General features: G+C 39.5%; 2 protein-coding genes and 1 pseudogene across 2 annotated transcripts; 1 reads left to right on the top strand and 2 right to left on the bottom strand.

The window, feature by feature from the left end:
- The first annotated feature begins 5,217 nt into the window (after positions 1-5,217).
- Positions 5,218-9,511, top strand: LOC148081992 (APC membrane recruitment protein 2-like). Its single transcript, XM_087789063.1, has one exon. It carries the CDS (start codon positions 5,306-5,308, stop codon positions 7,337-7,339), a length of 2,034 nt encoding a protein of 677 aa, XP_087645189.1. The 5' UTR covers positions 5,218-5,305; the 3' UTR covers positions 7,340-9,511.
- A 3,052-nt stretch (positions 9,512-12,563) lies between these two features.
- Positions 12,564-13,569, bottom strand: LOC148081991 (beta-1,4-galactosyltransferase 1 pseudogene; annotated as a pseudogene).
- Positions 13,570-15,336: 1,767 nt separating this feature from the next.
- On the bottom strand, positions 15,337-19,515 carry LOC148081990 (beta-1,4-galactosyltransferase 1-like). Its single transcript, XM_087789062.1, has 2 exons — positions 18,806-19,515; positions 15,337-17,125 (listed from the first exon to the last, which is right to left on the bottom strand). The coding sequence occupies exons 1-2, from the start codon at positions 19,433-19,435 to the stop codon at positions 16,457-16,459; spliced, it is 1,299 nt and encodes a 432-aa protein (XP_087645188.1). The 5' UTR covers positions 19,436-19,515; the 3' UTR covers positions 15,337-16,456.
- Positions 19,516-60,948: the final 41,433 nt, after the last annotated feature.

Below are 60,948 nucleotides of genomic sequence, written 5' to 3'. Positions count from 1 at the left end.
GATCTGATCCAGCCTTACACCCCAGCTCGGGCTCTGAGGTCTGTGGATCAGAATCTACTGATGGTTCCTGAACACGCTTCTGGACCAGAGGAGAGAAATCCTTCCAGACTGTTGATCCTAAGCTTTGGAACGATCTTCTTCTCCCTCTGTGTTTGATGATCTACTGACTCCTTCAAGAAACATCTTAAGACATTCTTATTGTTCAGGCTTTTCCCTGATTTTCTGGGACTCCTGTCTCCTTTGTCTTATGTGTCTTGGCCTTTTAAAGCATATATTTCAACTGTGTATTGGTTTTGATTGTTAAAGCGCTTTTATTTCATGTAAAATTTTTTACACAATACCAAAATAAATTCTTATTTGCTGGTTTTCACACTGATAATGGCAATAAAAATGATTGTGATTCTAAAATTACACTGGGGAAACCACCTGTGTCAAATATATAAATAAATTTATAATTGTACGCATAATGCAGTGAAATTATTTTCGTAAGAACACATGAATGACCTACTTGAGATACAGTTAAGTAACAAACTGCATGTATTAATTGGTTTTAAGTCACTCGTTATCATTCCACGTGTGGTTGGTATGAAGCCTACAGCTACACGGTCTCGACAGGTCATACATCAAATGATCCACAACTGTGCGTCACCGGTTCACATCTGCGTTTATCTCGATGGAAACCCATGCGATGAAGCTGAACGTTGAGGACCCTGAATCTTTGCTTATTAGCTACTGGCAGCTTTAGCACCACACGTGGTGAGGATAAGCAGTCAAATCAAAATGACGGAATAAACTAACTAGTTGCTCGCCAAACAGCGATCTGACATTAATCTGTGGTTCTTAGCGCCAGGCATTAGATAAGCCGCAACACCCCCCCCCCCCACCCCCTATGCTAGCAACCCCAGTAATCCCCAACGTCTGTTTACAACTATGATACTATTCTAGTTTTACTGACCATTTAAAAACATAAAGAAGTGGATATCACCTTTAAGAAATAATGACTACCAGGATGTTCCTGATGAATAACAACACAGTTTAGATTCGTGTTTAACTCAGAACAGATTGAAGGGGATGACGTTGACAGTTTTGAAAAGAAGTGACCAAATCCCTCTGAGATGACTTAATAACTGTTAGCAGCACATCCTGTTGATTAGCCACTAAACAGAAGACTGAGCATCTAATCCTGAGGTAAGGGGGGGTTTAATACTATCAAATACCCCCTCTCACACATCCAGGTCCGGAACAAAGACCTGATACTGTTTGTGACTCATAGCGCAGAAACAGTTACCCGGAGGCCTGAAAATAAATGTGTTTGCTGTATCCCTTGTGTTGTCTCTCGGTCAAGGTGACCGGGAGGCCTGGTTCGTTTTTCATAAGGTACTATCTTTGGGAGAAATTTTTCAAGAAATGTTGAAGTCTTCCTCTCCAAGATGTAGTAAGTCTCTCATCATGACCATGTTTTTAAACTTATTACTTCACAAAGTTCTCCTCCATCTGAAATCTGGGCGAACAAGAGGTTACGAGAGCGGAGTCCATTATGACGTAATAATGGTTTCACTCCTCCTCCAGCCAGCTGTTATCACGCCCCGCTTTGTTCATACAACAAGTCTCTTGGTGGTGGAGACCTCCGCAATCGATGACACGCAGTGACAAACCTCGATGTTTGACCAGTAACCACAGCCCACTCTGTGGTAATGCTTAACAAGATTTCATCTAATCAAAATCAAGTGTTTTCAGTGGGCGGGGCTTAAGATCATTTTCTAATGTCAATATTTCAATGAAAAGAGAGTTTCGTACAAACAGATACATACTGATGATACAATAGAGTCCAACATCTATTTAAGATACACTTTAATCAACACATGAGTTGTCCCTTTGAATGAATAAATATTAAAATGTATATTATTGAGTCTCTATTTTAAACAAAAAAAATAGCTCACAACATTCAATCTGGAGGAGTTTAATCCATTAAATATAAGTAAAAAATATAAGTTATATTGACTAATCAATCCGGCCCTTTGTTGTATTCAAATCCTCAAAAAAATGTGTTGCCAGGTAATCCTGAGATAAGGTGGAGCTCTTTTTGTTGTATTTTCATTCAGTATTATTCCCATACGTTCACAACAGCACTTACAACGGTAAACTCCACGTCAAAAACTGGGTCTGCAAAAGAAAATCAAATGTCCTCTAACTGTCCCACTTAGTGATGTGCGTTACTCAGGGGGATGAAACTGGACTCTGCTGAAACAGATGGGCGTACTTGAGACAGGAACGGGGGAATGTTACAATAACAATGCTGTGTATATGTGGAGGTGTGAGCAGTTGCCGATCATATTTGAAAGTCTTCTTAGATTTTAGAGATGTAGCATCATCATATGAAACAAGATAATCCTTGTACAATGTTCTATTGTATTTGATAATACCTAGCTTACCTGTCTAAACCCAGAGACGGATATACTTCGGAGCTTTTTGAATTTGCATAAGGCAAGGCTGTTTCTAAAAGGCATCATTTGAGCGTATCATGTAGTCGGACCCGCCCTTTATCATCTTTGTTGGTTCTGGACTGGAAGGCACTCTCGGATAAGTTGGAGCTGGGTTCTCTGGGGAAGCCCTCCGTGGGTGGAAGCTGAAAAGACGTGTCGGGCAAATGAACGCAGACATCGTTGGATGCCAGTGGGGCTGGAAGAGGAGTTTGTCACGGGGTGACTAAGACGAAGGGGAAGGGCTTTCGTATGTGGGTCGGGGGTTTCTGGGTAAATTATTGAAGGGTTGCGTGAATAGGATGAGCCTTAAGGAGTAGCATGGGAATTACAGCATTTTGTTGAATAAACCAAGACCCGAGTATGTCAGAGCACTTATTGAATAAGGAATAAAAGTAGAATATAAACAGTTTTTCATTGATAAACAAGTCATTGTTGGATGCCTGCTGGTTGTAGAAGCTTTTTAAAAAGAGTCCCCAAAGAAAGACAAGAGATGTTTGTCTGAGTTTGGACAGAATCACTATGGCATCGGTTGTGTGACACGTCCAAGTCTACAATGTGCCTTTATCGCGATTCCCAGTACGAGCCACGTGACGAAGGCCAACCCTGAACAGAACGAGTCTGAGCTTGCATTCTTTCATTTCTTATTCTCACGTATGTTAGCCTTAAGATTAAAAACTCATCAATCAATCCAAAACTTTGGTTTAGTAATAGTTCCACCCTTAGCGAAAAAAAATGTTTTCCCAAGATTTAGAAAGTCCTCACCTTCTTTACAAATTAATTCTAGCCTATTAAGAACAAACAGAGCCACATATTACTCATGAGGGAGGGAACGTTCACTGACAGTTTGAGCTTTTCTTTCTCCGGGTTTCAGTTGAGACACCTTTTCACACACTAGCATCTGGTTTGGTCACCAGATAAGACTTTGGTTAAACGGTCTGATGTTAGATAGTTCACTGAAATATGCTTGAGATAAGGAACAATGTGGGCATCCAAGGCTGATAATTGTAAAATGAATGTTGTATGACACAGCAGTGATCCCCAAACCTTTTGTACAACACAGACCGGTTTAATGTCTGTATTATTTTCGCGGGATGATCCTCGAATAAAAACTGCCAAAATAAAATAGCAGTGACCTGCAAAAGAAACTAGTGTTAAGTGCATGAAAAATAAATCTCTTGACTGGTTTATCACTAACAAGATGGTTCAACACAGACTCACTTTTGCGAGGTTCTGGTAGTTTACTTGCTTGTTTGGGTAAACAGAAAAAAAACCCATTTCAGACACTATTAATCAATACCATGATAAATGATAAATTGTACTAGTTGAGCAGCAAAAAAATGGATGTGGAGCTTGATTCGTGTGATTTGTATTAGCACGAGTTATTTTGTTAAAAGCTGTATCCGATCATAGTGCACACACACGCGCAGGATTATGTGATAGGATTCTCTTAGTGAATTAAAATATAATCCAACATAAAATAGATTAATAGATGTAAAAAAAAAAAAAAAAGGTCCTGATCGTGTCAGAAATTTCATATTGAGTGGTAAATGAACAAACAATATTGTAAAAGATAGTTCTGCTGAAAGTAGTTCTGGAATACACCACTAGGTGTATCTTTTGTTTTTGTTTCTTGTTGAGAATTTATTTCCACCAGGCTTCGTACCTTCTGCCTTCGACGTTTTCTAAAAGGTTGAGACCAAAATGATGCCTCAAAGAAATTATAACAGCCTAAATTAATCTTGATAAAAGTAGTAAAAAATACAATCGAGGAGAAAAAAGAAAATTGTTTAATTAACTCATCCAACATTTTACTTTGCTTTTATCAATAAAGGGCCACATTATATACTGTGGGGCCGACGGGTCAAAGGGCAAAAGGGACTAAGAAAAAGAGCCCTAATAAAGAAGATAATGGATTTATAAGAACAATATACATTGTCTTGCCATGATATATTACATCCAAATCGCATTTAATTTTTTTTTTTATTCTATTTGAATCATCCTAATATGAATTATGTTTTTGTTTTTTTCTTCTACCAAGTCTTCTAAGTTTTCTACCAAATAGGTTTTTAACAAGCCTTCATAAAGTTAACATATACACAGTCTGCACTTCTTCTTTGTTTGAATTAGGAATTGTATTAGTTTTGTCAGAAAAGCCCACTCTGTATATGCCTTGGAAATAATAGTCCAAAAGTCATTTAAGTGTAGCAAAACTTCTTGTTAGTTATTTGACTAAAAACAAGTATTATGACATAAAATAATGTCCCATCTTTCTAGCACCTGATGTTAAATGCAAACAAGTTCCTACTATAGTAACTTTAATGAGTCTCATGACCCACTGAAAAAAAGGCATTTTAATCCATCTTAATACTCCAGTTTCTTTGCAATGTGATCCTTAATGGTATAACATTAGATTTTCAAAAATAGCAAACATTGAATTAATTAAAATGGAAGTCAGCTCAATGTTTGCTGGTGACCATGTAAAAGAGGAGAATGGGGGAGGGCGTTAAGGATAGACACTGGCGCCCCGCCAATGTTGATGAAAGCTGCTTAGCCCACCCAGTTTCCATGGATACCATGAGGAGCAGCACTCAGCATGTGTGTTTCAGCAAGCAAGGGGGAGAGAGAGAGGGAGAATAGAGAGAGGGGAGGGCGATCGAGAAGGAAAACAAGCGACAGACGTTCAAGCAACACAGAGTGGGCGTGAAAGAGGACCAGGAAGCAGGGAGGCGAGAGCGGGAGGGGGATTGTGTGTGTGGTCAGTGAGGGAAAAGAGTCAAGAGAGGCTGTGTGGATACCAGAGGGAGACACGTTCCTGCAGCGTAATGGACGTGCAGTCCGAGTGCGTGGAGCCCTCGGCGGCTCCACATGGTGACCTCCAGCCAACGGGGAAGATCAACAAAGCTGCCTTCAAACTCTTTGGGAAGCGGCGCACCGGCTCGGGCATGGCCAGCTTCTTTTCCTTCAGGAACAAAGGGGCCTCAAACAGCGGGATTTGTGACAATGGGAACTCCGTGAATGGCCACGGATCAGCATCGTCGGTGGAGCTCGTCAGAAGCAAAACCCACGACGGACTCACGAGCCCGAGCAACGATGCTGACGGACGGAGGGGAGAGGGCACCACCGGCTTGGAGGTGGGACGGGTGAGATCGCTGAGCAAATCATTCAGTTTCTTCTCGTTACTCCGCCGTGGGAGTTTCAGGTCAAGTGAAAACGGGGCTTCACTACAACGCAGAGGGAGGAGCCTAAAGGGCTTTTTCAGCAGCATGCGATGGAGGCGCAAGGAGAAAGCTAACGGGGCAGATGGAGAAGATGCTGAGAGCAGAAAAGAGATGGAGGAAGAGGTTGTCGTCTCTGAAAAGGTAAAGGACGCTACTCTCACACTTGAACCTCCTCCACATCGTCACCAGGAAAACTCAGAGCAAGACCAATTCCAAGCTGCAGAGACTCCTTCTACTAGTGTTACCATGACACCCACACACTGTGTTGCCATGCCAGGGCCATCTGGCGAGCCAGATTCCCCCTTTACTTACACACCCACAGACTCACCGCTGCACCCCTCCGTCACAAAAGTCAAAGCCTCGATTTCCAGCCTCACCCCGTCACTCGCCACACCCCCATTGGAGCGCTGTAGCACAGGTGACCCACCCTCTGAGCCTACGATGGACCGCCTCTGCTCGCTTCTCTTCAATGATGCCACATCCCTAAAGAGCTTTGATTCCCTGACGGGATGTGGAGACATAATAGCTGATGCAGATGAGGAGACGACCGCGGGGAACGGGGGCAGCGGCACCAGCAGCAGTAGCAGCGGAGGAGGCGGCAATGCAGGAGTAAACGTGGGAAGACCTGTTGGCCTCACCTCCACTACATCTCAAAGTTCCCCTTCCAAACTCCCTCAAGTTTCCCACTTTACGCAGCCAATGTTCTCCACCAATTCTAACTCGATACCCTTCTCCACACGAGCCAGGATACCTCCATTACCACAACAACCCCCAGCTGGCAGTGGTGTGGTCGCCTACATGGGCGGTGGCGAGGAAATGGCCAGCCCAGAAGGGGTGGATGATGCCGACATGCAGGGACTGTGGCATATGCTGCCATCATCAGGCAATGATTCCCCCGCTTTACCAAGAATGAACCAACCTTCTACAACCACCGCCATGTCCACCTTCCCCCCTCGCACATGCTCCAACATACCCAGTAGCCATATACCGTCCTCTTCGAGGAGTGTTGATCGCAAAATTCCCCAAGTTAAATCTTTGGGCCTCAGTAAAATCCCAGTGGTTGGTGCGGCAGCGGGGCGAGGAGCGAAGCCCCCTCTTCCCCATGCACACGCCAGTCGCCATCCTACTTCCCCTGACAAAGAGCTCCTCAGTGACGAGGGTTACTGGGACACGCCCACTGCAACACCCACGGCAACACCTGACGAAAGCGGGGTACAGGATAACCAGAACGTTGGACTATCGCGCGACAGTTGCTCCGGAGACCACCTGTACGATTTTTACAACGATCCTGAAGAGTTCGGCGACGATCTGAACAGCACTCCGTCCCCCTCCACAGAATACAAACTCAGCCCGGGGGATCTTACCACACCTCCTTCCTCTTCTTCCTCCTCCTCTTACCGTTCAATAAAAGGCAGTGCCAGCCTTCCCAGAGAGTCCAAGATCCCTGTCAGCAGCAGACATACAACTCCCCCTCACTCATCCAGCCAGACAGCCCTTTCATCGGTCGTTGAGGCTGAGTGCCCCCAGCCAAAGACCCAAGCTCCTCCCCGTAGCAAAATCCCAATGTCAAAGGTGCCTGTGCGTCGATCTGGAAACAAACCAAACACCACAACCAGAGGAAATACTTCCAAGAAGTGAATAATATTAGCCAAACTCTGGATAGAATTGCTGCCGTGTTAATGCAACAGAAGGGAAAAGGCCGAAGCAATGGAGTCGACGGCCTGTGCATTCCTGTCAAACCTAAGAGGACTGTTTGTGTATGTCCTTGAACTATCGGCCTGTTAGTTCCCCAGAAAAAGTCAGACGGACACTCCAAAAAGCCAGGTCAACATTTCACAGCCATTAATATACCGTAGAGGTTAACTCTTGACAATCTGTGAACTTTGCAATGACACATCTGCCTTTTGACTTCCTGGAAAACAGTGCTCGGCTGCATTTTCACAGCTGCTTTCAAAAATGTTTGTTTAAATGAACGCCCACTCTAAGACGAAGCGGAGCACCTTAAGAGCATTATTTGAAATTCCTGCTTGGCTTATATTAATATCCCTCAAATGGACCTCCTGGTCCGTTTTTAAAAATAAGCAGCAACATTATGTCACAGTTACAACTTGATTTATTTTGTACCACAATCATCTGAAAAGCTGCTCAGCTACAATAACGTCATGGTTTGCTTTCCTTTGGGACCTTGTGGATTACTTTACCCTTTGTGACATGTTCGGCTCCTCGCCTGCTGCTTTTAGCTCGGCTCGTTTTCTTCATCTCTGGGAATACCTACCAATGAATTTCCAATGGAAACACTATTGCAATAACCAAACCCTGTGCACTGCATCTTTAAAAAAACAATAGTGCACCACGTCCCTCCGTGCATGTGGTGACGTCAAAAGGGACATCTTATGCTGGAGGGTACAACCCATGTCGTACAACATACTTTGTAGCTCCGCTCAACACATGCAAATATTTCTGTCTTTTTTTTGCTGGAATGTTTTTAATTAGCTCCTTCCTTAAACTGTGATCACACCAGCTGTTTAAATGTCACACAATAGTTGTAATTATCACGTCAACGTTTCCCCTCTTTTCATTCCTTTACGCTGGCATTCAGATGCACAATAACTCTGCAATTTGAAAAATGTAGTACAAAGGTTCATCGCTTAACATGAATGTAGGTCCAAGGTTATTTTTTTTTCAATCTCTTCTGTTGTGTGTACTTCAAACTCAGGGGTATTAGGCAAACTAGTGGGTAGGAAAGAAACACAACAGCTGTTGACATGAAATCTGAATGTAGCCTAAAACATTTTGATTAACAAAAAAACATTTTCAATTTTTTAATGGATTTAAAAAAACTTTTTTTTAATTTTTCCCCCAAACATGCTTGATGTTGATTTTTTTAATTGACTTTTGGGATTAGATTCCTAATCCTCTCCACGTGTCAGTGACAGTTGGGGGTTGTTCTCATTCACGGTGCTGCTCATCTCACTTGAAGAAAGATGATTGATCCACAACACTTCATGTCTGCTTGTGGGGAAGGGCAGGACACAACAGGGCGTAACCTGATCCATCGGCCTGAGTTGGAAGCCTTTTTTCCAATCGACAAGTCAAACACTGGTATTATGTGCGTCAGTCATGGGTTTATACCTCCAAATTTCTCCAAATAAATCCATTTTTACAAATTAAACAGAACATTTAACATAACGATTCTCCATTTACAATATGGGTCGGTCTGTTGAGGAACTGGCCTAAAAACTCAGTCTGCAAAATAAATGAGACTTGCAAAGACTTGGTTAAATATGAATGTCTACCTTGATATCAAAACCTGAGTGAGGGATCATATCCTGGAGTTTCTGATTATTAATATGCAGTTTTAAAGGAAGGTTGGGAAGTCAATCAAAGAAGACATTTTGGGATGTTTTTTTAAATTTTTATCTAGAAAATAAGCTTTAAAAATACAACTGCTGTTTCATATTCATCACATGTTGACAACTTCAAACGCATTTACTTGAATCTGGAACTAATTTGACCATTTCTGGACCTTTATAGAATTAAGTTTGTGCAAACTGTGGGAAAGAATTTAATTTCAAATGATTGTATTAATTTATTTCCATTCCTATTGTTTGTGTCATTTTATACTCGGCGTCTGGAAAGGTCTTCACACTCGGAGGTATTGTTTCGTTTTATTTATCATTTGTTTTACAAAAAAGAGAGAATCTCGGTTGTTTTCTGATCATCGTCGGGGTCTTTTCCTCTGTTTTTCTCTTGTTCACAATGTGAATCAATTCCACTTTTGATTTAAGGAATAAAAATGTCTCTGAGCCAGCATGTCTCAGCACTTTTTCTTTTGAATCAACAATTTCACTGGACCTTTAAGGAGAACGAGAAACAGATCGTTGTCCCCTTGGCTCCCCCTGTGTGACCACAGATGCTGGATTAAATCCCGGAGGAGTTCTTCGGGGATGGTGAGAGGATAAAAAAGGCGGTGATGCTTTTGTTGTGTAATGGCGGGTGGCTCTTTTGTTTGCACCGTCACACGCTGAGTGAAGCCTGCTCGGCTTGTGTGTCGGCCACAGTCGTTGCAGTTTATTGATCCTGCTACGAGAGCCCGACAGATGTGAGAGTCACCAGATGAAGATGAGGCAACCCAGGAACACACGCCAGCCCAGACACATCTGCTCATGTCCTCAATGATGATGCTGATAGGAGTAGCAGCTTGTTTTCATGTCACCGAGTGCACGTGGGCAAGTTGGTGCAGTGCGAATTCCTGTTGTGACTGTGCAGACGCCGCCCCCCCCCCCCCCGCTCCACCCCTATCTATCCAACTGCCAGTGGCTGAGGTTTATGTAAAAGCCTTACGTAAGACTGTGACACTGACTGGTTGAAGTTGGCGATGCTGACGATGCGACGATGCTGCGCATGCGTGAAGGCGAGCTGACCTCATCATTAATCTGCTGCTGCCTCCGTCGTCCGTTTGTTCTGGCAAAGCTTTTAAATTTGTCCGAAGATATAAATAAACAAAATTATGTTTGAATGATATGAGCCACTGATTTTTATTTGACCCTAAAGGGATTTTCCCCCCAATAGATCAATAAAGTTATTTCTGATCTAATTATGGGTCATCACAAAAAAAATCATCTTATTAAAAAATGGAAAAATATTATTAGTAAGTGAATCCTTGTCTTCCATTGTAATATGAATAAATAATAATTAATTATAACACACAAGGACACCATACAAACAGATTATAAAACAACTGTTAAACAGATGTTTCAAATATAAAAAAGTTTCTTACAGGGAACTATGAAAAAAAAGGAAATATAAAACATCCCCTGGAAAACAAATTCCACACACACTGCTTACTTCATTTGACGTTTAATTAAAAAGTAAATTATGATATTACAGTCTAAGTTGACGGTTGCAAAACCCTAGAAATAAACAATTAAAAAAGAAAGAAAGCAAAAAAGCACAACAACCCTAATATCCACTTAACTAACACAATAAATATAATGTATAATATAATATAAAACACAAACTTTCCATCTTTAAATAATGTAAAAAGCTTTGAAGTAAAACAATTAAAAGAACTTGTACAAACCGTTTAGGCTCCTATAATGTTAAAGTACATTGAATTAATTTACTTTATGCACATTTCTGTTTCATTGTATAATCCATATACTTTTAATTCATTTTAACAAGAACATAGAGAAAGTCTGTAGCGGGATTAACAGATTCATTACTGCTCAGTATTGACATTATCTTTTAATACATTTCATTATTAAAACTATTCCTTAAATACTTAACACTATGTTTAAAATAAATAAATAAATAAACATTATGTTTCACACCACACTGTTACTATAGAATCTTTGTTGAAAAAAAATAAATAGTGAAATAATTTGAATTAAAATAAGTACAATTCACCAACCGCAAAATAAAACAAGCATTAAACTAGTCTTCATCTTTAAAGGCACATCCTCTAAATTAATAAAAAAAAGTTGAGTAATAGTAAGTGTGTGAGTCAGTGTAGAATGGGGTCATGAGTACCTCCACAAGCTCCACTACCCCACATTTCCCATGGCAGCCCCTCTACAAGTTGTTTCCATGGTAACCCTACTAGGTCAACCAATGAAAACAGGGGGCCGGGCGGAGAGGAAGTTTGGGGGTGGATGCGAGGTCCACGACACATAGATGTGACTCCTGTCATGACGACTTCTCGGTTCTCACATCCATCAATCATCCTTCAACACGCCTGCAGTCCGTCGACGTCTCAGACGACCAGGTAGTAATTGCTAGTCCTGAAAACACTGATGAACAGAAGTAAGTAAATAAATACTATGGTTTGTTTGGATCCTTTAATTACAAACTGATTCCACGCCTGGTAACCTGAGGCCAGTGCTGCGTGTTCAAATATTTATCATGACGCCAGACAGGTGGAGGCTGCACATGTATGTTACAATGGAGTGTGTATTCTCGCCCACAGGTGATAGAATTACCGTTCCCATGTTACTTGGGTTTTAAAAAACATATCAACTTACAAACCTGAAAAACACCAATGTCATGCTGACACGTGTGTGATCATGTGTATACATATGTGTGCGTGCATTTTAATGTAAGACATTCACATAATGTTAGACCAAAATGACCTGGAGAAATAGGATTTTTGACCTTTTTGACATTTTCATTCTCATTTTAACTGAAACCAGGCTGCTGCTAGCATGATTAGCGGCTAGCTAAGCTTGCCAAACAATTATTTAAAAATAAGCAAGAACTTTAACAGCATAAATCATGTTTTTATACAGGATATAAAACAATTGATACACATTAATGTCTAAATCTTTCATTTTTATTGCGACTCAAGTGGTATGTTTCACCTCAGAATGACTGCAGATAGCACCGTTAGTGACTAGCTAAGCTATCCAAAAAATTCTTTAAAAATAAGCCAGAACTTTAACGGGTATAAATCCTGTTTTTATACAGGAAATAATGCAATTGATAAACATTAATGTCCAAATCTTTTATTTCTCATTGTGACTCAAGTTATATGTTTCACTTCAGAATGACTGCAGCTAGCATTGTTGGCGACTAGCTAAGCTAGGCGAACAATTCTTTAAATATAAGCCAGAACTTTAACAGGCGTAAATCATGTTTTTATGCAGGCAATAATTAAATTGACACACATTAATGTCCAAAATCTTTAATTTCTAATTGTGCCTCAAGTGCTATGTTTCACTTCAGAATGACTGCAGCTAGCACTGTTAGCGACTAGCTAAGATAGCCAAACAATTTTTTTTTAAATAAGCCAGAACTTTAACGGGCAGCTTCAAACCATCATGAATCATCAGTCCAGTTCGTCAGCTCACAGGGGCACCAATGTCTACCGTGATGAAAGTATAAAGTCGATCTCTGGCAACACGTCCGAGAACACGAAGCATTCGTAGTCGTAGTCTTTCAGCGCCTCCGAGAAGCCCACGCTCAGAAGTTTGGCCCGGTTGAAAAGGCCTTCGCCGTCCTGGTCGATGACGTACACGCCGGAGTCCAGCTGCTGTCGGACCAGGATGGGGTGAAGGTAGTGCAGCCGGTGGGTCAGGTTGTCATGCCGGTTCCGGAACGGGATGATGACCGCCACCTATTTGAAGAGAGTTAGAAACGGATTCACGACATTCCAATTTGTTTTACGGCATGTTCTTTTAGCACCGCAAACATCGCAATTTTTTCACGGACTAGCGTTTAAGACAGACCTGGGCAAAGTGCTGCCTGGCCTGAGGGCCACAGGCGGCCCTTTGACTGTATTTGTGCGGCCCTCATAAGGCTTGTTCAATTCCTTTGATAGCTGACTAACATTTTTAGTTTGGATTCCCATTATGATTCAATTCACCATATTAAAACACTTTTTTTATAATTGGTTTCAAGTAAATTGAAGTAAAGAAAAATGTTAAGGAAACAACTTGCATCCTATCAAATGTAATCTTTAATTTAGTTTTTCTTTTCCCCTCTGATATTAAAAGGCCGTCTTTTCTATCAGCTTGACGGTCCCTTAAGACAGTGGTAGTACATAATGTGGCCCCGGAAGAAACAATGAAACGTACCTTATGTTTTGAAACACAGTCCAGAGGCTTGTAACGACCGCCCTGTCGCAGATGTTCGCCGACCTCCAACCTCACCCCGTCCAAATTCCGCCTCCCTGTGAAATCCACATTGAGTGGTCCCGTCAGTTTGGGGGACGAGTCTGGACACGGTGGCATCCGAACTTGGGAGTCTTTCTTGCACTCGGCCGACACGGTCGGAGATGAAAACAGGTCGGAGAGATGGAGAAAACACACCAAACACACGACACTGAGCGTGAAGACAAGTCCAAACAACTGAGAGTTGTTCACCGACATCTTTGACCGAGTCATGCCTGGGAAAGGACTGGTACCTTCAAGTCAAAGCCATGTAATACTCTTGTAGACCGTTTTTTCTTTTGAAGTTGTCAAATGCCAGATGCTCAACATGTTTACCATATTCTTTTCTTACACAAACATGGATGCTATCCTTCTCATTTAACTCATGAGGTTAGTCAAATGCTACGTCCACATTAGCTTCACATCCTCTAACGCTGATGCAGGTATTTTGTTCGGCTTCACATGAAGCTGTGAGAACATCAAAGTGAAATCAACCGAGGAGGGTTGAAGTGAATAAATATAAAAGCACCATCCATCCATCCATCCATCCATCCATCCATCCATCCATCCATCCATCCATCCATCCATCCATCCATCCATCCATCCATCCATCCATCCATCCATCCATCCATCCATCCAGCCATCCATCCATCCATTCCTCCCTCCCTCCCTCCCTCCCTCCCTCCCTCCCTCCCTCCCTCCCTCCCTCCCTCCCTCCATCCATCCATCCCTCCCTCCCTCCCTCCCTCCCTCCATCCATCCATCCATCCATCCATCCATCCATCCATCCATCCATCCATCCATCCATCCATCCATCCATCCCTCCCTCCCTCCCTCCCTCCCTCCCTCCCTCCATCCATCTTATAATCTGCTTTAATCAAAATCCCACCCACCCACCTATTGATCCACCCATCCATCCATCCATCCATCCATCCATCCATCCATCCATCCATCCATCCATCCATCCATCCATCCATCCATCCATCCATCCATCCATCCATCCATCCATCCATCCATCCATCCATCCATCCATCCATCCATCCATCCATCCCTCCCTCCCTCCCTCCCTCCCTCCATCTATCTTATAATCTGCTTTAATCAAAATCCCACCCACCCACCTATTGATCCATCCATCCATCCATCCATCCATCCATCCATCCATCCATCCATCCATCCATCCATCCATCCATCCATCCATCCATCCATCCATCCATCCATCCATCCATCCATCCATCCCTCCTTCCCTCCATCCATCCATCCATCCATCCATCCATCCATCCATCCATCCATCCATCCATCCATCCATCCATCCATCCATCCATCCATCCATCCATCCATCCATCCATCCATCCATCCATCCCTCCCTCCCTCCCTCCCTCCCTCCATCCATCCATCCATCCATCCATCCATCCATCCATCCCTCCCTCCCTCCCTCCCTCCTTCCTTCCATCCCTCCATCCATCCATCAATCCACCCACCTATTGATCCACCCATCCATCCATCCATCCATCCATCCATCCATCCATCCATCCATCCATCCATCCATCCATCCATCCATCCATCCATCCATCCATCCATCCATCCATCCATCCATCCATCCATCCATCCATCCATCCATCCCTCCTTCCCTCCATCCATCCATCCATCCATCCATCCATCCATCCATCCATCCATCCATCCATCCATCCATCCATCCATCCATCCATCCCTCCCTCCCTCCCTCCATCCATCTTATAATCTGCTTTAATCAAAATCTAAATCAGATCAAAACAATGACTCTAAGGCTAGAAGAAGAGAGTCCTCTAGTGGAAGAGAATGATCATTGAATGTCAGTATTGTTTGTCAGCATGAAGAACATATACAGTGGTGTCAAAAGGGTTTTGACTGATTGCTTATTTTCTTTTGCATGTTTGTCACACTTAATTGTTTCAGATCATCAATCGATTATAGATATTGGTCAAATACACAATCAGTGAACACAAAATGCAGTTTTTAAATAGAGGTTTTTATTATTAAGGGAGAGAAAAGATTCTGAACGTACTTTACATGACTACGCGTGAAATTCCCAACCTGTTAAAACCACACCCAGGACGGCCTCATTACTCCCACACATGTTCTCCATCAAGAAATCACTCGAACAGAACCTGCCCGACCAAGTGAAGTCGACCAAAAACTCCTCTAAAGCTAGACTTCATGCTGAGTTTCAAAGAATTCCAGGTACAAGTTAGAAAGGAAGTCATTGAGATCTATCAGTCTGGGAAATATTATAAAGTCATTTTTAAAGTTTGGGGACTCCATTATACACTAATGACTTCAACAGGGAGTGTGGCCGGCCAACCGAAATGAACCCCAAGTATAAATCGACAACTCATTGAAGAGGTCACAAAAGACTCGTCAACAACATCCAAAGAACTGCATGCCTCAACAGATGAGGTAAAATATGATAAAAAAAAGTGTCTTTTTTTATATAGTGGTCATACTTTGATGGTACTGGGCCTGTTTTGCTGCTTCAGAACCTGGAAGACTTGCAGGTGATAAGTGGAACCGTTGGGTTCTGCAGCAGGTAAATGATCCAAAACAGGCCGAAAAATCCCAGCACTGTAAGGGAATTATTGCAATTTATTACATACATAAGTATATATATTTATGATGGTGGGCCTCATGTAGTTTATACTATTTATGACACATAAATAGAAAATATTTATAATAAAATAATCATTTCCATATTACCAGCAATTGTAAGAACCATAATCCGTCTGAATTTACTTGGAATTACCCATATTACATGATGACTCGCTCACCGTGTTCCACCAGCATTGGGATGTTCAGCACTTGCTATTAAATAAACCTGAATAGTATATTTTATTGAAATAAATTATGATCCAGACATGTCTTGAGAGTGTGTTTCTTTTAGTGTATGAACATTGTATTAATGAAACCTGTGTAAAACATCGAAAACGTGACACAATGTAATCAATGGAAAATAGTAATTTCGGTATAAAATCTTATTCCACTTTAGTGGAAGTATTAAGTTTACAGGCAAGTGACTTTTCTTAGAGACCGAATATCCGAAACCTTGAGATTTACCCGAGAGCACCGCATCCATTCATCTCGCTGGTGCTCTAATATTCACGTCGAGAAACGTGTAAAGTTGTTTTCTTTCAATTGTTCTAAGCAAATATTCAACGTCATTGATGCCATCCAGCTCCATGGTCCAAAGGGTTTTCCTCAGTTTATCCGGATTCTTGGGATTGCTTTCGTTGTGCACATCTCTCTTGTGTCTCACCATTTTGTATTTTCCTATCAGCATGCTGGGACGAGAGATGGACATCTTTTTGAAGACGATCCTCTTATAGATATCGTCGTCCTCGCCGCCCCACCCCCAGTAGGTGTTGGGGAAGCCGTTAATCTGCTCGAACTGTTCTTTGGACAGCGACGACACTCCTCCGAAGAAGGTGTTGTACGGCAACTTGAAGTTGAATTTGTCCATGGCCACGGCGAGGTGTCTGGGTTCGTCGAAGCATCGGTAGAGGTTCCGGTCGTCCATCGGCACCAGGTCGACGTCAGAGAACACGAAGCAGTTATAGTCGTAATCCTTGATCGCCTCGAGGTAGCCGACATTCATCAGCTTGGCCCGGTTGAAAATCCCTTCTCCGGCCTGGTTGACGACGTAGACGCCGTAATCTATCTGCTGTCGCTTCAGGATGGGATGGAGGTAGTGGAGCCAGTGCGCCAGGTGCTGTTCCCGGTGTCGGAAAGGGATGATGATCGCCACCTGTTGGTTCAGAAACTGGTTAATGATTCATGTCGGCACTTACAGCGGTAGAGATGGGTTGACGTGTCTTCTTTGAGAGGCCAATAGATGTCACTCTCTGCTTTAATTGTTTTTACAAAGTGTCTTTTCAACTGTATCATGATAGAGCATCAGCTGCCTCGTGAGGCCTCATCAACCCATCACTACCTTTAAGCTATTTTCCACACTGGCTACACATATCAAGAGCCTTATCAAAGGCACTTTAAATACGTGGCCCGTATTTAAAATGCCTTTACAAAGCTGCGGCTTGTTACAATGTTGAGAAATGGTTGAGAGTTTAACAAAATTTTGGTGGTTTGTTACTCGTCACTTTAAATCCGACTTGTTGAAGGGTTTGGTTAAGGGACACACAGTCTCTACATTTTAAAATTGTTTCATTCTTTTTTTTTCTTTTTTTAATTAAACAATCTTTTGTTTAATTGGCGCAGTCAATGCTAAGATGCTGACCTTTGCCCACACTACACAACATTGTATTCTTAATTTTTAACATTAATTATTATTATATAAATATAATAATAACATAAAAACATCCTTTTTATTAGGCTTAAGATCAAATTTGATTTAATTTGCTTGACATTTATCAAAACCTTCCTTAACATGAAACGTCAGAATACCACCTTCATGTAATCATTTGGTTTCTGTTTCATTTTACTTCTCCTGTTCCTCAAAACACATTTCACAAAACACATTTCAGGATGCAAATACTTTGCATGAGGTTCAGCCCATACCCCTTATCTGATCTCTATAATTAAGTCAAAGGAATTTGTCACTGTTGCTATGAGGATAACTTGTGTCTTGGAGTCTATGACATATTCTATGACCCCCAGAGTACGTGCATGAGTTCACAATGTCCTATGACACATTTTGTGTACATAAATGAGGACTTTTAGTATGTTTAATAACCAAAATATGTATGCAATCATTTAATCTCATGCACAGGGAACACATTCGCAATGTTTACATACAGTATTTTTCGCAAACAGGGATTCAACAGCCTTTTAATATGAAGCACAAAATAGAAAAAACTTTTTATTTATATACTTTTTGTAGAGCTATTGTGATGAAGGACGATTCATGTGTGTTGTAATCACACAGTGCCAGATACAAAGGGCAACGCACCATGTTGTAAACATCAGTACAAAGAAACATGTCCCACAATCTTATTGCAACCTGACGACACAAGTGTGTACTTTGAGGATTTAAAAAAGATTTGACGTTTATTTAACGTTGTAAAACAACGATTCGTGTACGCTTCCTGTTCAGAATTCATTGAATTAACAACAATAAAGTGGATAAAGAAGAATAACGAATCTATTTGAGAGTGTACCAGCGATGGTGAGGCTTCTTGACACACGTAGCTACCCATAATTCAATGAAATCCCACATCATTTTTAGATGAACATCCCTGTATCATGAGACCTCGCTGAGCCATCACAGCTTCAGTTTGAAAACAGCCCGCTGAAGCTTTCAATCATTCTCACTGCACGCGCACCAACCTCACCGACCCGAGAGGTCAAACCTTCAAATACAGAGCAGGTTGTGAGTCGTAGGTACACATGTTTGAGGAGATCAGTGAGATTACACCAGAGACAATACATTTCTTCAACGTTGACCCCATCACACGATGATCCCTCAACCTACCTTGTGTCTGGAGTAACAGTCTTTGGGTTTGTATCGTCCGCCTTCTTGCACATCCTTGCTCCCTTTGTTATCGATGACGTCCAACACTCTTTTGGGCGAGAAGTCCACTTTGATGGGTCCCACGAGCTTTGGAGATACCTCTGGACAAGCTGGCAGCGTTGGCTTGACCTTATCTTTCTTCTTCTCCTCTGTAGACTTCCCTTGCTTCTCCTTTTTTCCATCAACCTCCTGTTGCTTCTCATCTTGTTCCTTCACCTCTTCTTGCTTCTCATCTTGTTCCTTCACCTCTTCTTGCTTCTCATCTTGTTCCTTCACCTCTTCTTGCTTCTCATCTTGTTCCTTCACCTCTTCCTGCTTCTCATCTTGCTCCTTCACCTCCTCTTGTGCCTCGTCTTTTGTGTCCCCCTCGTCCTTCTTGTCATGGTGTTCCATCTCCTTCTGGTGGTCCACTTTGTTCTTCACCCACATCCGATTGAGACGATCGCCGATGATCACGGAGAGCTTCTTGTATCCGTCCCTGGCCACAGGTTTCTCCGGAGCGTGGCTGTCATTGCTGAAGCTGGAGACCAGGATGTAACAGCCTAAACACGTTAAGGTGAGTAGTAAGCATAGTTTGAAACTCCTCTTCATTTTTTCTCCAAAAAAAAAAATGAACAGTCCGCTGTAACTCAGCCGCCCCGCTGGAACTCTGCCGTCTGCATTACTCTTTGCAAGTCAAACGCGTTTGGTGAAGGAAGAGCCAGCAAACTGGTTTTTCTCTTTTTGCGACAGCTGCTGCCTCATTCATGTCAGCCTATCAGGACCGCTCACCTGCGCTTAATGATCAACCGCAGGTACAAGGGAAGGTCGGTACATTTAAAGTGAACAGAAGTGTCCCATAAGCAAACGATTCTCTTTAGCTTCAAATTAACTTTTTATTGTCCTTAAGTATGGAAACACATGGATAAAAGTTAAAGACAGTATTAGTAGCACCATTCACAATAAAAACAACTTGAATTAAGTCAGAAGTAAAGTCCAAGCTGTAAATAAAGATAACTATAAAACAATTGAATTGTTCTGTTTGTATCAACTATGTATGTGATGACGTGAATGTGTAAAAATCAAAGCTAAGCGTTATTTGAGAGTCAAACGCACAATGAAATAAAAAAAAATTCAATAGTGTTTGGATGGTTTAGCTGGTTCCTCCACTATCCCTTCAGAATGTATGGAGCAACAGGTTTGCCTGCCACTGAATGTTGCCTAGAGCGTTTAGAAATACATGCAAACACACACAGTCACACCCGCTATTGTTAGTTTGTGACGACCCAGTGGATTTCATTACCACCCTCGAGGAATTACGACTTCATAATTCCATATGTTGTAACAGGGGTAGTAATGTTGTTGGTTTGGTTCTTCAGTTCATTTGATAAAAGGTTTATCACAAATGACAATGGTAAAAGTTAAACAACCTTCAACACACTTTCGTCAGAGTGAAAGCCGTGTTTTTTATTTTATTTTAGCAAGTAACTAAATATAAATGATAAAAATTAATATATGAATATTGGGGGAAAAAAACCCTGGGTAAACTATTTTTGGAAATAGAGAAAATACTAAGAATTTTGTCATATTTTTGGTATAAGAATGAGGAAGAAGTGCAATAACAAGGATTTCCTGTTTGGGGTTATTTTATCTTTGCATTACATGTGAATGAATAACTTTGTTGCGTCTGATGAATCTGGTTTTTAACGTTTTTAACATCTGCCCTGTTTTTATCAGCCTCAGTAACCATCGTTACATGCTTGAAATACTATTACAAATTGAAGAAGGATAATTGAACCAATGTCATATTAATTGAATTATTTAAAGTTATAAAAATCGGAATATTTCACCAGTTGACAAGTCAGTGTCCGCCATCTAGTGGAGATATAGAGATATTGCCACTGATAGTGTTAACGTGGACTTCTCTTTGATGGTAAACGTCACTTGGAAAAGTGCTTTTTCTGGCAAAACAAGAAAAGTTTAATGGAGTTTAATGAACTTTCTGCATCGCCAAACGTGTGTACATCTATTTCTAGCAGTTGGCCACATTTTATATCCAGTGAAAACGTAAGTGGCAAAGAAAAAGCAACACAAAAGTGGACAGATGAAGTGTTCAGTGGTCAGACGAGTTGATCAGCAGCAGACGAACTCATTTTATTTTATTCGTTTTATTAGTTATTAGTTGTATTAGTTATTTTGCAACTCATTTTAAACTAAAATGACACGATGCAAGGAATTTCAAACGAGCTGTTGAGAATGACAAACACACAAACATGAAGTACCACTCCAAAGTTAATTACAAAAGGCCAGCTTTGATAATGTAATACATAATAAATCCACATTGCAATTAATAATACCAAAATACCAATATAATGAAATATTTTTTTTAGTGGTGAACAAAGGTTTATTCACCCGGAAAATGTCCAACACTGTGGCAGCCTGTCAAACATCCTATGAATTATAAAAATACAGATATTTTTCCATCATAAAATAATATTTTTGTTAGTTGAATACGGTTAGACTTCCATCTCCATTTTGTTGATGTAACTGCATGTAAACTTCTTTTTTTTTCCAACTGTGTGACAGGCATAAGAAACAGACAAACTATATTCAATCTAGATGATACAAAACACACAACATTTTAAGATAAAACTTTTTTTTAATGTTGTGTCGGTACAATTTCTTTTATATCTGTTAAACTGAGCCTGAGAAACCTGGGTTTTGTATTTCATAAAGACATGTCTCTAGTTCAACACAGCAGAAAACTGACCAGAAACTGTTTCCTTCAACTGAGATTAATCTCTAAATTTAGGGAAAATGATGTCACAACAGGATCTTGAGCTTGTAATCCATGCGTTTGTGTCTTCTCGTTTAGACTATTGTAACAGTTTATTTTCGTGTCTAAACAAGAAGAAGGTGTCTCTCCTGCAGTTAATACAAAACTCTGCAGCGAGAATTCTGACCTGCTCTAGTAGAAGAACTCACATTTCCCCCGATCCATAAAACTCTTCACTGGCTGCCAGTTTCTTTCAGGATCAATTTTAAAATTCTGGTTCTTACTTTCAGAGCTATTCATGGTCAGACTCCTCCTTACATCACTGATCTGATCCAGCCTTACACCCCAGCTCGGGCTCTGAGGTCTGTGGATCAGAATCTACTGATGGTTCCTGAACACGCTTCAGGACCAGAGGAGAGAAATCCTTCCAGGCTGTTGCTCCTATGCTTTGGAACGATCTTCCTCTCCCTCTGTGTTTGATGGAGTCTACTGACTCCTTTAACAAACATCTTTAAGACATTTTTATTTGTGCAGCTTTTCCCTGATTTCTGGGACTCCTGTGTTTGTCTTATGTGTCTTGGCCTTTTAAAGTATACATTTTAACTGTGTTGCTTTTGATTGTTGATGTTGAAGTGCTTTGTGACCCTGGTCTGATGGCATTTTACAAATAACGATTACTTACTTACGAGTATACAATTGTGAAGCTGCTTGATGCTAATTCTAAATACTGAAAACTTTTTTACTTCTGTTTCAATGTTGTGTTAAACTGTGATAAAGGTTTTGAACTCCTGAATGAGACGTCACTATTGACATTTGGCCCCTGTTCATGTTCATGTAATCCAACTTTTTGAAAAAAGTTTGGACACCCCTGCCCTACAGCCTTCTGGCAAGAAAACCGGGCTTTAGCTCAATGAATAAATGATGTTTAAATCTGGGGATTGTGATGCTATTTTGTTTATTTTAAAAATCCTTTGTTTGATTTGCAAACAATGTTTAGGATCTTGGATGCAGCTTCTCTGTGAAGTCTTGGACATTTGCCTCTAGAATCTATTGGGGACTGGGCTGATCTGGGCTGATTTGGGAATCTGTCAGACGAGTGTGTTCATGATGTCCACAAAGAAAGGGCTTCTTTACATTCTCAGTCTGATAGTAGGGCTGGAGTTGGTTCCGTCACATCTTCTCCTCACATCTACAGTGCCAGTAGATCTTAATTCTGAAGATACAACCACTGAATTATATGTCTGTATTATGTGACATTTTAGGTAGTGGTGTGCTGATGAAGCTTCACGAAACAGTGGCATATTGTTTAGAGGTCAGTAGGTGGCGCCATCAGTTTAAAAATTATCTTATGTTTCATTAGAACAGTTGTTCAAAGACAAATAGATTTGTGCAGAGACCGCCATCTAGTGGACACTTTTTCATGAAGCTTCATCAGACCATTACTAGTTTGCAGTGTATAAACAAGAGGATCATTTGTCTTGTGTTTTCATTTCATCTACTTTAATAATTAAAAATAATAAATAATTAATATGTATTCAAAGTATAAATTAAAAAACACATACTTCACTCAAACCTTTGCAGGAGTAATGACTCAACACACAATATTATTTATTTCTCTTTTTATTAGTTAGATGAGGATAGTTTTTCGTAACCTTACCTCTCTAAAACAAATAATAGATTATATTCGTATATTTTTGGACAATTACATAAATAATAAAGGCACGTTTTATAGAATGCTTATAGTAGGTAAACTAATGTTTAAAAATGAATGTATGTTTTACGTCTCAATTGAAGTATGTTTTCTGTAGGGGTGGATCACGTGTCTCTTACGTAATGTCATTATTAAACGAACACATGTATCCACATCAACAGAAAAACAAGATGAACCCCCTTCGTTTAGGGAAACGAGCGCAGCAGAGAGGTACACCATGTAGCCACTAGAGGGCAATAGTTCACCACCAATGCAGACAGAGCCTCCCACGTTTTCCATTGGTTTGAACTTTCACAGAGAATTTGGCAGGAGTACAGTGGGATTTTGTTCACAACACACATGCACACATGTACATGCTTGATCAATAGCACTGTGCTGTATACTGGCTATAGCTGCTGCACACCAAAGTTCAGCTTAACCACACACTTTCAGTAAATGGGCTGCTTTCTAGAAATATGATATGAAGGCCCCCGAAGATTAAATCCAGCGTCGGTCTGACAATTTTAATATAATGTCTTTACACCTCCCCCACCGTCTATTTCTGCTCTTGAAACAAGATTGATGCCGACTGAGAGACATTTGTAACCATAGAAGTTGGCCTGTTAGATGGACTTTTAACCCAAACGGAGCCTGCAGGAATAGTAAACCCCCACGGAGTCAGCCACATAAGTCTCTCTTGGCTACATGCGCCATGGGTGGGTCTGCTTTTTTAGATCCATATTTGTCTCGGTTTGCATAGTTGTGGCACCAGTGTAGCATTTAAGCAAAATCTGTATAATTTCATAATTAAACAGATGAGAAAAAGAATGCTGAGACAGCAGAATGCTTTTGAACAACTTGTGGGTTTCATCGAGCTTCTGTAGGCCCGGGATATGATTGTGTGGGAAAGTCATTACACTCCGAGAGGTTCCATTCCCACGTTGAGGTCCCATTCTTAGCCTTCCCGCCTGATCCCGGGTCATTGAAGTGATACTTTCATCAGGTACTTCGAGGTACTTCCTGTTCCCGTCCAATCAGTTTACAGTCATAGACCAGAACCACAGGTCTAACCAAAGGACCAACCTAATGAGCCGGAACCTGTTTTTTCATTTTTAGATATAACCTAAGATCAAGTTTTTATACCAGGTTGTGACTTATTATTCCCTCCTTTCTATAGATGGTGTCAGAAGTGGGATCACTACGACCTAACATAAGACTATACCATATGTGTTATTGAGAATAACCACACTGACCAAAACATGTTTTTAAACAATATGTTTTGACTTTGTGACCCTGGTCTGGAAAAGCGATATACAAATATTACTAACTTACTTGCATAACCCTGCTGCTACAGGATAAAGCTACTGCTCTACTCCAGGTCTATGATGGATGACAGAGGTTCAGATGTAGAAATACAACTTATACCAGCTGCGATCTTGAGATCAAGAACTGGAGTGAATAGCCATTTGAAAATGTATCGTTAAGTAGTATATCTCAAAACTCATGAAGCCAGTGTTATGATGATAAAAATGTAGCTACACATTCACACACAAAGCAGTGGCAGCTGGTGAGAAATATTCTAGGTGGCGCTGTTTTCCAGTACATTTCCCTGCCTATACCCCGGAAAGAATCAGTCGAAAATAGTCTCACTTTAAACTTAAACAATATTATTAACATGTAGAAATCACTACTTTGACAGTTAATGATGAGTAATCATGTTTATTATGCTCCTTTTTTTGGAACCAAATTTTAATTATACAATGACATACATGATACAGAATTATATTTTCTATCCATTCATCACAAACTGACTTAAAAAAACTGCAAATAAGAAACAAAAAACAAAAAAACTCCATCTGGTTCTCATAGAAGAGGTTTAAGTATTCAGGTATTTACTGACTTCTTTTTAGTCAACAAATAACAAAAGGTACTACTATACCAGAGAAAAATAGAAGTAGATGTGTTGCTAACATCCTGCCATCAAAATAGCCAAAATACAATAATAAAATAAGGAAGAATTTGGATGAAAAAAAATTGTAGAAGACCACTCTGTTAGAAAATAATAACAAATGTCTCAAGAGATATATATGCATAAAAATGATAAAACATGCAATGTCAAATACTTTTGAGAGGAGTCGTAGCCTTCTGCCAGAAATAATTCTAGTAGAAGTGTTGCTCAAAAGTCACGAAGTGGAGCAGCGACCGCAGCAGCCAGGATTGTTTTGTTTGGCGTCACCAGACGGATTATTGCCAATAAAACAGACTTGGACCCGTTCACTGTCAAGAAAAACCTTTACCACGCGTCAAAGGTAAGACTTTGTTTTGTTTCTGGCTCAGTGTCTACTTGAGACGACATTGCAAAATGCAGTCAGTGCGTTTTCAAAAGTGTCACTTTCATGACGTTTTTATCACGAATTAAAAGAACATAACAGGAGTTTATTTTTTATTTATTGCAAACTACTTCAAGTGCACTAACATTTAAATGGCCATTCGTCCTTTGTGTTATCTCAAGGTGACATGAAGGCCCCAAAACAAATGTGTTTGAGGTATCCCTTGTGTTGTCTCTAAAACTCCACCACTGCATATGTATTTCTAGAAGCTTCACCTTGACCCAGAGACAACACAAGGGATAAAGATTTTGGGCATTTTAACCTCTGAGTTTGAATTCTTGATTCAGTAAATAATCCAAAAAAGATCCAACAAATGTAGACTTTTTGTATTTTTAAAATGAAAATAAATTGTTAACACTCCAGTTAATAAAAGTTATAAATTCCTACTAAAAAACTAATTTCTACCCATATGATGACATTTGAAATACCATTGAACTAGTCTTTTTGAACTCGCTCGCAAAAACCTGGTAAAAGTTGAGCAAGAAAGTCAGACAAATAGATGCAAATACAGACCATCACAAAAAAAACGTTGAATCTCTCCTTTGACCTACATTCAACAATTTAAATCTTCTCGTTGCATGAATAAAACATTTGGTTACCTAAGCCTTGTTTATGTATATGAGTTTTAGTGACATGTGTTGCTGACATCTTCGACTGAAATTTGTTCCCCACAAACAAAAGCACTCCACGGCCGTATTATAGTTTGTTCTTCTTAAAGGCAGCTGGGAGGAGACCATGGGCGGGACCAAGGAATAGGTTGAAAGATTACAAATATATTGTGGCTGAGGATGAGAAATTGCGCTTCTATGAAGTTGCTTCTGACTTGAAACACACTTTTTAAAAGTGGACGCTGACTTAAATATGGAAGAACTTTCCTTGTTGTTTCTGTCTGCGCTTGGAAATGCCCTCTTGCACTCATTGGAATCCTTACTATGAATTATTTCAGGTTGGAAGTTATTCTCCGGAGGTCTCTTACCTCAATGTCTCCTCCTCTTTCTCCCCCGCTTGTTCATCTTCTTCGCTTCCCCACCTCCTTTCCCTCTTGACATGTGTCACATTTTGGCTCCTGCTCTCGAGGGATAAATGCCAGATTACATGGTGTAGTATTTTTATCCGTAGTACATTAACCGACACAGCTTACACCATCAAAGCTCGGAGATCAACATGCACGTACACACTGAGTCTCGTATCGCGACTGAAACTGAGTGTGCTAAGTGCCTGCTTTGATGTGTCCCACCCTCCTTTTTCCTAATTACCCCGGTGGTGCACGTGCACGCAAACACACTCACACACACACACACATGCACACACTGTACACAATGCACAGGCGTCACAGCGTGCGCTCAAACACGCACAAGAAGAATGCATCCTGGGAATTCACGCCATCTAAATCCATGAAGAAACGTTGAATGGGATGTCAAACGTTCAAATCTGCGTGAGCTCGAACAAAAGCAGTCGCCCCCAGTGTGAGATGCATCTTATTTTTTAAGAATTACTGAGACTGCTTTTAATAAATATGCAGAAAATCTTAAGCTGATGAAGCTTTACGGTGATTTATTTGTGCAGTTTCCCTCGTCAAACGTTTTTCTTCTAAGCCTTATCGGAGTCTTATTGGAGAGAATTTGTCAGTATGAGGAAAGGATGTGACGAAATAAAAAGAAGGAAATATGTATTGGATACTAAAATGTGATTTGAAAATAAAACTCTCTTGTAACCTCTCGTTCGCTGAGATTTCAGACGGGGGAGAACTTTATAAAAATAATAAGTTCAGAACATGGTCATGATGAGGGACTTACTGCATCTTGGAGAGGAAGACTACAACATTTGAAACATGTTAGTGAGTCAGGAGAGGTTTTCGCATTAGTTGACCTTTAAAACAATACATTTCTGGCAATGTCAAGGTTGGACATTGGTGTTTTCTTTCTGTCCAAACTTTCAAGTCAGGACCACACATTTTTGCCAGAATCCGACATTTAATCTTTATTCATGTGTAGATTTAGATTCTTCTAACCTTTGCATGTTATCTTAATGGATATATCTATTATTTTTTAGGGTGAGGAAATAGATTTGCATTTATTTTAAGACACGCAAACCAGGTTTCAACTCTTTCTACCCTTTCACTAGTTCCGTCAGAATAATTAGTTTTTCTTGTACACACGCTTCAAATACAAAAGATAAATCGCACAACTTAGTTTACTGTTTACTTGAAACAATTTCTGTCGTTCATAGTGACTGGTGATGGTCTGATGTTATTATTTTCAGAGTCCACTAGATGGCAGTCTATGCACTATTTTCCTTTGTTTTGAACGACTGTTCTAATGAAAAATCACATCATTTTTAAACTGCTGGCGCCACCTAGTGACCTGTAAACAACATGACACTGTTTCATGAAGCTTCACCAGCACATCAGTCAATAGTCATACGCCTACTGAGTAATACTACGAAGCCGCATTGTACTTGTTTTGTAACTTACAATTTATACCCTGTATAAGTACAGTTAACGCTTATGAATGGAGACAATCCTTCTTGTCGTATCTTTAAACAACCGTTCATAAAAGCTTGTCATCGCTGTCAATAATGTCTCAAAACTTTATTAAAACCACAGCAAAACAAACAACCCCCCCCGGCAGTACAGTTATTTTATTTGTTATCTGTGTAACTATTTACTTTAATAAACCCCAAACCATCATTTACAAGACAGTCATTACTCTATGGGGTGTGTCAGGCTGATGGTTAAATGCCTACCTGTCACAAGAGATGAGTGTTATGCACCGGCTGTTCTAGCAAACTCGATGAACCCAAGTATAACCATGTATAAGTAACTACCAACACATTTTGTTCAACATATTTCTCATTCATTCAGCCATAATTAAAATATCTTCTCTACAACATAACCAGTTAAAGCAACGTACACACACTTATTTTTTGTTTAGATTATACTTTTATTCCGATGTAAGCGGTGCAGCTTGTGTTAAAGGAAAGTCCAGGAATGTTGAAACTCAAACTTCCGACTTGTTCAAAAACAATGAAAAACTGCAATATCAGGATCCGCTAAATATCCAAACTCATCATCATTACCGTGACATCGTAGAAAGTTTCCAGCGTCACTCAAACCACAGCCCTGCAGCTCGGCAGCAGACACGGAGCTGTTGCTCACATCTGTGGTTTGACTTGATACCGAGGAAGTAAACTTCACTAACTACATCTGGGCAGATTATTCAGTTTTTCCTAGAGGAAACTCACTTGTTTACACTGTGTACACATGAAACATTTGCATGTGTACCGACATGAAAACAGCCACACGTGTTGATGCTTCTAGGTGGTTTACCGCTGTTTAGATTCTTACTTAAGATGATTCTGTCTATCATTATCAATAATCCGTCTCCTGCTTCTCATCATGAACTCCACTCCCAGTTGTGTTGTCTCTCCATACACGTAATATTCAACTGAAAACGTATGTTTTACTTTTAAGACAAGATAAAATATTCGGCCCGTGTGGTGTGTCCTGGGTAGCTGAGTTTTCTTTGCTGTACTAACGTATGGAAAGGAACTCTGTTGACTTTATGTCTCGCCTGCAGTTGATTCAGAACTCTGCGGCGAGAATTCTAACTCGCTCAAGTAGAAGAACTCACCTTTCTCCGATCCTTAAAAGTCTTCACTGGCTTCCAGTTTCTTTCAGGATCAACTTTAAAATTCTGGTTCTTACTTTCAGAGCTAGTCATGGTCAGGCTCCTCCTTACATCACTGATCTGATCCAGCCTTACACCCCAGCTCGGGCTCTGAGGTCTGTGGATCAGAATCTACTTATGGTTCCTCGCACACGTCTCAGGACCAGAGGAGAGAAATCTTTTCAGGCTGTTGCTCCTAAGCTTTGGAACGATCTTCCTCTCTCTTTGCGCTTGATGGATCTACTGACTCCTTTAAGAAACATCTTAAGACGTTTCTATTTGTTCAGGCTTTTCCTTGATTTTCTGGGACTCCTGTTGTGTTATCAGTTTTATCTTGACCTTTAAAGTATATATTTTATCTAATATTGTTTTGATTGTTTAAGCGTTTTGTGACCCTGGTCTGGAAAAGCGCTATATAAATAAAAATTACTTACTTACTTACTTATACGATGTGGTTAAGAGTAGCTGGCAGATTCTGTGGGGAATAACACAATGTTGGAGCATTTATTTAATCGGCCTAAAAACAAGGTACATTTAGGTAGTATTTTCTTAACATATTTATTTTTAGAAAATTATATGAAATACACGTTTTCAGTCTTTATGGTTAACATGTTATGAGAGTTGGTTGTCTGTCTTTGTGTGCCCTGCGACAGACTGGCGTCCTGTCCAGGGTGTCCCCTGCCTCTCGCCCTATGATACTGGGATAGGCTCCAGTCTAGGGGGATGAAAATGAATGAATGTTCAGCACTGCAAATACTTGATATCCACAGTTAGACAAGTGACTCAACTGGACTGTGTAGAGTTCTAGACGTTTGAACTCTAGTCCAGGAAGTTTCTTCAGTTCCAAATGAGCTTGGATGAATACGAACGTTTGGACAGATTGCATCACTATCTTGCAACTATTCTTACCACTAGAGTTGGTTAAATTGATGCATTAGTTACACTAATTTGATGAATGTTAGTTGTGGATATTAAATAAGAGTACACCATATTAAGATAAACAGGCATGTCCTGGAAGTTGTAGCATGTGAGGAGCTGAAGAACATCAAGACTTGTCCAGCAGTGGCTCTGAACTACATCATGGTGATGATCAGATCCATTAACTTAGGTCTGTATGGATTAGATTATCTCTGACTCTGGAGCTGTGTGTGTGGACAACTCAAGTTCCCAATGCTGCCGTCAGTGTGGGACGATCAAAGGAGACGTGTCGCTGACAAGATATTCAGACACAGACAGTGATGAAGTGTCACAGCGGCGAAGCAGCCCTACAATAACTATAAGCAGATTTAAAGCAAGCGACAGTACATCTGTGTTTTGTGTTTAGTTTTTTTTGACTCTGCCTCACTATTTCAATCTTACCCCGTCTGCAGGAAAACTAAACCTGTCCTTGCTAGAACTGAGTGTTCTGTGAGGAAGACAAAGTGCTGAGTAGGTAGGCCTTCAATTTTCAAGAAAGTCCCCAAATTTCTCAAAATGACAACCTTAACTTGAATTTCAACAATTGCCATTGTCCTTCAGGCTGAGATTAACTGAACAGGTTAAAGTGATCGTTCAAACTCAAGTTCAAAATTCACTAATTTTCTACTCACCATCATGTCGACTAAGGGTTTGGATTATTTTACGAATAATATGTTCCTTTTTTAAGAGTTAAAGACAAAAATGAGTGTTCATTTTAATGTAGCGACTGAGGCTCAGTAGTTTTGGTCTTCATCTTTCGCCCAAAATGACGCACTTAAAACATCAAATTACCTCTGTAGTGCCCGTCTGTAATCTTGTATAGAAGCCTTGACGAGAAGAATTGTTCTAGAAAAACATAAACAAGTCTATATTTTAAGATTGTTTGTAGCAAAAGTTCTCACAATATTTACCCGGAGTACTTCCTGTGTGCGTCACTTGTTATTATTAAAACATCTGCAACAAACAAGCTAAAAATATAGACTTATTCAATTTTTTGGTTGTTTTGGATCAAGACCAAGATCACTGAACGTCGTTCGCTTCATTAAAATGAACATCTATAATTCTTAAAAGGAGCAAATTACTCAAACAAATAATCCCAACCCTTAATTGACATGAGGGTGTTTAGAAAATGAGTGAAGTGTCCTGAAAACCTGGTGAACATTAGATAGATTTAACACTTGATTGCAAGTGTTCTTTTGCACAGGACATTATTTTGTGTTTATTATTTAGCTGGAATAATTGAATATAAGATTTGTACTTAGTGTAATGTTGTACAAGAGATTTAAAAAATATTCACGAATAGAAATCTAAAATATACAGAATTTAAAGTCTATATATAAAATAAAAAAAATCAAACTATAAAAATATAAATATAATGTCATATAATGTATAATAATAATGTATCATTTTAATCATTCTCTACTTGACCAACAATGTTTTCAGTTCTGATTAATCAATAAAACAAATAGAAGGTAATGTTTAACACTGTGTTCATACAATAAAGGCTAAACTTATATACAGTTTTATATTTTTATTGTAACTTAAAGTAGTCCCAAAGTTCATATGGGATTATTTCCCCCTGAAGCAGTCATCGACAAATATGCTTCTCTGGTGTCCTAAAACTATCAGGCAGGACTTTGTGTGTTCCATTCAGCGAGAGTAAACGTTGTCTTGTTGACCTCCGGGTGATGTCAACCATTCAATGAGGCTCTGTTTCTGCCCGGTGTCTGCCTCGTATGTGGAGAGGCTAACCTTACCTCGTGAGGTCATCCAGGAGGGCTTGGAGTGGTGGAGAGAGGGTCTCTCCTCTCAGTGTGCACTCAGAAAGTGTGTGTGTGTTTGTATGTGCTCATGCTTGCTGATCTGTAGCATGAGTGAGCTGTTGAGAGGCTGAACTAGACCTGCCATACAAACCGTTTAGGTGAAATCAATGTGGATCCATTCAGGGCTCCATTTTACGCCTGTGCCTCGGCCAAGTGTGGGATGTTCCGCAGTGGCTTATCTTGTACTGCATATTGAGAATCAACATATTGTTTTAGTTGCAACTCGGTCAACCTGGTTCCTTTCATTGTGTATTATGATAGAGCTATTGTGTGCAGTGATCACCGCCTCATGTACCTCATGTACGCATTGTGTACCAGGGATGTGGAGATTCACCGATTTGCATGACGATAAATTAGCAAGATGCGGCTCTGCCGGAAGATTCAAGGTACATCCAATTTAATTTGCGGGTGAATTCACAACGCATCGCCTCTAGTCTTTTAGTCTAATTTCAGTGTATTGCATCGTATCATCAGGGAATTTAAATTTATCGCCCCGTATCAACAGGGAATTTTAGTGTATCGTATCATCAGGGAATTTTAGTGTATTGTATCATATCAACAGGGAATTTTAGTGTATCGTATCGTATCATCAGGGAATTTCAGTGTATCGCATTGTATCGTCAGGGAATTACAGTGTATAGCATCGTATCATCAGTGAATTTCAGTGTATCGCATTGTATTGTCAGGGAATTTCAATGTATTGCATCGTATCATCAGAGAATTTCATTGTAACGTATTGTATCGTCAGGAAAGTTCAGTATCGCATCATATCGAAAGGGAATTTCAGTGTATCGCATCGTATTGTCAGGGAATTTTAGTGTATCGCATTGTATCGTCTGGGAATTTCAGTGTATCGCATTGTATCGTCTTGGAATTTCAGTGTGTCGCATTGTATCGTCAGGGAATTTCAGTTGTCAGGGAATATCAGTGTATCGCATTGTATCGTCAGGGAATTTCAGTGTATCGCATCGTATCATCAGGGAATTTTTGTGTATTACATCATATCAAGAGGGAATTTTAGTGTATCACATTGTATTGGCAGGGAATTTCAGTGTATTGCATTGTATCGTCTGGGAATTTCAGTGTATCGCATTGTATCGTATTGCTGGCAGATGCATATCTAGGAGATATATTGTACATCCTTAGTGTTTACACGCACTGACCCTTGTATAAGTTTTCTTTGAGAGATGTCACTACTACTAGTTTCATTTATGTGACAGATCTAATACAGTAAAAATAGAATTGGAAATGCTAGCTGTGGAAGTACCAGAGTCATCCGAGGTTGAGTGTCGATGTCTGTCTCGGTTACTCTGTGTGAGGTACACACTCCCACCATGGGTGCTTGACAAGAGACGACTGTGGCTTACCTCACACTGAGAATGTTGCTCTTCTTTAATCCCTCATTTTCAATGTCATTATCGCATCGTATCAAGAGGGAATTTTAGTGTATCACATCGTATTGTCAGGGAATTTCAGTGTATCGGATTGTATCATCAGGGAATTTCAGTGTGTCGCATCGTATCAAGAGAGAATTTTAGTGTATCACATCGTATTGTCTGGGAATTTTAGTGTATCGCATTGTATCATCTGGGAATTTCAGTGTATCACATCGTATTGTCAGGGAATTTTAGTGTATCGCCTTGTATCGTCTGGGAATTTCAGTGTATCGCATTCTATCGTCTGGGAATTTCAGTGTATCAATCGTATCATCAGGGAATTTCAGTGTATCGCATCGTATCAAGAAGGAATTTTAGTGTATCACATCGTATTGTCAGGGAATTTCAGTGTATCGCATTGTATCATCTGGGAATTTCAGTGTATCGCATTGTATCGTATTGCTGGCAGATGCATATCTAGGAGATATACTGTACATCCTTAGTGTTTACACGCACTGACCCTTGTATAAGTTTTCTTTGAGAGATGTCACTACTTCTAGTTTCATTTATGTGACAGATCTAATAAAGTAAAAATAGAATTGGAAATGCTAGCTGTGGAAGTACCAGAGTCATCCGAGGTTGAGTGTCGATGTCTGTCTCGGTTACTCTGTGTGAGGTACACACTCCCACCATGGGTGCTTGACAAGAGACGACTGTGGCTTACCTCACACTGAGAATGTTGCTCTTCTTTAATCCCTCATTTTCAATGTTTGGCTCGCTCCCTTCTTAATTTCCCCTTCCACACTGATGTGCTAAAGCTTTTCCGCCCCATCTTAACAACTGAGATAATCCTCCGCTAGGTCTGTTGGGGGCATCATGCTGTTTTGGGGCTCCTCTTCCTGACACAACGGTTTAGTATCACAAAGACTTGCAAACACCTGTCCAATTAGCCTGATTGTGACGCACCTCAAACTAGCAGACAGATCTCGCAGCGAAGCAAAGATTTAGCGAAACATACTAAACACTTCTGCTGTAGTAAGATGTTTCAGAAGGTTCTTTTGGCAAATGTCGTTCTATAAATCCAGGTTTAGTGAAGGATAATTGAGCAGATATTGAGAGACCATCGCCGGCAAGCGACGCCAGTCTTCATGTTTTCTTAAGTCCTGATGTTAGTTAATTTGGCACATGGAAAGTGCTTTAATGTTTTTTGAGTGGTTTTTGACATCCGGCTGAAACTTTCTAGCAAAGAAAAGGAAGTCAACTGACAATTCTGTCTGGTAGTGTTAAGAAGTTATATGACTGACTGTACTATGTATGTATTGTGTTACCAATCCCTGTCTCTATTGTACAGTAACATGATAAAATTTTATAGTTAATACACTATCTTTTATGGACTATATGCGGCACCTCAGTAAAAGCAGAACTAGCTTCATTCAAATAAATATGATAGATAAATAGATGGATAGATAAACTTTATTGATCCCTTTGGAGGTCTCCTTCGGGAAATTGTTTTATAGTATGTTATCAGTGGCTATGCCCCACAGGTGGCAAATGAATTGGAGGAAGAAGGAAAGTAAACATTCTGGAGTTAGTTAGATAAAGTGATGCAGAATACTCTACTACTCGACCTCATGTCGACTAAGGGTGGGGAGTATTTTTAGATGTATAGACAAATATGTTAGTTCATTTTAATGTAGCGACTGGAGCTCAGTTGTCTTCGTCTTCATCATGTTCCAAAAAGACGCCCAAAAAAGAATAATAAAATGTCACTATCACTTTAAGGATGTAAGAATGCTCTTATACATACATTATATACAACTTTATGGACTTTTGGACCGTGTCCCAATGTATTCTTTATTAGAGTTATATCATAGTTTTTTATAGAGCATTTAAAAGATTTTAACAGGATTAAAATCTTTAAGGGAACTATTTTTTGTGAATAGATGGGATAGCTTCTCTTGGACATTGTAAAGTTAGCCTCACTAAGTTACTGGTTAGAAAAGGGGTAACATTATTGTACATACATTATTTGTGTGTATGATAAACACATTAACATGCAAAAAGGGGTTATAATAATACAAAAGTTTTTTAATTTTGATTAATAACAATTAATCCATGTAAGGAATCTGATAAAGACTATAAATATTATGACAGCAACACTAATGTTTAAAGCATGTAAACATCAGCTTGGTGGTTGGATTACCTTGAAATTTTGCGTTCAAAAACTGCTGCTTTAAACATCCTGTACTATCATCATCTTCATTATAGCACAGGCTTGTGAAAATTGTTATTCCGTGTTTCAGTTTTTCTACACCATTAGTCTCTAATGTTTTATGTTGTCGCTTATAATTAAAGAGCTCTCGAAGCTATTTCTTTTCTGGACCAATAGCCAAGGTTCAATTAGCCGAGTGACACTGAGTGCCAGTCAATGATAGTGAGTCATCGTCCCTCTCATTATGATGTACATTGAGCAGCTCTCAAGGTATTTATCCCCTGCTGAACTTCTTAAACGCCGTACAAGGATTGACTTGCCCTTTGAATGAGGCAAACACCAGCCTCCATCTCCGTAATCTCTTTCTTTGGCGCTGGCTTCATAAAATGTCTCGCAGCCTTTCTCTCGGTGACCTGGGTCTTGTTCTCAATTAAACCCCTTCACCCTTGAAGCAATTAATCGTGTTTTGCCAATTTAGTTATTTCATTAGTGGCGACCACTCATCTATTTGATGGTCGCTCTACTATACATAATATGCATTTGCTTCCTCCCTTGAGTTTTCACCAGCCTGGTGACATGGAGACGGATACCTTCACGGTCACACCGACGTTGGTTATTGCATATTAACTGCTAGGTTTTCAATACTATGGTATGTATGGTACATTTTGGTTATTATGGTTTTTGGTCATTAGTACATCAACTTAATTATAAACGTCTTGAACTGTGTTGGAGGTTTCACTCGTTAATTGAACGGTTTTCAAGTCAATGTTTAGGTGCGTTGGATGAGAGACGGGTGTAGATACTTCATTTTTGAGGCGTCACGACATGTTGATTGGCGGCCATCTGACTCTGTACATTAGAAAATGTGAAAATTAAAAAATCTGAACATCAGCGGAAAATCTGTGGAGAGTAAGCCGATCACAAACTTCATACTGTTTTATTCACAAAATATTCAAAAGGGAGTATAAATTGGTGGTGCTCAATAAAAATGTTAATTCTATCAGGAAAAATGGAGGAAGAAATTAAATGAATTATTTTATTCTGTTGACACCATTGGAAAAAAAACAAAACCAATTTAAATGAAATTTATATATAAAAATTCAACCAGTAAGGTTGTCACAAGAACATTTCAGTAGTTGATTCCAATACCAGTACATTTTTTCAATATTTAGATACTTAAAATTAAGAAAACTAACAATCAATACATTTTACATTCAAAAAGAGGTGACGGTAACATTGTTTTTTTTACAGATGCAAAAATAAACTACAATTATTATATATTCAAACAGTGTTGAACCGCCTTCAAGTATAACAACAAAGCTTTTTCAAACTTTATAAATGTGCAAAAATATAAGAAAAACAACCAATATTATAAAATCTAATGGTGGTGATGAGCCGAGATTAAAGAAAGGGAACATATAAAACATTTAAGATTTATTCTCACAGTGCTGATTCGAGCAGCCTTACAGCAACACAAAAGCATCTTATAATGTTAAATTACATAAATGTATCGTCACATTAAGTTCATGTAATGTTAAGAATTGATAAAGTAAAGTGTTTCTGTAGCAAAGTGTTTATTTCAGAGTTTATACAAAGTCAGTATTTCCATTAATTTGGAAATTGTTACGTTACACTGTGCGACATCAAACATTAATAATAACATATTAAACATAAATAAAAGTACAATTTACATTTAAGCTATTTACATAGTGGAAGTTATATCGAACTGAAATTCACTCACCTTCAACTCTTTAAAAAGTCAGGATGTCTTTCAAGTGTTTCTTGTGTTTCTTTCGTTAGGTTCCAAACTTCAGAGACACGTTTACAGGTTTTTAACGACGCGTGTATTTGATACTCGCGGTACCAAAACAAGTATTGCATTTTTCAGGACCCTAGAGACCGGTAACGGATGATGACATTTTAATGAATGGCAATAATACAGAGTTAAAAAAAGAAAAACAACAAGGGTTTAAACAAGCTGCTTGGCAGAGGTCTGTACTCTCAAATCTTTTTTTTTAATATTCTTTCAGTATTGCCAGCTTGGTACACAATCCGATTATTTTAAATCAAGCTACAAAAATAATACTAAATTTTACTTTGTTTGTTTTCGTGTGACCAATTTCAAACTTTTTCTTATTTTATCCTAAATATTTATTTCTCTGTTTAAGTTCATTAGTTTACATGACGTGACCTTTTCAATGTTTTGTGCTCATGTTCACTCCCTTGAATATCTCTCAGTCCCTTCTTTCCTTCCAGCCAAACATGAGTGTGATTTGTTAAAAAAAAAAGAAGAAGCTTGTCAGACAGTGGGGGAGGAGGGAGAGGAAGTTTGAGTTGAGATGTGATGGGACATGTCACACCATCCACAGAGCACACATACTGACAGGAACCCTCAGGACATGGCGATCGTTTCAAGTGGGGACCAAATGGAGGTAGCACTAGGCTGTCACTGCTCTCTAGTTAATTAGAAGACGCTGTCGCTTCGGCGAGGAGCTGGAAATCACAGTCAATTACGTCCAGATTGTGGTTCTGCAAGTTATCTAGTCACAGCTCCTCTAATGTTGACCATAATGGCTTCATTTGTTGCTACTAGGCTATTTGTTAAAGTGGGGAAAAAAAGTTGATTGTTGTTGCATGTGGAAAATAAAGTAGAAAACAGTCTCTCATCCAGGCGGCACATATTGCTCATATTATTCCTCTGGTGTTTTCTATTGGCCACATATCTGGACAAATGCTTGTTGTTCTCATTTCCTCTTCCCTTCCTCTAGAGATTTAATGCTTTTACAGTATATGTTTTAAAAAAGGAAGTGACTCAGAAAAGTTTAAACAATTTAGAACGAATAGTATCTACTAGGGTTGTCTCGATACCAGTAGATCTTTTGATACTACAATACTTTTCGATACCATGGTTACCATGGTACTTTGAAATACACAATTTTAATAAATAAATACAACCAAAAAAATGAAAAAACTATGACATAATTTTACATTCAAAGAGAATTGATGTTATCTTAACATTAAGAAGCAAAAATAAACACAACCAACAACTATTATATATTGACATAGTGACTTGATGATGTCAACAGCAACCAAAAGCAACTCATAATATTACAAATCTAATCTGTACAAAAAAAACAGGTATGGTTGTATTTTTTGCATGCTGGTATCGACTTGGTACCGAAGTATGTGTAGTATATATTTTATTGGGTATTGTTTTGCTTGTTTAAGCGCTTTGTGACCCTGGTCTGGAAAAGCGCTCCACAAATATATATGACTTACTTACTTGTGACAATCCTAGTAGTTACACTAAATTTGGAAAGCAACATAATAATGACTTCTACTGTAGATTCTGATGTTTTTTTGATAGTATCAAAGATTATTAGCTTCGTTTACATTTTCAGGAAGTCAGAGAAGACGACTACTTGACCTGTGCTTTTTTCATGATGTTTCGAGTTATTCACGCTGTTGCGAGTTAAAACATCACATATTGGCAGATCCGGGCAAAATGTTATTCAGATCTGGGCACAATAGATCTATAAAATCTACTCATTGAGCAATTTTATGATCTATTTTTGAAATAGTGGTAAACATAACTTTATAATTATTTTCCCATTTTATCAAACCTTTATTTACTTTGGCTTGACGGACCCTCACAGTGTCATAAATGTGGCGCTACAGGAAGTTTTTTTTTTCACCAGGCTCACTAACAAGATGGCTGTTGGTGTGTTTGGTAGTGATGATCAAAGGTTGCATGTCGTGCCATCCCTGATTAAAGAAAAATGGCATCTGGCTTCATGCAAAGAATTTTAAACTGCGTTTATAGTTTGGAAGATACTAGCAGTAGCTTTCCATCTACACTCTGCACACTCTGGTATTATCGTATCTCTTTTCATTGAGGCGGCCATATTTGTACATTTTAACCAACCATTACTTGATGGAACAATATTTGGAGCAATGTTTGTTTGTAAAGCAACTATAAATGAGTTATAAAAAGGAAAGATCCCTTCTCAACATGTTTGAAAGCAGTGAAAGAATCACACGAAATAAATGAAGTTGTGTCGAAGGTTTTCTTAGAGTAGCACATGCTTAGTCAGAGAGTCGAGCACAAACCCGACTGTGAGCTGATCTCTGACCTTTATTCACGACGAGTAGATTATAGCAAACAAACCAGGAAAGTAATACTTGGATACTACAGTAATCTTGCATCTAACAACTAGTTTAGACAGCCATTAGTGCACAACAACATCATTTACAGAAGGGATACAAGGACATTTCGGAGTTTAGTTTTCTTTCTCAGAAAAGCCTTTTTGTATGTATGTAGTTTTCAAACCTAAAAGAAACAAGCACATTCATCACAAATGAAGAAAAGAATGTGAGAGTTTTCTTCTCTTACCGTTGTTTGGCAAAATGTGAAAATGTGCGTCTCACATCCTGGCCTCTCCAAACAAGTTCAGGGAAAGTGTTTTCACTCTGTATGCAGAATCTTTCACCAATACCATCACCAGCAACCACTCAGTGCCTGATCCCCGTCTCTAAACACAAAGGAAACTGCCTGTCAAGTCCTGAAAGAAATTGTGTACCTGCATTTGAAAATCCATTAGGCAAGGCGTGGAAGCAGGAGTAACTGAGAGCGATGGAAGGAGATGAAAAAGGGTAGAGGAGGAGATTCATTTGACGGTTCTGTCGTCTTCAGCAGAGATCGGGTCGGTAACTTGACCACAAGTGTAACACAAGTTTCTATTGTGAACCTTTATGGAGAATATACATAATCACTTTGTGTATTTGCGTTCAAACTTCCTTCCACGTTTGCTTTTGTTACTATTTATACTTTTTGATCAGCTCAGATCTGAATTTAAAACTGTAGTTTTTTGATACCAGAAATGATCACGAGGATGAAATGTGATTTTAGAATCACAGCAGCATGAGTTTCAAACTGTTTAACGACACCCAGGAAGATATTTAATACTCGATAACGTGTTTGATACTGCAGAGATACATTTTTTAACGAATACTTGAATACTTCTATATACAGTATATATATTAACATGAATAACGTCAATACATTTTCACTTATTTTGATGTTTAATTACAGTTCAAAATTCTACATTTAAGTCGTGATGTCCTGATGAAACTTCGTGAAACAGTGTCATGTTGTTGAGAGGTCACTAGATGGCGCCATTACTTTAAAAATGATGTGATGTTTCATTAGAACAGTTTTTCAAAACTAAGGAAAATAGTGCAGAGACCGCCATCTAGTGGACTCTGAAAATAATGACACTGTTTCATGAAGCTTCATCAGACCATCACTACATTTAAGACGTATACAAAGCAAAAATTGTGCATGATCCGAAGTGTATGATTGTATAAAATATAAATATACAGTTTAAAACCATGTGAAGGACAAGGATATATTAAAATCAACAATAAACCAACAACAAAAAAAACTAAAAAATAAATACTCATTTCATAACCAAAAATTAGTAGTAAAACAATTTGACGCTATTCCTTTTTATTTTACTTCATATTTCATTCATGTAATGAATTAAATGATTTATAATTAAGTTGCAACATGAAAAATAAAAGCTGCGACAGCTGTGTATTTTTAAAGCTTGATTGATTCCTTGAGCGTTCATTACTACATATTAAATTATCAAAAGAAAACAATATATATTATTATTGTTATCGTTAATTGTTGTATCAATCTACATCACTAAGATGGAAAGCAAAAGTGCTTTTGATTCTGTCATATGCGTCTCTCCACCTCTGTCTTTCTTTTATATTGGTTTTAAAGAAATACGTTTTTTTTTTTTCTTCAATGTTCCATTTCTACAAATAGCGCTCGCTTGTTTTAGATCGCTGCACTTAAATCTTTGAAGGGCACGCGGCTCTGCGATACCTGGTTTTTAATTTGACCGCATCTGCGGTTACTCCCTTCTCGAATGCACTTGTTGCCAAATGAAATCACTCAGAGAAGGATAAGTGAGGTTTGGAAATGACAGGAGGAAGAAAAGATCATAGCCCCGGCATCCATTTCACTTCAGCTGGCATCCAGACGTCACGAGAATTGGACGAGTCAATTATCAGGCATCTGCAATTTTATAGCAGCCTATCGCATTTAAAGGCTTGTAAACACGTTTTTAAATTTAATTTTTATCGTTTATTCTGGGTGACTTAAGACAGGCTTTGTTTCTATGAACTTCTGTGTTCATCTCATAGTTATTTTTCCCACAACTGGGATGAATAAGACGCCATTTTAACCAGAGAGAACTTTTTGAATTTATTGAGGTTGCGCCTGACGATAAGGTTCCAGGAGTTGGTACATAGGTGACTCAGGTATCATGATCCGGAGTTTAAAATCCATGCGTTTGTGTCTTCTCGTTTAGACTATTGTAACAGTTTATTATCGTGTCTAAACAAGAAGGATCTGTCTCTCCTGCATTTAATACAAATCTCTGCTGCGAGAATTCTGACCCACTCTAGTAGAGGAACTCACATTTCCCCGATCCTTGAAACTCTTCACTGGCTGCCAGTTTCTTTCAGGATCAATTTTAAAATTCAGGTTCTTACTCTCAGATCTATTCATGGTCAGGCTCCTCCTTACATCAGTGATCTGATCCAGCCTTACACCCCAGCTCGGGCTCTGAGGTCTGTGGACCACAATCTACTGATGGTTCCTGAACATGCTTCCATGCTTTTCCCTTATTTTCTGGGACTCCTGTGTTTCATCTTCTAGTTTGGGAGTCAGTATCCTCCCCCAGTCTACAAGTTGTCCATGGAGATCATTCATTTTTTTCTTCTCTGTCTTCTACCTGCTTCCTCCAATGCTAACAGTCTTCAGCCAACATGTCGCTAGCTTTAGCCCCTTTTATCTCGGGACTATTCCACAGTAACAGTCTCTCTGATTTACCCATTTCTTATCTACTCCTTCCATTTGTTTTTTTGCTTTTTGTCTTTGTCACCCTTCGCATCGCCCAATATGTTACCGTAGTACAGAATATAATGTCTTTAGGTGCGAAGTTTTGGTATCCAGATGTCAATCACATGATCAAGAGAGCTAATGCTGCCTGTGATTAGCTGTAACATTCTGATGGTTACCAGAGATGTTGACTTTTTTCACTCGCTTCAACCTATTTAGCATTTCTTCTGCAATTATTCACTTTCAGACACACACTTTTTTTCTGCTTGGGATCTGCTTGAAGTGAAATAAACATGAGATAAATTGCATCCAATAATTTAACTATGTTTAATGTAATTTTATTTTTGTCAGAATACATATCGTATAAACTTGATATTAGGAAAAAGTATCATTCAGGATCCAGTATTTGTACCGTTATCAGAAAAAGATTTTCAATTGATACTATTCACCATGTCTGCACTCTCGTCTTCACCTCCCTTATTCTATGGCCATTACTCTCCATGATTGATCCCAAATATTTGAGCTGTTTTCCCTTCTGTCTTTGTCTGTATTATATTTTGCGTCTGCTGACTTTATTTTTTCTTCCTATCATGAATCTGTTTGTCACTCTTGGCCTCTTCAAAGATGTCCTTAACTACCCTCACAAACATCTCAGATGCTCCTGACTTCCTCTTACAAGTACCACACGTCCTCTCGTAGTCTCAAGAATATAAAAATACTTTGCCCACCCTCAAGATACAAAAAAGATACAAAATACTTTTTTAACCTCAATAGAGGGCGCTAAGTAACTTGTTTTAGGTGCGTTTGACAGATGCTCACACATAACATCGGTTGAATTCTAGACTCGCTCTTGGAGGCAATGATTAGTCTTCTAAAAAGTTTTCTTAGCCAAGTACGCGGAAACAAATCACATTTTCTATTTGTAGAAAAATAACCACTTAGCTATGATTATTTGTGTTTTAAGCCCTGATTGCTAATCTCGTGTGACTCTCTCGTCTTAAGTGCAATCGAGCTCTGAAGAAGTGTTTATGGAAACTGGATATGAAGTATGAAATATGCAGGCTTAATATAACCACCCCAAAAATATATTTATGGACATATTTAGGCCACACGAAGTGCCTACGCAGCACTGCCCAATGAAAATGTACATTAGCATTAATTATGACTTGGTAAGTTATGCAAATAAGCCGCCTTAATTAGGGATAAAAAAGTAATCTTTCCCGCTCGAGGAAGTTGCTCTCCAGGCAAGTGGAGCGCTCCGCTGTCAACTGGGAATTAACTAAACAAAAGCTCAGTGGAAAGGCACAACTTTTCCTCATCTGACTAATTCCTAGTGTTTTTTTTTTTTTATATTATTGAACCGCGCCTCACGCCGCGGCTCAGCTCTGGACTTTGAGCGGCATCAAACCAGCCCGAGTGCTAAATGTGATCGGACAGTTCTGGGTTGGCTTGATGGCATTTTGGATTAGTTGCCGTGTTAATTATGCTCTTAGACAATCAACCGCTAAGAATAAGGCTCCGCTCTGAAGCGCCGGCTCCTGCTCCGACTACAAAAACACTTCATTTTTATTTTAAATATAGTACATCTTTTGCATACCAAAGAGCAACATAAAACCTGTCAAATTAGTCATATTGGCTTATATGACTCCTTTACGTTGTAGCTCTCTCTTCACACACCATTTCTATTATAAGTACACATCAACCTACTGTGACAGGTTGTTTTTAGGTCACCAAGGATGGATGATCAAGTGAACTTAATTTAGGATTCTTTCTGATGCCTGTAAAAAGTAACACGAGTGAAAAGTAGTATCTAGTACCTCATCTTCCTCACATTGATTTGCTATCTGCTACTAACTATTTACTTTAGAATTTTAACAGACCTGTATTCAACGATGGAACTAGATATTGCAAGACTGAAATTGCAAGACTTACAATTATACCATGTATATGTCAAAAACATTTAATTTGTAGGACTACTCAGAAAGGATCCCAGTGCCTATAAAATATAGCTATTTTATTTTAGGAAATCACTTCCAGGGCTGAACGATAAGGACAAAATTCATATCTTAATATTTACCAGATATCTTGATATCGATACAGTATCACTTAATTGAAAAGCAATTATCTTTTAGAAAAATAAAATCATAATAATACATGAGGATAAAGAAAGTGCGGTTTTAGTTAACACTAACTTGTCAGTAATAGTCATCAACATGAACTAATAAATTAAACGTTTTTTAAATTCAAACGTCAATCAACGGTAAAGGATTGCTTGAGCAAAAGTGACTTAAGTTTACAAATAGGTTGATTGGGGATATCGAGCATAGATATAGTTGAATTCGCCATGTTAATATCTTAAATATTAATAACTCCAAAGGTTCGCCGAAGCTTGCTCTTTTTCTGAAAGATGCTACACACAATGGATGACTCTACTCGCCTGGTTCCCACTTATTTCAGTACTTTTCTACAGCGGAACAGAAGCCATCATGTTCCAATGACATTTTGCACAATGTCTGCTCAATGTGTTTGGTCTGAAATGGGGGGGAAAAAAAGCTTTAAAAGCCTTCTTTTTGGAATACTCTCCAAAAACTATTTGTCTAGTGGCACGCCAATTTTTCCTCACCTTTGAAACTGGTAATTGTAATTTAATATCACGTTTGTTGGCTCGGTTAGGTCGTCTTTTCTGTGCAGTGACACGCTATAAGAAAGTGATGGTGGGTTATAACTTTGATGGGACATTTTGGGATTTTGTACCGATGAACCAAACCCCATTCAAATGGAATGGCAGTTGAAATAGGAGGCGAGATTTGAACCACTCAACACAGGAGTAAGAGAATGCAGGTTTGGACTCGAGTTTCAATATTATCTAGTTTAACCTTAAATGTCTTTCGTCTTTGGATTCAAACAAAATCTCCTTCATTCATTTTTCTCTTTATTTCACTTTATTGAAACGATATGTATCGTTGAATAGCGTTTATTCCTATTTTTGGTATACAAGTTTCATTGCTGTCAGCCATTCTTTTGCATGAAATGTTTCATTTGAAATCAAGCAGCGATTGATCTCAAGTCCTTGCTCACAGCGGTTTATCAGAACATGAGCTTCATAACTTCACAAGCCTTACAGCAGGAGATCAAAAATTCAATTGCGTTTTCACCTCAACCTTTTCATGTGTAAACGAACCCCTAGAATCAAATGTTTGGAAGTTTAAAATACTAGAAGATTTAGGGACTTTATAGTTGCAAGTTTAAAGTCACACGCCAAAAGTTTCCTGACGGGAAAACCAATTATAAACTCTTAAACTAGTTTGCTCCAATGTGGCCATTGAGCCCGAGTTGTCAGCTGTACATTATTCAGTGTCACCCTGTCAGGTTGATGAATGATAATTGTCACTCATCTGTCCCGGGATCATGTTCCCCTCATGGCGCAAAATTACTTTTGACCTTAATTGACACAATCCACCTGTGATTGAATCTGGTTTCAGCCAACACGTTGGAGGGAGAATTTCAAACACTCTGCTGCTTGGAAGAAACAGTTTATGTGCAGTTTGCAGGTGATAGGTTTGAGTTTTTTTCTGAAAATGTTCTAGATTACAAAAATGAATGATTCCCATTGAAATTCTGGACTGGGCTGCAGCCTGGATGTCTTTCTGTTGTTTTTCTCAGCATCTTTGGTCCAGATTACATTTCTATTTTGTTGTTATTGTCCAGTATATTTCTATGTGGTTTCTAGGGTTGTCACGATACAAAATGTTGAACTTTATACCGATACTCAGGAACATATTCGATACTTGACGCCATTTTGGACACAAGGATAGCAATTAAACCACTAAATTAAAACTAAATATTTTAGAAATATTCTTTTATTAACAGGAAAAATGCAAATATAATCTATAATGAATATAAAATAAAAGTCTAAGGAATCTTGTGCAAATAATAAGAACATAAAAAACATTTAGAACAATATTTAAGGCTGAACTCAAGTGTAAACAACGGCAGTTAACATGGACATTACACTGTTGAAGTGCTTTATTCTCAGCTGTTTATAGATTGTCCTATATTCCGCTTTCTAGATAAACGCTCATGTATTGGTCAATTTTTAGTTTCAATACTTTTGACAACACAAGTCGTTTGAGTGTGGATTTTGTCCAATTCTATGTGTAATTTATTTAAAGAAAGCTGTTGCATCTTAACTAAATAATCAAAGCTGTTTAAATGACAACATTTGCTGTGATGACCCTTCATTTTTTAATCTTTATTCTGGAGTTGTACGAAGTTGGTGTAACCTGCTAAGCCCTCCTTGAGATTTGCATCAAATGGATGGCCGAAAAATATCCCAGCGTCATCTGGGAGTGCGATCATCTTCTCCCCTTATTTGATGATATGAGTTTGATACATCTGTTACTGAAGTATTTGAGAGTTTCTTGGTGTAGTTTATGTCAGGAAGGGTGAAAAGCTAGTCGTCCAGTCAGAGGGCAAGTTTCTGTCTGCACAAGGTGTGTGTGCGACACGACACATAACATGATACAATATATTGTAATGTGTTGCGATAAAGTAGTAACAACGATATATTGACTCTGAATCTTGGATTATTTACAGACCGCACGACTCTTGACTGAGTCTTAACTGCTTTAAAACCCAAAATATGTCCAAACCGACAGCTTTGACGAGTTGTTGGAGTCGACTGTATCCTCTCGTCCTTAGTCGTTACCGGGATCTCACGGCACTTTATTTGTTTCCTGAGCTGCGGAAGACGTTATGACTGGTAGCGGCTGGAAGTTGAATTGCCAAACAAAAATGAACAATTGCTGTTAATATTTGCATCTTAATTTTAAATAAAACAAACATTTTTTTGAATACACACATTATTGAAATATAAATCAATACAGTTAATATTGATATGGTATTGTGAAAAAATGTTAAATTCAAGTGTAATAATATTTTCTTACACCCTTGCAAAGTAGGGAACCAAACTTTAAAATCCCCTTCCGTGTTCATGAGTTCACTTCACTCTATTGATGAAAAAGGAAAGTGAGCCCCTTCTTAGCCCCTCAGTCCAAAATATGTCCTGATTTTGTCACATGGTCATTACGGATTTCTCTTTTTCTTAATGCCAGTGGCTACTGAGCCTCACCTGGGAATAAGTAGTTTTGTGTTTGATTTCATGGAGCTATTATAGAGACACACACACACACACACGCACACTCCCACAAACACAGACTTGGTTCAGTCCCCGATTGTTTCTGATGATGGATGTCACACTCTCACCCGTCTGCACAGTGCCCCTGCTGTTTTTAATTGCCCAATCAGAAAACTGGAACATTTCTTATTGCAGGGCAGTGAGGGCCAAGCAGCACTCGCATCCCAACAAACACACAAACACACGCGCAACATCATCATCTACCTTTCTTTAATCATCATTACTTTGATTGGGGTGACAAATGCCACAAACACACTGGAACGTCTCGTGTTTTTTTTTTATTTTACGCAAGACGTCGACAACGCAACCTTTTGTGTTGTCACGTCGCATTACAAGCATCTCGGCGCCCGAGCGCTGGAGTTCTCTTTGTAACGGCTCTTTTTAATCTTTGCAATGACACAATTTGACTATGAAATCTAAGAGGATTGTTTGTGGTGACATGAATTAAGTGAGGGGTAAAAAAAAAGAAGCTAATCTTATTTAGATGGATTGCAAAGAGGACGTTTTTTTTTTGTTTTTTTTCTTTGATATTTGATGATGAGTCGCTGCCGAACCGTGTTGTCAGGAGAGATGACGAGGACTGTCTGTCCTCCGATCCTAACATGTTGCTTTGATGCTAAATGTCTTGAAGAAATCAGGGATAAAGAGCTTCCAAAACACAAGTTCAACTAATTGAAGGTGAGTACAATTCTCCACTCAAACAAAAGGGGGCAGTATAACATCAAATAAAATACACGTCTCTCACTTGACCCTTTCTTTTTGTCTGTTCCGATCACTTTTTGTCAGCTTCTTCCTTTTTGCACGCCTGTCTTTTTCTCCCACACACACACACACACAAACACACACAGAGAGATGTGCATTTACAGTGGAATCACACACGCCCACACAGATCCATACACGTACACTAATCTCGACCCTGATACACCCCACTCAATTATGAGCTACAATGCGTGTAATTAGAAAAGAATAAACTGCATTTCAGTTTTCATTAATGAATTTTATTGATTAGCTTCGTCTCTTTGTTTCCCTTTTGTTTTGATGAAGTTAACTTTCGGAACAAACAACATGAAGACGCTTGTGTGTCTGTGTGTGTATAGTCTAAAGTCAGTTTTGTGGTTGTGTGTCCTTTTTTTTTTTTTTAATCTGTCCACAAGCAGAAAATAGAAACGGAACCCAACCACAATGCATACAATCGTAACAAAGCCGGCAAATTAAAATCAGCAGAGAGAAGTAATAAATCATTGGACAACATGGCTGGAAAAAATAGACAGTGTTTCCGAAAAAAAAAGGAAAAAAAAAAAAAGAGAGAGACTCGGCTGAAATAGATGAGGTGAGGGGAAAAGACATAATTGGTGGTGTCTTTTGGGGACATCTCGCTGCAGTGAAGTCAAATAAACCAGTGAAACTTGAGTAGGAATATGAAAACTAAAGCTAAATTAAAAGCAGAAGATGTATTTAACTGACAGGGTGATCGGGACGACTCTATACACGACAGTCTCTCAATGCACACGGCTGTGGTTTTGATGCATTCTGTGAAGGATTAACACACTTTTATACACGCGTGTGTGTGTGGTTGTGTGTGTGTGGTGCAAGAGAGACTCTGTGTCAGCAGTGCTGTGCCCTCGGTAAGCTTGTCTCTAATTACAGTGTAAGGTTTCAAGTCCGTCCATCTCCCTGTTTAAACCTTGCGACGGCAGCCAGGCCCCTCTGAGCCAAGGTAAACCATACAGCTAATTAGACACACCACCTTCCATCGCGGTCCACAAGTGTGTGGGGCGGGGGGCGGTGGAGGAGGGTAGAAGGAAGCGAGGATGAGGGCGATGGATGCTAAATGTTAGCCCTGAAATTGATAACCGATTGACATCCAGCTCTTCAAATGTCATTGTAACTATTACTAGTTGTAATAGTTTAGTACTTCATTCATTTTTTTATGAGGGTCTCAGGGAGGGGGGCTGGTGCCTATCCCAGTTTCTTCAGGCGAGAGGCGAGGGACACCCTGGACAGGATGCCAGTTTGTCGCATGACACACAAAGACACACAACCATTCAAACGCACACTTATACCTACAGACAATTTCCCCAAGTTCCCTATTATCACTTAATACTATAAAACTAAAAAAACTAAAACTAAAATGTTTTTGAACTGTGGGAGGAAACCGGAGTGCCCGGAGTAAACCCACGCAACACAGGAAGAACTTTTGTTCATGCTTAGACTTAAGTGTTATTGTGTAGCTCGGAAAATGTGCGATGACTTGGACATATTATCTTGAAATTTTAAAATGTGAATCTCTTATTTTTAAACGGTTATTAGAAATGAAAAACTTTAAAATCTGACTTTTTAATGGGTTTGAGTTCTATTGTCTCAATTTTTTTTTTAAGAGCACTAACAAGTGGACTTTCTCTTTTAAAAGTAGTCCCCCATTTCGAGGCGAGCAAGTACACTCTTCTATTCCACTATTTTAACATTTCTTCAGTTGCCGATTAATGTTTTTTTTTTTGTTGAAACAACTTTCTGCAGAGCCATCGACCCTTCTCTCTTCAAGGTACTGCCATATTGGTTTGTCTGAGAGGAGATTTCACATTCAGCTCTTCTGGCTGTTTAGACAAGGAACTAAACTGGAGGGTAAAAGAAAAAGATTTAATGTTGAAAATGTTCGGTAAATAACAGACAGAAAACAGCGGAGATTGTTTTAGAATAATATGATCAAATCCCACAGAAAGCAAATCGGTAAGAATTCTATTATAATGTTTTTGTCGTTAAAAAAAGTACTTATTCATAAGTGTATTTTTGTCAGTTCCAAACATTATAATAAAGCATCTTGTTTTACACGACTTATCCTACATTATAACTCTCCAAAACAAACTTTTATTATTCTAAGCAGTATGTGAGGTAAGTAATTCGACATGAATTGTGATGCTAGCTAGCTTAGCATTATGTGGCCCTCAGATGCATCATCATAATAGCAGTAGTTCCATAGTAATAGTGTTCGATTTTTATGAAAAAACAACACACAATCCTTCTAGTTAAAAAAAGTCCCTTTTCTTATCATAGTTATGATGCTTTTTAAAGTCAGTATATTACTTTTAGTATGTGTTTCCTAATCTCATGTTTTGCTAGCAAAAAAAGGAAGTGTTCCTGATACATTATGAACCTGAATAGCAGTTGTTCCCTAAACTGTCGGGGACCCGCACAGAAATAATTCCAGTTCTATTGGATAGATAGATAGATAGATGGATAAACTTTATTGATCCCTCTGGAGATCTCCTTTGGGAATATATTTTTCCAGCACACAGCAACACAGACGATAGATTCATAAAAACAAGAACAAAGTGCAAAGAAAATAAAGTGCAAGATGACAGAAACTAAATTTAAAGATAAAGAACATAGATCATAGAAGAAGAATACAAAGATTAACATGGAATAGAATCATTTTTTCAATCCCTAAACTCGATCTAATAGCACGAGGACTGAAGGAGTCCCTGAGTCTATTAGTTTTGCACATGGGAAGGAGCATTCGTGCTCCATCTGCTTCTCTGCTCACTGATGACAGTGTTCAGAGGATGACTGTCATCATCCATGATGGACAGTAGTTTGTCCAGTGATCTCCTCTCAGCAACTGTCACAAGTGAGTCCAGCTTCAACCACAGAGTCAGCCCTTCTGATCAACCTGTTGACACTCCTCTTGGACACATTTCCACCCCAACACACCACAGCATAAAACACTGGCCACCACAGACTGGTAGAACATGCAGAGGAGCTTCCTACTTATTATTACTGGCTTTAAGGTGCTTTGTTCTGGAAAAAAGATGGTTGTTTCAGTCAAGTTTACTCAAAAATTAATATAAACTAGTGGAAAAGTGTTTTTATATGAAGGTCCGTGATTATAATGCTCACATTTAATCATTCCGAGGTGCAGGAAAAGGTTTGGGATTCATGGTAAAAAGAACTTTAGACTAAATCAATCGTGAAGGATTTTAAGGGAAATGACAACAATGACAAACCGCAGCATAGAACCTGTATATAAGGGTTTTTACTGACTGTTATATTAAGGGGGAAACAAAGAAAAGTCAATAAATCTGAGCTGTAAATAAAATACAGGTCTCAAGCTCACGAGGACGTGACAGAGGTTCATGGTGAGGAACCAGTGAGAGGACGTGAGTACTGACGTCAAACAAAAAAAAAACAAAGACACTTAAAAAATTAAATAGAACAGGTCAAGTGAGAAGTCGAGAGTAAAACAGAACCTCTCAAAAAAAAACCCCACTTCATCCAAAAACATCTCCTGCTACAATTTGAGCAGGAGATGCTGAAATTGTAGGAGTGGAGGGGGGGGGGGGGGTCTCTGTGTTCCTTTCAACGTTAGTCAAAAGGTGTTTTGACATCCTCTAATGCATTTTTGAACCCAGGGGTAATTTGCATACTGTAAACAAATGTAAACGGCGGAGAAGGTCATTGGTCAACCCGGGGGCCGGCTCATCTGCATAATTGGTTCCGGTGGTTCAAATTATAGCTGCAGCTGAGGGGGGGGGGGGGCGACGATGAGGAGAGGGGTGCAATTATGGTCATGTATAGGCGGCGGATGAAAAAAGAACCCAATTTTCTTTCTTTTTCTCAAGGTTTTGCCTCTTTTTTTTTTTTCCCTTTGGCTTCCCCGACCAATGAGAGCGCGCTTTACTGCCGGACGGCAATCAGAAAAATTCATCTCACCCCCCCCCAACCCTCAACCTCACCCAGAGATAGAGAAACGGGGGAAGTGAGAGAGACAGGAAACGAATGAATAAAAGAGAAAAATGGAAAAGAAGAAAAGGCAGACGGGGAAGTGGAAAAAAGGGGAGGTGGTGGGTGGTGGGTGGAGGTGAAGGTTGGGGTGGCACCGGGAGCCCGACTGGGGCGGTCCGGCGTGTGTGTGTGTGAGGGGAAGTCACCGCGAGGGCAGGAATGGAAGAATTGAGGGTGAGACGTCGGCGTCTAGAGAAGGAGCTCGAACTTGCAGAGAAATGGAGGGGAAAATAAGATGCTACTGCGCGGCGAGATAGGAGGACGGATCCGTTCCCCCGTCGACCAAACACCATTTTCTCCATGTCCTGAGTGGGGAGAAAAAATTTGCAGATTCCTTTCCTTATCACTGAAATACAAGTGTGTGCGTTTGTGCGCGCGGGCGTGTGTTGCTGGAGGTTGGATAAGGGCACAGTAAATAAATCATGGGGGGGCTCATTGGAAGAAGGTCAACGGCTGGACCCTGCCTTCGCCGAAGCGCACACACAGACACACACATCCAGGCGTGCTGACAGGCCCCTGCCCCTCATTTCGGGGTGCTCTGGGTGATTCTCCCAGCGTAATGGCTTCTACCCCATTTTCCAGTCTCCTGTCTGAAAGAAATCACACACAGACCCTCCAACAGTGGCTTCACATACACCGACATACACACACCTGGCCGCTCGCGCGTTGGGGGAAGGATGGAGACAGTCGGGTAAATACGCTCTATTGTAGATATATATATTTTTTGGTGTTTGTCTGCATCGGCATGTTGGTCGTACCTTTTTATCTCTTATTTGTTTCCTCACGTTATTGCCCCCACAACGTCCTCGCTGCACGTTTTTCTCTCCCGGTCCGGAGCCGTGGGCTTTTGTTTGGGTTTGCGTCTGTAAACGCCGCTTTCATTTCCTGGGCGTATGTTTAAAGAGGACGCCGCCGGAGTTTCGGGCCCTCTCAAGAGCGCCGTCTGGTTCGATTCTCCGCCGCTTTTGCCAGGATAAGAGCGAGAGAGAGAGAGAGAGAGAGAGAGAGACGAGGACGAGGACGACGACGAGTCAAATTGCTGTGAATGTGGAGGTGAGTGGAGCTGGAAATGTTGCAGAAGCAAAAAAAAAAAAGAAAAAAAAAAAAAGTTGACACCTTGAGGAATTTAAAATGGCTGCAGCGGCTTTTGAAAAATAACCCCCAAATTGATTTATTATTGTTGGACCAGTTGATAGAGTTGAAAATCTTCATTTTTTTTTTTTTTTTTTTTTTTACCAAGGCCTCGACTCTCAGAAACTTTGGGGATAATAACTTATGGACAATTAGGAAGTGGATATCTTGCGAGAGCAAGGGGATGAACCACAGATGCATACGTCTGAATCTCTGTCTTTTCTAGGGAGGATGTGAGTGGGTGGGTCCATCAATCATTCCCAATCATTCATATTCAGTGGCTTCTATCGCTCCGGCACAATTGGGAGTGGGAGCGAGTCGGGCTCGTTTGCATAGCGAAGAGTAACTGTTGAAAAGCTGTCAGAGCAAACAAAATATATGGCTGTATTGATGCGTACGTTTGGTGCTCACTTTGAGAAGCTTAGTGTGTGTGTGTGTGTGTGTGTGTGGCGACAGATGTAATCTGACTGGTGTGAATGTATTTTAGGCCTTTTTGACAACACGTGCGTCACTTTTGAGACACTCCAGGTGACGTGTCGCGAACAAACTCTTGTCCTTTTAATTCATCAAGTTTCATAAAATGCTGTTTGTTGATTTAAAATGGACATTTGCAAAAATAGTTACTAGTTATGTGGTTATAAATGATATGTTAATGGAATTAAATATATGAATATTCCTTAATTTACAGATGAATATCCTCAATGTGCAACATAAAAATTTATTTAAAATACAATCATTATATTTGTTACCTAACTGCAACATGCTCTGTATGCTGGCACTTTATTATTACTATAATTATGATTGTTTTTTAATTAATTCATTTTTTGTCTCATGTTATTCTTGTTTAATCTATTTGTATGATTGCTTTGGTTGTTTTATGTCCTGTGTATTTCTAAAATGTGTGAAAGAAAAAAAATATAATCATAAATATTTTAATTTCAGCTTTACCATTTGGTCAAGTTTTATTGATTCATGTTACCATTTTACAACAGCAGTATCTTGAAATATTATAAAAAATCTTCAATAAAATGTAATTATTTATTTAAAAAAAATGTTTTCTGGGTCAGAAAATACATTTTTTTTGTATCTCTTCCCCACCAACCCTCCATGGTGTTACCAGTTATCCAGTTTATAAAATGGCTTCCGCCCAATCTATCAAAGTGTTATGGGAAAAGGGCTCGGGCACACAGTCCATGTGTCATAATTTTCTTCATCCCTCACTCTCGCCCTAATTTCTGTCCGATTCCTTCCCGACTTGCTCAGTGTGTGACCTTGTGTTCGCTCGGTGTTGGTGTTTGGAAATTGGGCACACCTAACTGCAGGGGCTTAAGTGTAATCATGTATTTAGCTGCAGAAATGTACTGACGCACTGTTCGTCCTCTCGCTCGAAGGGAAAACTTCTGACATTAATTGAGGGATATTACTGTTGGGATCAATTTCCACGTGTCTGACAGTGATATTCATACCCTTGGACCTGGACAAATATTTACGTCTGGGTGCGAAGATGAGGGGGGAAAATGACACATAATTCATTCAGTCATTAAAGACTTGAAATATCCAGTCAACATAATCAAAATACCGACTTAAAATGATGTGTAATTATTTGAATGAATATACTGATTAAGGCGTGTTTGATTCAGGAAAATATAGAATATTTTGTGATATATTGATTTCCATTGATTTAGTGATTTGAGCAAGTTGGCCGACAGGGGTCAGTGTGTAACCAACTATCAGGAGAAGCGAGGGAATGGTTGGTGGAGAGCAGGTGGAGGAGAGATGGAGGGGTGTGTGTGATGGGGGGGTATTGTGAAAGAGGCGACGGCAAACAAGGCGGTCTTTAACTCTGCTTATAGAATATGTTAAAGTGATGTCTGTGATGCTCTGTGTGAATTATTTGCCTTATCATAAAGTGCATTTTACTACGCAGCATCATAAATATGCATCAGTACGAGTGTTTTCAAAATTGAACCTCGCTCCTCGCTACCTCCTTCTTTTTCACCCCCTGCTTTTTTCTTTTTTTTTTTTGTTCTTGCCTAGTGCTAACCACACAAAAACAACATTTTTAAAATGCAACCCACCAGTTTTTAAACATTTCCTCTCGTCTCTTATCACTCTCTCTTTATGTTAAATCTGCTTATTGTATTATAATAAAAATTGGGTGAATCCCCTCCCAAAAATGTTTTTTTTCCTTCTCGTAGTAATTAGAAAATTCCATGAATTTCTATCAAGTGTAATGGCCGGGACAACAAGTGCACTGCCCCCCCCCCCCCCCCCCTCGCTCCACTATTCCCATCTTCATCATCAAAATCCTGTTTCTAATTTCTATGGATTTTCTGCCAAGATCAGCCCCAGTGATGACCCCCTTAACTCTGACATATAATGTTCTTAATATCCAGATTAAAAATGTTAAGCTCTTTTTCGACATGTGAAATTATTTGTGCAATCAAGCACAAAGCTAGCCCCGCCCACACACTCTGTCCTACACCCCCCCCCCATACTCTTTGTGATCTGGCCTGGCTTCCACAAACACAACTTCTGATGCAGATGCTCTGAATGCGTCCACCACCCAGCCAGCATCTTACACACACACACACACACACACACACACACACACACACACACACACACACACTCACACACACCTCCCCCTGCTCTTGTCTCTTAGCAATTAGAAAGTGAAAGACTGCAATAAAGGTGGCGCTGTACAAGGAGGGCAGTTAATGAAAGAAAGGATTATGGGTAAAGGCTGCATCAAGGGGAGATTAGGAAAAAAGGACGAAAAGGCTCCCTGAGACAAAAGATCCCACTGACAAGAGAAGCTTAGCATACATATCTCCAGCACACACACACAAAAATATTCGTCCAACTGTGTATTATGTGACATTTGTTGTATCCAAATGTTGAGATCAAAATATATATTATATAGAAGCCCCTCCCCACCACCCACCACCTCCAATGTAAAGCTCTCAGACTGTCAGAAATTTAGGAATAAAGACAATTTTGAAATCCATATTTTCTCTACATGATATGCTCCTAATGTTGTTTGGGGGGAACTAACATTTCAAGAAGGGGGTGTTCCATAAAATAAGTTACTCTCTGATGGTTGACAAAGAAAATGGTATGATAACTATTATAATGGTTTTATTGTATATTATTGATATTATGCTGGTTCCATTTTTAAATACAGCATTAAACAACAATAGAAAAGTGGTTTACAATGAGATTGTAAGCACTTTTTCTTTCACTAACAAAAAATACTCTCTACTCACATAAAATTGAAAAAAATACAAAATTCGTTTAAATATAAAATAATACGTTTGTATTTAGATGTATTTTAAGTGGCTACATCTGATCACGTGATGTGAATTACAAGTGTAATTTTGATATAACACGATTGTCGTAGCTGTTCCTCAGAGTGAAGTTCAGTTGGTCAAAAAAAAATTAAGAGAACAAAAAATGGCGTCTCATAAAAAATGCTGTTCGGATGTTTGACCGGATTTAACGTGTTGTAATTGCAAGATAAATCAATTAAATATAAATTTACAATCTGATTCGCTAGTTATTCATTTACCTTAATCGGATAAAATATAAATATTTTCAAACGGCTTCACCTTAGCTATTGCATAGCTGAATTAGCATAGCAGAACTAGCCTAGCAGAACAAGCATGCTGGAACTAGCCTAGCAGAAGTATCATAGCATAATTACCATAGCAGAAGTAGCATAGCAGAAGTAGCATAGAAGAAGTAGCATAGCAGAACTAGCATGCCGGTACTAGCATAGCAGAAGTAGCATAGCAGAACTAGCATATCAGAAGAAGCATAGCAGAACTAGCATATCAGAAGTAGCATAGCAGAACTAGTATAGCAGAACTAGTATAGCAGAACTAGCATATCAGAAGTAGCATAGCAGAACTAGCATATCAGAAGTAGCATAGCAGAACTAGTATAGCAGAACTAGTATAGCAGAACTAGCATATCAGAAGTAGCATAGCAGAACTAGTATAGCAGAAGTAGCATAGCAGAACTAACATATCAGAAGTAGCATAGCAGAACTAGTATAGCAGAACTAGTATAGCAGAACTAGCATATCAGAAGTAGCATAGCAGAACTAGTATAGCAGAACTAGTATAGCAGAACTAGCATATCAGAAGTAGCATAGCAGAACTAGCATATCAGAAGGAGCATAGCAGAACTAGTATAGCAGAACTAGTATAGCAGAACTAGCATATCAGAAGTAGCATAGCAGAACTAGCATATCAGAAGTAGCATAGCAGAACTAGTATAGCAGAACTAGTATAGCAGAACTAGCATAGAAGAAGTAATATAGCAGAACTAGCATAGCAGAACTAGCATGCCGGAACTATTATGACAACATGATTGTATCATTCCTGATTCATATAGATACATTTTAGCATAGCATTCTTTAACCTTGGATAGCACTGACCGATTATCACCATTTCTTAAATTAAATAGTTTAACTTCTACTAATACAAGAGACTCTTTTTTTCTTTTAGTTTCAGTTCGTACAACTCGATTAGATGAGTTGAATAAACGAGTAGAAATGATGTACAACAACAGCAACAGCTGAAAGGACATCAAAACAATAGTTCTGATTGATAATAGTGATATCCATCTTGGTATTACCGACGCCAGGCAGTAAGACGGTGTGAGATTTCGTCGAGATATTGTCGGATAATCCGCGTGAGTTCAGAACTAATCATCCCTCGCTTGAAGTTGAGACGCTAAGCGAGCATCACATTCAGAAGGAGAAGAATTTAAAGAAAGGAAAGACGGAATGTTCCGACAAATCGGAGGAAGAAAATTGTTTGGTTTTGATGATGTTCAATAGAAAAGTTATTTCTCCCTTGTATATACACCTTTTTATGATACCTGGGAAGAATCTAATCTGACCAACCAGACGCACAACCACTCATTTACAATCTTCCACTTTCATTAAACGTACATGCTTCATAAAGATATAGCAGAAACGAAAAAAACACTTGAAGTATTTGATCCATTATCTAATGGACATCACATCTCTAATCTGTCCGGAAACCCGGAGAGCAAGACTCGTCCGTGCAACCGGCAGGATTCAGGCATACTGACTCTTTAAATAGAGTGATAAGCACTTGGGCCTCAATGCTGAACAGAGAGCAAATTGAAAGTGAAGATTGCCTTCCCATAGACTTTATCTTTTCCCACTAAAACAGGGAGCAGGCGACCACGACTACACCTATTGATTTTGCAATTTCAGCAAATTAAGAAGGAGACAGCTGGGCCTATTAGAGAGCTGTCGCTGGCCAGGACTAGCCTGGTCACTGTGGTCTGTAATGGTGATGCTCGGGAAAGGGAAGAGCCAGGAGGTGGTGGGGGGGGGTGAGGAGGGGTGCGACAAAAGGCATGTCTGTCTGTTTCTACATCTGTCGGGCTTGTTTCCAGCCTCGCACAGAAGGATGCTCCGGCATTCCGAGCCCGTCTCTCAAGTCACCCCGACTGAAGCGTATACAGCGCTGATGCTTGAATATAGGCCATCAGGCAGAATGAATTATCCACGCTGGCGGTAATAAAAAGAAGCTAAAGGCCAACATGGAACACTCTAGTATTCATCTGGAACAGCAGAAGAAATGAGAGGGAAATATTCACTATGAAGTCAATTACGGAATAATGTTGAAGCTTGAAGTGTTGCTGCTTGACTTGTCGCAACACGAGGGAAGGACAATGTTTATCTTCCGAGAGGTCAACAAATCGTTCCGGAGGAAGCAGCCATCCAAGTGCACTAATCCACCATATACATGTATCGGCAGGAGGTGAATCTTCCTCAATTTCTCAAATGGGATTGCGTTATCAGGGCCATATGACTTCCATATTGGAGTTTTAATATGAGGAATTCAATAGGGGCAGTGATGGATGATTTCTCTGGCAAAGGCATTTTTCTTTCTCGCCCGTGCTTTTGGGATGCTTTAAAAAAAAAAAGATGAAATATGAGTTTTTCATATTGATCATTAGTCTCAGGACTGCACCTGCTTCACCAATTTGTTTCCAATCAAGATTGACATTAAGATTTATATTTTCGCTTCGCCGCCGCAACATTTCATCATTATTCATTCAATAACAAGCCCGGAATTACAAAGACAAAGACAAGACATCCAATTTGTAGCGTTCCCGTCATTGTGATTATTATTTTATGTAGTTTTTTTTTGTGTTTTTCTTCTTCTTCTTCACCCCCCACATCTGCCTATTTTACATGGAATTTTTAAGCGCTGCCCTCGGGCAAAATTTAGACGCTTATGAAGACAGAAAACATTTTGACCACTCGTCTCTCAGAACGTGGAAAAACGGTTTTGCCGCTTCACCCCGGGATACGAAGTAGACCTTAATTGTCTACGGTGAATATATTCGTTTATAATTCATTGTCTAGGTACTTAAGAGTGTGTGTGTGTGCGGCGGAGGTGGGGAAAAATCTGGAGTGCGGAAATAAATTGAAGAGCGTGTCGATCGGGAAGGGCTGGTTCGGCAACTTAACACGGCAACGGCGGGGCTAATTCATTGATTGCCCCTTGGAAAAAAAAACCGCCGAGGACTAATTGTTAGGTAATTAACATGGCAGGCTGTGATTATGTTCGCCTAAGGACCCGATTAGTGTTTCTGCATGTCTTATGGGCGCTGAGGGGCTGTTTCTGCGTGTGCGTGTGTCTAAGCCTATCTGTTGGCTTCAGGACAGATGGCACATTGTCAGAAGCTGACATGTTTTGTTTTCCCGGATGTGTGTAGAGAGAGAGAGACGAGACGGGCGGCGTCCAGGGACTTGTCCTTTTGTTTCAGCGTCGTTAATTAAGTGCTAATTGAGTGTAATTATTTACATCATCACACACGGCGAATGGAGATGTCAAGTGGCAGAGGCACAAAAGCGGTTGGTGGGAGGCTGGCAGCTGAGCGCTCGCATCTGTTGATGCCTTGCTTGGTTACGGCCCCTCTGGTGAAAAAAAAAGAAGGAACAATTAGCAAAACCAATTGAAATCCCCCCCGCCTCCTCCGTTCATTCCGTACGTGAACAGTGAAGTATGTTTTTCAATATTAGCAGGAAGGAATGATGTCTAGTTAAAGCGACAAGATTTATATAACATTAAATTCTGTGATGTTTTATGCAACCGACACCTGTTGTAATAGTCAACAAGTTATTGGTTCAAACCAACCAACTTTACCGGGCAAC

This window comes from Callionymus lyra, chromosome 4 (assembly GCF_982586985.1).
Source record: "Callionymus lyra chromosome 4, fCalLyr1.hap1.1, whole genome shotgun sequence".
Lineage (NCBI taxonomy): Eukaryota > Metazoa > Chordata > Actinopteri > Syngnathiformes > Callionymidae > Callionymus > Callionymus lyra.
The sequence above is the reverse complement of the archived record's forward strand: the minus strand, read 5'-3'. Positions and strand labels throughout refer to the sequence as shown.

Excerpts from the sequence above, each read along its gene's own strand:
- LOC148081990 (XM_087789062.1), bottom strand. The coding sequence starts at position 19,435 with ATGAAGAGGAGTTTCAAACTATGCTTACTACTCACCTTAACGTGTTTA. Across the intron at positions 17,126-18,805 it reads ACTGTTACTCCAGACACAAG|GTGGCGATCATCATCCCTTT; the intron begins GTAGGTTGAGGG and ends CTGAACCAACAG.
- LOC148081992 (XM_087789063.1), top strand. The coding sequence starts at position 5,306 with ATGGACGTGCAGTCCGAGTGCGTGGAGCCCTCGGCGGCTCCACATGGT.